This window comes from Peromyscus maniculatus, chromosome 1, assembly GCF_049852395.1.
Source record: "Peromyscus maniculatus bairdii isolate BWxNUB_F1_BW_parent chromosome 1, HU_Pman_BW_mat_3.1, whole genome shotgun sequence".
Lineage (NCBI taxonomy): Eukaryota > Metazoa > Chordata > Mammalia > Rodentia > Cricetidae > Peromyscus > Peromyscus maniculatus.
The window spans coordinates 191,451,055-191,517,245 of record NC_134852.1 but is presented as its reverse complement, the minus strand read 5'-3'; the positions used below and the strand labels follow the sequence as shown (position 1 = coordinate 191,517,245).

Here is a 66,191-nt window from a genome sequence, read left to right as displayed (position 1 = left end):
CAAAAGCCAAAAAGCAAAGTTAGTCCATTTAGACACTTCCCCAGAATTTGACTTTGATATGGATTAGGTCTTTGTTTTTATTTGGCAGGTGGTGTTGTCTATGTACTGAGTTTTATAGCCTGAATGGTGCTTCCATCATAAAGTCAGTTGTGCTAAGGTCTGAGGCCTGTTACAGTTAATGTTGGTCCCATCATATTTATTGTGTCTATTACCAGGCAAAATCATAAAGTGTCTGACCACAGACTGGTGATTGTTCTAACCCAGAGAACAAACTACTCTCTTTTTAAAAAGATATTTTAAATTTTCATACATAAATGGATGATACTCATACTCTTTTCCCATCTTCTCCTAGATCTGCTCTTTATTCCAAACTCTGTGTCCTCATCCATGTTGTTGGCATTTTTTAACCCATAGCTTCCCATTAGTGCTGTCTATCAAGATTTGAGTATGTGGCAATCAACTGTAGTGTGTCACACATATGAGGGGCCACACCTTAAATAAAACTATCCCTCTGCCAGAAGCTAGCAATTACTACCTTCTCAGCTAGGGGTGGGGCTTCATGTCCATTGCCCACCTCCAAGTTGAGATTTTGTCTGGCTTGAACTTGGTCAGGTCTTATGTATGTTATTACTACTGCTCTCAGTTCATGTGTCACTGCCTTATGGTTGTCAGGAAAACACTGTTTCATTGCAGTTGTCTACTACCCCTGACTCTTACAATATTTCTGCCCACGCTTGCCAATCGATATCTGAGCCTTGACAGGTATATGTGTGTGCGTGATATGGATGTCTCATTTAGGGATGAGCACCCCACAGTCACTAATTCTCTGTATTTTTACCAGTTATGGTTCTCTGTATGGACTGAAATCTATTGCAAAAAGAAGTTTCTGTGAATAGGGTTGAGAGATTCACTTAATTATGGTATAATGAGAATTTGTTAGGAATTGGCTTCATGCTATGTCCCATTAGCAGAGTAATAGTAATAGATTCTCCCAGAGGGCCTATGAACATGTCACAGGTTCTTGGCACTAACAGGTGTGCTGGGTAATGATTCCATCTTCTGAAGGGGGTCTTAAATCCAAACACAATATACATTCACATAACATTTGTGCCACTGTTTACCAGTAGACACATCTTGCCATTGAAGATACCTTAAAATTAATGAGCCTGAATGTAGCCATTATGAGACCATTAGTTCTGCTCCTTGTGAGCTGCCTATTTTTTCTCTATGGTCCTTAGTTGTTCTTTTGCAGAGATGCCAGCTTAAATTGTGCTGGAATCAAGAAAAATGGGCCTTGGTGTTTCGTGTTCCTAGACTTGTATGCATCCCAGTGGATGCCCACACACTCCAAAAGAGAATTTGACATTGCTGCTGCTGTTGTTGCTGTTATAGCAGTGGCTGCCACTGCTGCTGCTGTTTCTGGGATTACCATTTCATAACTGGTTACTACAGCTAACACAGTGGAGATCCTGGTAGCAAAAGTAGCTACCACAGTTAGTTAATCTTTCATTCTATTGGGCATAATAAATTTAATTCAACAGTTATATACATTTTAATTGGCTTTGAAAATTATAAATTTATAAACTCAAGTTCCATTTGCTTTTGGGATACCATCTTATAAGGACTCCAATTTGCAGTAAGGCTCATTAAGGAAGGGAATGGCTCAGTTGCCTTTAGTTTACTGGCTATGGGTGGGTTAGAACTTTTGTTGGTTTTTTCTGTGTTGAACACACAGATTGCAAGCCCAGCACCACTTTGAGATCTTTGGCAACAGTTAACTCTGCAGCTCACACACAATTGAGCCAGTATGATAATGAGTATTCAGAGACAGGTAATACTTGAGGGGGGGCACTCACCAACCTAAGACAGAGCACCTGTGTGGCCTGGAGAGGTGTCTCCATGATGGGTAAGGTGACCTGCTGACATCCCATGCAACCTAAGTCAGAAGCTCATTTTTTGGTAAAAGGGGGATCTGTAGGGTCCTGTTCCCCATTTTGGGTAACTGTTGCCTTTCTTGCTGACCTTGACCTTGATATCCTCCCTATGCATATTCCCTGCCAGGTTCCACCCTCCTGAATGCTTAAGGGAAGTTCATTGTCTGTGTATCCTGAATAATGGGCATTAACAACTTAGATGCAAGATTGTAAAACATTGGTAGGGAACTTCTGCTCTCCAGGGTTCTCCCATTGTGCTATAAGCCTGTATTTAAGACCTCCTCCCTCCTTCAATAAATGGCATTTGGCATTTGAAAAAAAAAAAAGAATAATGGGGCCGGGCGGTGGTGGCGCACGCCTTTAATCCCAGCACTCGGGAGGCAGAGCCAGGCGGATCTCTGTGAGTTCGAGGCCAGCCTGGGCTACCAAGTGAGCTCCAGGAAAGGCGCAAAGCTACACAGAGAAACCCTGTCTCGAAAAACCAAAAAAAAAAAAAAAAAAAAAAAAAAAAAAAAAAAAAAAAAAAAAAAAAAAAAAAAAAAAAAGAATAATGGGTTAACTTAAGTGTAAGAGCTAGTCAATAGTTAGCCTGAGCTAATGGCCACTTTTAATTAATATAAGCCTCTATGTTGTTTACTTGGGTCAAAGAAGCCACAGGGCCACGGGTGCCAGGCAGGACCAGGAAAACTTCAGCTACATCCTAGTATTGCCACCTTGCTCTCTCATCTCCAATAGTAACAATAATCTTTTATTCTTTTTCAGGTTCCTCTACCACTTTAAGTATCCTATTTCATGCTGAAATATACACCACCAACATTGTAATTACACAAACCAGCTTTAGTGGTGATGTAGAAACAGTTTATTGCGGAGGTCAGTCTTGTGGCTAATGTAAATGCAAGGTACCATTTGCTGTGAGATAATAGTATTAAATAAATAGAAGAAGAACGAATCAAAACCACAATGAGGTATATTAACTCTTCATAATACTGTTGCCTATTATAAACAGACAATGAAATTTTACTGTTCGTCAAGCCCAAAGTATCCCTAGGTGAAGGGTCCCCATACCCTGAGCGCCTGGCCCACCCTTCTGCAGTCTTCATATCTCCCAGTACTGACAGGAGATGAGTCCTCAGAACCACAGATGCTGGCCCACACTCCTGCTCTCCCCTAAGCTCATAGCACTGACAGGTAAAGGTTCCCCAAGATCAAACTCCAGGCCCACATTTGCATCCACCCAGCTAACACCAGGTGTACAAGTCTCAACACAAAAACAAAACCACACAAAAAATTTAAGTCAAGGTGTTGATCCAAAGGTTGTGAAATGCTGTCCTTTGGACATGACCTACAACCTATTTTCCAAGCAGCAGGTGAAGGACCTGGCTTACACAGCCAAATGTAAATTACCTCCTGTGTAGTATTCCTTATACTCTATCAGAAATCAGTTAGTTGCACCCAAAATAGTCACTTCATTATCATATCAATTGGTATAACATAGTAAATCAATTGATATGGTGGGGTGACAAATATGGGGTCCATAATTGAATATGATTGTTGATGACAGTTTTCCACCAAAAGCCTGTCTGGTACCTTCAAATAGTATAAAAACTGCCTAGAAAGGAGGAAACTTCCAGCTCACTTCCAATCAGATTTGTCCACATCATGTACCCAAAATGTGAGGTGCTTTCAGAAATAGGGTCTTACCATCTAGCACACAGCCAACACCAGTGGCAATAACCTTGTGTTTGGGGGATTTCATAGACTTCCTTAGTCAATCATTCTTGAGGAGGTAACATAAAGTAATGTATCTTTGACACTGGGAAATTATCTTACAGCCTTATATCTCCTAAGGGTTCTAATTCAACCCAGGTGGGATTTCTTCATGTAAACTCTACAACTGCTGTTTTTGCTGTTCTTCTAAATAATTTACAAATCTATAAGATATTCAAAGCTTATCACAATGTTAAAATTCCTTTAATGAATTTCTAAAGGCCCACTACTGTCTACTCTAAGAAAATACTAATTGGTCTTGATGAGCTAAGGGATAGGGTTCAAAGAAATATTAACAAAAACATAATGAAAATGTCCCATGATTTGTATCCATTTTTTAGTCAGAAAAGCAATGTTTGATACAGCAGCATCGATGAGGCCTTTTCCTTATTACCTTCTTCAGGATCTACAATATTTTCCCAAGATCCTTCTGGCTATTTCACAGAGCATAGATTCAGGGGCTTTTGACTTGGTGAACAGTCTTCACTACTTAGTTACAGGGGAGAAATGTATACTATATATTATAGGTTGATAACATCCCACACCTAGGTAGAGCTTAGTCTTTATATCTGGACTATTTTATCATGCTTGCCTTCCATGAATTGGTGGTAAGTCTTGAAAGGCTTCCAGAGACTCACTAATACGGCATTCAGCTTTCTGTCATTTATCCCCTTAGAAACACCAGCTCAACACATAGCATGATACCTTGCCTTCAAGAAACCCTAACATACCCTTTCTGACTGGTCTATTCTTCTCCCATTACCCTTTTTTTTTTTTTTTTTTTTTGCTTTTGCACTTTAGAAATGCAATTTATGTGCCAATTTTACCTATTCAGGTCTGTGAGAGCCTCTCCTACCACATAAAGATCTCATCTACTATGGACATAGCAAGCCACTAAAGCCATATACTAATCCAAAGGTTCTTATTTGGTGAAAAATCTTCCTTAATTCTCTTGTGAACATAATACTATCTGGCTTGGTAAACTGGGAACCAAACCATGGCTTTCCTATTCTCAAGTCTCCTGCAAAGCCTGTCTTTCCTTTATTGTCTGCTAGGAGTTTTATATCTGTTGCTATAATAAACACCATGACCATCACAACTTTGAGGAGGAAAGGGTTTATTTTAGCTTACACTTCCAGGTAGCAGTCCATACAAGTCATGGAGACAGGAATTGAAGCAGAGATCATGGAGGAATACTGCTTAGTAACTTCCTCACTGGTTCATACTTAGCTAGAAGTTTTATACAGCCCAGGTCCATCTGCCTAGAGATGGTGCAGGCTACAATGATCTGGTATCTCTGTGTCACTAAATAATCAAGACAGTTCCTCACAGGCATGACCACAAGCAAATTCACTGAGCTGAGGTTTCCTCTTTCCAAGTAACTCAAATTTATGTCATCTTGACAATGAAAAGTAACCAGTACACAAATACTCTCTTGTGGACTACTAACAGTTATAAATAAGTGTTACTAATGATTATTTTGACTCAGTCAATCAAGGACTGATTTTCTTCCTACTACCTCAGCTTATGCAGACTTTGTCTGAAGAAGAGGTAAATAGTTATATTCCTTGGTTTTTTCTACTTCCTTGGCACACAGACTGATCCTGTTCACTATCTCCATGTCACATAGTCTTGGGAGCTAGACTGTGACAGGTTATTTCATTTCTTTGAACATCTTTCCAAGTTCAAGAAGTTCATATGTATTTTCTAAACATCAGTTTCTGGTATTAGGCTGTTATTACATCCCCTATATGCTAAATCATAGATTTTCATTTCCCTTCATTAGAGATCATGCCTGAGGACTATATTCTATTGCATTTACACCATTTACTTCCTCTTTAACTCCTTTTTCTGCCCATATATTCCAAGCTTTGGGGGTCCTGGTATGGTTTCTTTGACAGAGGTGAAGTTTGTACACAATTTTCTTTAAATCCCACCAATGTAAGAGATAAAAAACGAACATACCTACCTCATTCTTCCATATTCAGCTTTTCCAGACAAGTTGGAGATTCACATAGTAGATAAGATCTGCATGTCTTTCCTTATCATAATCCTCCCTGATGCAGGCAAGTTCTTTCAGGAATGACAGCTCCTCAAGTGCATGATTTATAACCCACAACAAAAGCTTCATAACCAATAATACAACCTGCTTACAACCCAATGCTGTATGTACTAACTTCAAGAAATGTAATATTTTTCTCTTGTCAATCAGACTTTTTGAGGCATCTCTATATGTGCAAGGTATATCCTATATGTCATGCCATGCCACTGCATATAGAGAAGACATTTATACTGGAAGTCTCCCAAACGACACTACTCCTCTGGTTTGGATTGGTATCATGGCCATAATATACCACAGTGAATATGCAATCACTGTAAATGAATTTCTAAATGGTCTTATTAAATAAAAAAAACACACAGAGCCAAATATTGGGGTGAAAATCTCAGATCAGGGAAATCAGATTAAAGAAAGTCACCATCCAATTTTACATCACCAACTCTTCAGCCCCCAAATACAAGTTACTTCCTGTCTATCCATGCCTTTATTGCCTTGCAGTTCTGCCCTCTCATTGGCTCTCTTAGCCCAGCTACCTCACTTCCTCTTCCTACGCAGCACTGTCACTTTCTGTCTGTCTGTACAGACATCCAGGTCTCTATGGTTGGTACTGGGATTAAAGGCACGTGTCACCATGCTTGTCTCTGTTTCCTAGTGGGGCCTTGAACACACAGAGATCCTGCCTGCTAAGGGATTAAGGGTGTGTGCTGCCTGACATATTGTTTATTCAAAATGGCTGGCCTTTTCGCCCTGATCTCCAGGCAAGCTTTATTTATTAACATACAAATAAAATATCACCACATTTCCCCTTTGTTGTCTAAAACAAATTTAAAAAGTTATGACTAATATAAGAAAAACTATATACAATAAGTACAATAACTATATACAATATATACAAGCAATAAATATATCAACAATGTCTAGTCCATTTGCATTTGTCAAATTCAGAGAAAATATTCATTATCTATCCTATTTTGGTGAGTCTAAAATGTACCTGATTCACTTTCTTTTTTTTATTTATTTAAATATTATACTTTAATGTTTCATTTTTACCAGCTTCAGGTAATATCACTTGATTTCTTATGTTTTTCCTTTTATTTTATTTTACACTATCATTCAATTCTACATACCAGCCACGGATTCCCTTGTACTCCCCTCTCCTGCCCCCTCACCCTCCCCCCCAGTCCACACCCCATTCCTACCTCCTCCAGGGCAAAGCCTCCCCCAAGGACCTAGATCAACCCGGTAGACTCAGCCCAGGCAGGTCCAGTCCCCTCCTCCCAGACTGAGCCCAGAGTCCCTGTATAAGCCCCAGGTTTCAAACAGCTAACTCTTGCACTGAGGACAGGTCCTGGTCCTACTGCCTAGATGCCAAACAGATCAAGCCAATCAACTGTCTCACCTATTCAGAGGGCCTGATCCAGTTGGGGGCCCCTCAGCCTTTGGTTCATAGTTCATATGTTTCCATTCATTTGGCTATTTGTCCCTGTGCTTTATCAAACCTTGGTCTCAACAATTCTCGCTCATATAAACCCTCCTCTTTCTCACCAGTTAGACTCCTGGAGCTCCACCCAGGGCCTAGCCGTGGATCTCTGCATCCAGATCCCTCAGTCGTTGGATGGGGTTTCCGGCATGACTATTAGGGTGTTTGGCCATCCCATCACCAGAGTAGGTCAATCCAGGCTGTCTCTTGACCATTGCCAGCAGTCTTTTGTGGGGGTATCTTTGTGGATTTCTGTGGGCCTCTCTAGCACTTTGCTTCTTCTTATTCTCATGTGGTCTTCATTTACCATGGTCTCCTATTCCTTATTCTTGTAGAGCAAAGGATACAGTCAACAAGGCAAAACGACAGCCTACAGAATGGGAAAAGGTCTTCACCAACCCCACATCTGACAGAAGACTGATATCCAGAATATATAAGGAACTCAAGAAATTAGACATCAAAACGACCAACAGTCCAATTGAGAAATGGGCTATAGAACTAAACAAAGAATTCTCTACAGAGGAAACTCAAATGGCTGAAAGACATTTAAGGAATTGCTCAACATCCCTAATCATCAGGGAAATGCAAATCAAAACAACTCTCAGATACCACCTTATGCCTGTCAGAATGGCTAAGTTCAAAAACACTGAAGACATCTTATGCTGGAGAGGATGTGGAACTAGGGGAACTCTCCTCCACTGCTGTTGGGAATGCAAGCTTGTACAACCACTTTGGAAATCAATATGGTGCTTTCTTAGAAAATTGGGAATCAATCTCCCCGAAGATCCAGCTATACCACTCTTGGGCATATACCCAAGAAATGCTCAATCATACCACAAGAGCACTTGCTCCGCTATGTTTATATCAGCATTGTCTGATTCACTTTCTATCCTAACTTATATTACCAACAGAAAACTATCTTATGATGTCTTTCAAACTTACACACTTAACACCTCTTAGTGAGTTTCTTTTCTGAATTTCTTAACAAGGAAAACTGTAACTATAGCTAGCTAATCATCAGCTCCCTCAGAGACCTGAGAAGGAAATAATATTACCTAGTAAAACAGGAATTACAAACAAGTGTCTTCTAAAAAATGAGTTATGACAGAAATAGCCAGCTGCCCGGACAGTCACCTGAGGTTTCTCTTCACCTTGGGGCTTCATCTTCAGCCTACAGGCTTAGTGTATCTGGCAGACTCATTTGTGAAGTAGGATGTACACCAGGCCTAGAGCTTGACCTCACATTCAGTGTGAGTAGTTCATATACCAGATAAACTTGAATTCCACCAGTGTCATGTCATGATTCAGGATTTAAATTCTGGAAATCGCTGGTGTTTTTGGAATTCTTCTCGGCTTGTGGGTGGCTTCATCTCCTTTATTAAATGCCAGTCTACCATTGAGAGGTTAGACTCTGTCTGCCTAGTTACTCTTTCAATAATAACTGTTTCAGCCACTGTTCCATTGCACACCAGAAGCCGCCAGTACACTGCTGTTCATCTGCCTTTGAAGGAAGGGGCACTGTACCTTTTCTGGATTGCAAGCCCACTTCAGCAATGTTGCCATATTGTCCTGGCCTCAGAGGACACCTGTTTCCAAAGCTGCAACCACACATGTCTTGGCAAGGATTGGTAGTTCTTTGTTTTGTGTCCTGTTTGTCCATTTTGGATAGCATACTGTCAGCAGTTGATGTGAGGGCACTTTGTTGCCCAGGGGCTAAATTTGCCACAATGAAAGTAAAATCCATATGCATTTTCTTCAATGCCAAAATCTTCTCTGAAATAGATTGGTGCTGCAAGGAGCAGACATGTCTTGTGGTCTTAAAGAAAAGAAAATATCTATGTTATTAAAACATTTTAAATGCCATATTCTGTAGATCTCTGAAGGGTTTGAAAATAACCTACCTAAACTATATCTCTGCTTGACCTTGAAAACATACCTAATATGACTATAAGTTTGATTGTACTGTCTAACTACTAACTTTCATTTCTATGTATCCTAATAGTTGGTAATAATAACATTCAAGATTAGCAAATTGCATTACATTGTTAAATGAACTGTATAGGTACAATATCCTAGCAAGACTAGAAATATATATACAGCATTTTCTAACAATATCAATCTCAATATATATAATTTGTATCAATATTTAAGAATCCAATCCAATGTAAAGTGTTTAAAACTAGTAGTTGCCTTTTAAAAGTAGATTCAATAATCTACCTTAAATCTATATCATATCTATATCCTCTCCTTTTTCTTTTTAGAGTAGATTCAATAAACTACCCTTTATTCTATAATTTCTATATCTATTTTTTTCAAAGTAGATTCAATAATGTACCTCTTATATATGTCCTCTTTTTTTCTTTTCTTTTATTTTTTTCAAACAAGAACCTTAAATTTAATCTCCTTTGTTTAGCCTCTTTCCTGACTATTAACAATAACAACTTGTAACCAACCATCCTAAACAATGACAACTATCCCAAACCCAAAACCCATTGAAAGATAAAAACCACTCATACCACCTCTTGTGAATATGGGCATCCTGTTCTTGAAGTTACTTCCTACTGTTTTTGGGCAAAAGCATCTTTAGGGGAACCTGAAAAGAAAAATTTTGAGTTAATTTTCAAGTTCTGGAGTGGTAGCTGTATAATTTGTTGTCCACTCTCTGCATAATGTGAAAGTGCAGGGCTTATCTCAAGTCCTTGTTCAAGGAGTCTGTGAAGCTGGAACATTTCAGCTAAGCATCTTGAAATTGTTCTGGGCAGTTTGTAATCCAAAGCTGATCTTTTGGTGATGTTTGTCAGCTTAGTGGTATTATTATTGTCCATGTGGAATAGTCATTGTGGGTCCCCATCATCTTTCTGGAGACTTCGAATTCGCTGTTAGGCCTGGTCAGGATTCCCTGCAGAAAACTGATAGAGACTCCAACACAAAAACATATATAGGCAGTTAAATGAAGCCTTTTTTCTAGAATTTCTTAGTATTCTATATTACCATTAATATCATAGCAAAAGTTTAAAATATGTATACATTAATATGATAAATTTTATATAAAATTCATACCTCAAGAAGAGTTTAAAAATCAAAATAGAACTAAAGAATTGAGATTAGTGGCAATAGAATAATCCCTTAATTTTTTGGTTTTCATCTGGCCCATATCAGATGGCTCTTTCTTCCTACATGATACAGAGATTTTGCATTTTTCTTTTAACAACATGCTTGGGTTTAGAAGAGGAGAGAGCCATTCTCCAACTCCAAAGCCAGTTTTAATTTTTATTTGAACTGGGACTACAAAAAGAACATTTGTGTAAAGTGTTTGTAGAGAAGACCAGAAAAAAAACATTTAGGAAGACTTATGAAATTTTATATGTGGTATATCAATAGGCCAATTAACTCTTTTTCTTAGGACATTTTTTTCTAGATCATTTGTCCTTTTTCTTCAGGTGTCTCATTTGTCCAGTGTTCTTCAGATTCCTTGGCTTTCATTCTCTTGAAAGACAAAACAAAAACCTTTCCCAAGCCTAACTTTGGGGAGGTTCACTTTTGGCAAGTTATATCTGATTAAATGAGAAGCATTTGTTATTGGTATGAGTTAGTTTAAATTGGATAGTCATACTGGTTGATGAGCTATCACCTCTTCTAATTAAGATGTCTTGTTCAAATCAAACCTTTATCAGTTTTGATGGTATCCACAGCTTATCTTCTTCTGTAGAAACAAAAAAAAAAGTCATCCTCAGTGTAACACATATCCTTGTTTCCATTCTTAAGTCAGCACATCCTTAAAGTATATAAGCTGATTTAATTCTGTAGTGTTTTTTTTTATCCAATGTCTCTCCACAGTGGCTGTTCTGTTCTCATTAGCATTGAGAAAATTCAAAGTTAATAGGGTATTATGTAATCTATTTCTGGGGGTTTTGTTACCCTTTTCTGTTTATTTAGCATATCCTTTAGCGTTCTATTTGATCTTTCTATGACTGCTTGGCCCACATGACTGTTCACAATTACCTGTTTTTCCTATACCAAGCAACCCTGCACCCTCTTCTGGCCCCTGATGGTATTGCATGAATGTAGTGAGCACATGGACAAGCAGGCAAACACACATACACATAAATAAAATAAATAAGTTAAAATTTCATTCTCAAATGTTTAGTGTCTATTTACAGTGAAACAGTGAAAAGTGTTTCTTCTTGTTTTGTAATCATATAGTAACTTTATCACAAACATTTGAAAACCACTTTGCAGCTCTTAATAATTAACTTTTCCCAGAGCCTCCCCTCTATTCTCTCAAAATTCAGTTAACTATCCTTTTACTCCAAACTTCTATTAACATCATCTTTAAAAAATACTTTTTTATTTGTTGAAATGAGAATATAATTACAACACCCTCCCACACCCTTTCTGTTCCTCTGTAAACAATTCCATGTATGTCCATGCCAACACATTTGCTCTCTTTCAACTTTCAACTTTACATTTCACAGGAGAATAGATGTGAAACTTGTCTTTCTGTGCCTGGCTTCCTTCCTTCAGCATAACACTTTTCATTTCCACCCACAGCATGGGTGAGATTAAATTTGAATGACAGCACAGTTCTCTAACATATGGATGCACCATAGTTTTTCTATCAGTCATTAGTAGATTTACACTTAATCCCCTTGCATTCCTATTCTCTAGTGAAAAGTGTTACAATACACACAGGAGTGTAGAGTCTCTTCCATACACTGATTCTATTGTCTGTGGGTACATAACAGCATTAGAACTGCTGACAATATGGTAGTACTGGTTTTAATTTCTGAGGAATTTCTAGGCTGCTCTCCATTGTGACAGTGATAGTTAACATTACTGCAACAGTGTATGCTTATTCTCCATATCTCACCAGCACTTGTTCTCTGTCATCTTTTTCATAGTAGACAGCAGTACTGTGAAGAGGTGATATCTCCTGTGGTTCTGAATAACTTTTCCTGAAGACTTTCATCACCTAATATTTCAGAACTACGTGATGGATACTTTATGTCCAGATTTGCTGACAATCCTGTATTGAGTGCTTTAGCTATTCTACCAGGGGAATGATGACGCAAACACAGGTTTGTCCTAACCCATAAGCAGTGTGTGGTTCAGCATGAACTGGGAGAGTACATGCAGAGAGTGGTGTGTCTTCTTTTCTTCACCTTTTCTACAGCCACCAGTTTGTGGACAGGCTCTGTAGGATTCTGCCTGGCTCTTGTAAGAATAACCACAAAGGAATAACTGCCAGACATTCATAATACAGCCTGTTGCTACCTGCTATTTCTTTCTGTCTTTGGAGCCTGAATGGTGCAGGAAGTCCTATGGAGAGTCTGTTCTCCACCAACACACTGTTTCAGACATGTTGTAGTTTTGTAACCACACAAAAGCTATCAGTGATATAAGGTGTGTTTGTCCCATGGCTACAAAGGTTCCCACATGGCTCTATGGCAGTTCAAGAGGCTGCATCTGTAAGCTCTGCCCTAAGCACAAGGACATCATTCCCTGTCTGTTATATCTCATTGAATTGTGGCAAACGCAAAAACCAAGGGAAGATTCTCTGCTAGCTCCACCCAAGAGGTAGGGTCTTCCTCTATCTTCAGGTCACAGGGACTTGGGGAGGGTGGTGGTGACAGTTCATGACTGGTAGGTCAATGTTATTCCAGAAGGTAAATATGCAGACATGCAAAGGGTATGGGGCAATTGAGTGTTATCATGACTGGCTCAATACTGGTTTAGAGTCTAAGGCATTGACTTCACCTTCTAAATTATCCACTGCTTCTGACTAAATATGGGGAAGTAGATGTGATGGAGAGAAGCATTGATCCTTACATCTTGAATGTAACTTTTCTTTTTATTATACCTCAGTTGGACATTGTGGATTCTCACTTGGCTCCTTTAGTTCTTGAACTTGATCTCAGGATACCTAATCAAATAGTGTGTCTGTGGGAATATGACCACTGGAGAACCTCTTCTGTCACTCTTTGAAAAGTTGTCTGAATAAGACACAAGAACTACCAGCCATTGTAGCACAGATTCATAAAATGTTAAAAGTATTAATCACAAACACAAAACACATTAATTCAGAACATACCTCTGAAATATTTGATCAAGTCTTTGCATTCCTTCTACTCTTCTACATTCTTCTCATTTTTAAAATGTTGGATTCAAATTTCTCTATGGGTTAAAGCAAGGTAGATACTTATGATAGTGGTAATACAACTATTTTCTTTATTTTAGTCGTCAGAGCCCAGCATGCCACAAAGGTATCTCTCTAGAGGATTCTCCTCATGAATGCTACTTCCTTGAAGGTAGAGGTAATCATGAAGGCTGACTGATCAGAACTGACATACTCCCATCAAACCTGCCTTGCAAACCTCACAACCTTGCATCCCACTACACACTGTCATTTCAGGGTGGCAGGGAGGTTTGCTCTGGTTGGTTATGTAATATATGCCATTACCTATGTGACTGAGGGGAAGTGAGCAGGAGCCTTTGTGGTCAGACCCAAAACTCTTTGGTGACCTCAGCTCTTCTCAGAGTGTGGGGCCTCACCATAGGACGTCCGGTGGTAACAGATACCATATGAACTATGCAAGTGTGTTCCCCTCCCCACAATGCCGAGCACCTGCTAGCTCACCTGAAATTATCATGTGCAATGAAAATGTCTGTTTTTCTCTTCTTATTTTCTAATCCTGTTGTGCAACTGAAAAAAATCACTGTGATTTTTGTTTATCACTATTTATATCTCTACATTTGCCCTAGGGACAAAATGCTGCTGTCCAAGTGATAAAATAATAATATTGAGTCCAAGTTTGTTTTAAAAAAATGTATATTTTCAGAAAGAAAGAACTTCAGTGTTGTGAAGAGTCTAGAATGTTGCAAGTCTAAAATCAAATGACATAGGCCAACTCAGCTTCCTTTGTAGCCGTTTTTCCCAACTCTTTATATGGCCTTTCATCTTTGTGACAATTAGGTAATCATTTTGAACATATAAATAGATCTCTAGCTTCTACCAACTAAAATACTAAGAATGACAGAAAGAGTCTGAGGCCTGTACCTGAGATTTCTCCATATTTTATAATCACCTTACCTAATTCTTCCAAAGACAAATTTGACAAATGTATTCCATTATGGTTTTCTTTGAAATTGTTCCCATGTTGGAACAAGGTATTTGGGGAAACATCCAGTTTTCCAGCCATAGTCCCTCACATTTGGCTCCAGAATAATCTATTTCTTTTTATTCCTTTGAGTGAGAGCTATTTCTTAGACATAGAAGAGAGACTATTTCAGAAGAGAAATATGACTAGGAGTCAGAATGAGAAGGCACCACCATGGCAAAAAAAAAAGGGGATGTTTAATAATGTCACAGTCATAATATACTTAAATAAGAATGGCATTATGAGGGGTTGGCGATTTAGCTCAGTGGTAGAGCATTTGCCTAGCAAGCACAAGGCCCTGGGTTCGGTCCTCAGCTCTGAAAAAAAAAAGACAAAATAACAAAAATGACATTATGAAATACATTCAATCATGTAATGAATATGTACTAGTAATTTTTCATAGAAATATTAAATCTTTTTAATTATGTGATGTTGATGAAAGAAGAGACAAGCTAACAAACAAAATGTAATGAAGGGTCAGTAAAATGTTTTCCTAAGAGTCAATTCATCTTGATTGCGTTACAGTGATTAGTTATACTCCATTCATCACCAACAGCTCTTTTCTTAAAAAGCAAAGCAAAATGTAGACCTGTTGAGCACAGAGGCCCATCGTTCCTTAAGTTTTCTTTGATTCTCATATTCTATAAAAGGAAACGTTGGTGCAAAGCATCTTGCTGACTTATAAATGTGCCAGAACAGTATTACTCCAGGCATGAAAAGAAATCCACTGGGACTGTTTTATTCAAATCCATTCTTTGGGATTCTAGAGCAATAAGATTTTGGCAGCAAATTATTGCTTGTGTCATTGTAAATAATGAGGATAACCGTGATTTTAGGTTATCAAAGTTTATCTTCACTCCCCTTGTAGCTATTTTTGTATTCTTTGAGCCAGATTACAAAACTTGAACAAACTTTTCTGACTTCTACGTTAATACAATAATGATATAATTATTAACTAGATTCATGTTTACTGTGAATGTTAGTGATTATAATCAGTCAGTATAGTGCCATTGTGCACAGTGAAGAAATTGTGATGGATATAACTAAACTGAAAGCTTTTGTGAAAGGAGAGCTGTCAAATGCAAGAGGTGGGTTAAGTTAGAAATGACCTCTTCAGCTCAGGCATTTGAAAACTTGGTACCCACTTGGTTGTGCTGTTTGGTGATGTTTTGTTCATACCAATTATTGTTATTGTCTCTATTGACTATTGTGATTATCTAGGTTTACATCTGCACTGGTGAGACAGGGAGAATTCTAATACTCTTCTTTAAGAATGTATGGTGAAGCCAAGAAAGTAAATATGCCCATTACATAGTCACCTTGATTTCTAAATTCTTCCAGCTATGAGCAGTGAGACACTGACACTTCTTTCTGTCCCATTACTTTAAAAAATAAAAGGTCTTTCACAATTGAACTACACAACACAGGAAAAAAAAAACTTTCTTCAGCTAAAAGCTTAGCGTATATTTTCTGATCCCAAATGTGTGATAGTTTTTTTTTGTTATCTTAGTTTTATAAGTGGCCAAAGAGTAAAATAAGGAGCTGTAAGGCTTACACTGTTGAGGAAAATATGTTCAAATGTTTAATATAGCAAAGAAATATTTTAGATATGCATGACGATTGTGGTGCATAAATATATTTCTAGCCATTGGTACAATGTAGCAGAATTGTCATTTTGAGGTCAACCTAAGCTACATAGTAAAACTTTGTTAAAAAATATATTTTTAGAATATACAAACTATCCATAAGTCATAAATTCCCACCCAGTAACTGGTAACTAACCTGAGAATATAAAGGTTAAGGAGTTTTCTTCCATCTCAACATTAATCTATTGCTTCTCAAGAATAGTTGCACATTATAAATATGTTTGTTTATTTTTATTAACACTATTTGGACACCAATCAGTACTGTTAAACCAGAAATTCAAATGGGTACCCTGTAAAGAAGGACAAGAGTAAAGAAAATTTTATTTTTCTCTATAAAAAGCACAAAGTGTACTTGAGAAAGAGATTAAAGGTTATCTGATTGATCAGTCAATGGCGTTTCAGTGAGAAACATGTTTGATCCAGCAGGTAGTGTTATAAAAGCTCCATGCTGGCTGATCACAGCTATGTCGGCGAGAAGGGTGTCTATGGAGCCAGTCCTGGTCCTGGTGCTCAGTCTCTCCTGTCTGCTTCTCCTCTCACTCTGGAGACAGAGCTCTGGGAGAGGGAAGCTCCCTCCTGGCCCCACCCCTCTCCCAATTATTGGCAATTTCCTCCAGATATATGCAAAGAACATCAGCCAATCCTTGACCAATGTAAGTATTCTTTGTGCTCCTCTGATACCTTGATAAAGAAGAAAAATTGAAAGCTACTTTAAATGAAAATCTAGTAGAAGAGGAAATATTGATGTAAATAATCTTACAGTCAAAACTCTTGCAGTGTACTGTGCACCTCATGACTTCTGTAGGTCAGAGTAGAGTAGCCTCTGTTCAAACAGGGCATTTCTGCCAGATTGGGGGACTGGGACATGGTAGGTAGGATGGGAGGGGTGACTGAGGTAGGGTGAATAGGGCCTGAGAGAGAGGGCAGTCAGAAGGCAGGTAGGTGGCCTACATGGAGTTCTGGTGGCCAGCATCCTGCTGAATGCTTTGTTGTGAAAATTCTTTGTAATCTTTATATAACAACTACCTGAGTTCTGAGCCATTACAAGGTTTACTGTAGATGATCAAGAACTGATCATTACCATAATGTGATAAAAATGGGCTTCAGAACCATTTGAAGCTGAGTTGCCTGAATAAAAATATATTAAAATACCAAAAAACACTGATAATATCAGTGTGAATGAGGTTGACTCCATGAAGATTAAAGGGACTTTTTTGTTAGTATTTACATTTTTCTTTCCAATTTCCAGCTTTCAAAAGTCTATGGCCCTGTGTTCACCCTGTACTTGGGCAGGAAGCCCTCTGTTGTGTTGCATGGGTATGAAGCAGTGAAGGAAGCTCTGGTTGACCATGGGGAGGAGTTTGCTGGAAGAGGAAGCTTGCCAATGGATGAAAGAATTAATAAAGGCCTTGGTAAGTAAGTGTACATGTTCATGTGAGTGCTGCACAGTGTTTACAGTGGAAGTGAAGATAAAAGGAGGATTGGACTTCTTCCTTAGGTACACTGTGGACCTCTCTGTTATTTCCACCCATCAGATCTCTCATCTGTTCCTAGAATCTATTTCTAGTGTTTTACCATTTCTTTTAGGCATTATTTTTAGCAATGGAAGCAGATGGAAAGAGATAAGGTGCTTCTCACTCACGACTCTGCAGAATTTGGGCATGGGTAAAAGGACCATTGAGGACCGTGTTCAAGAGGAAGCACAGTGTCTTGTGGAGGAACTGAGCAAAACTAAGGGTAAGTGAAGATTTATATATTTACAACTTTATCTATGTATGTTTGTATGTCATGTTGAAAATATCCTATTGCAAATTTTTCTTTGTTTTTAAATCAGAAACAAAGAACATAGGTTTCATGTTAATTTTCTGCTGAGCTGCAAAACTATGGATTTCCATTATCACAAGTGTAATTTCTCTTTGTGGATCATTTCACTTCAGAATAAGTGTTATTGATAATGGTGACAGAGCCAGTTCAGGATATTTGTTTTCATTTTCTTGGATTACAGAGGTTTAAGGAAATTAACTGGGCAGTACATGGATTCTTCTAGGCCAATGTTTACAGTCTGGGGTAACAATGATGTGATTTATGGCTTTCATTTCTTAGCCAAGTGTAATAGAATATTCATTAATTATTGTGTCTGCAATAGCATGTTATCAAAAGTATACTGTTTTTTGTTTAAAATTTTTTACTCTATTGTGAATCTTATCCAATGTATTTTTATTGTGATCAGCCACCAACTCCTCTGAGATACACTTCCACTTTTCTCTACCCTACTTTTTGTTGTCCCTTTATTTAATATCCACCAAACCCGATTTGTGCTTGACATATGCGATTGTTTAAGAAAATATTTGTTAATACTTTCAGAACTTAGTAGTTGTTTAAAAATGTTTTCACTGAAATAGAATTACATAATTCCTCCTCTTTCTCCTTCTATCCCTTCCCTAATGCCCTCCCTTGTCCCTTCCCATGCCTTTTACACTCTCAAGTTGATAGTCTCTTTTCTTTATTATTGTATATATGTATATACATGCACACATACATGTAAAAACTCTTGAGTACTCTTTGTTGTTGGATATCAAGTATATGATTTCAGGGTTGACCACTCTGCACCTGGACAACCAATAAGAGAGCTTAAGCTTTGGAGAAGATAGTTACCCTTACCCCAGGAGTCATTAGTTGTGTGGAGTTCCCTGTCTAAGGGAAGGACTCTGAAAATTTTCCCTTTGCACATTAGCACATCTATTGATTTGGCCATTTTTCCAGTCCTGTTTTTGCAATCATTTCTAAGTGAGACTGTTTTATAGTAGACTTCTTGATATTCCGGTTCTTACAATCTTTCTGCCTCCTCTTCTGTGATGTTTCGTGAGTCATAGATGTAGGTGTTGTGATGTATTTGTATCTGTTGAGGCTGGGATCCCCACAATCTGTTGGTGTCTGAATTATATCCAACTGTGGCTCTAGGATGGACTCCATTTGCTGTAGAAAGAGATCTCTTTAGTAAGGGGTGGGAGCTACACTTACCTACCTATGCATATAAGGATATGACTTAGAATGTAGTAAAGAATTATGCTGGTCAACCAAATCCGGTAGTAGGTTCTTTTATAAGGCCCATCACTTCACTAGCCCGACAAAGCTGTCTCATTTTTTAATCATACTCAACCTCCCTCCTTCCCTTCTTCCTACATCTACTCACCTTTTTGTTCATGACCATTTCTTTTCTAATTTTTTCCACAAAGGCCAATTTGTGATGTTCAAATATTCTTGTATGTGTGACCTTCCACCAGAGTATCAGGGTGGATTTATCAGGGTCTGTACTCTTAGAGAAAATTGACCCTTCCTCTTCCAGAGGCTAACATTTGCCAGTAACATCTCCATTAGGGGTAGAACATCATGCCCAACTTCCATCTCCATGCCAGGATTTTTTTTCTGTCTTTGGCTTGCACAGGTCTTGTGCATACTGTCATATTTTCTGTGAGTTCATATGTGCATCTGCCCTGCTGTGCCCAGAAGACATCATTTCCTTGTAGTCATCACCACCTCTGGCTCTTATGCTCTTTCTCCCCCCTCTTCTTCAATGATCCTTGAGTCTTTCTAGGAAAGGGTGCAGTACATAATTAATATTTAAATATGAACACTTTGCAGTCTCTTATTCTTTGCACCTTCGCCCTTTGTAGCCTCGGTGTTCATCATCATCTACTGTAAACAGAAGCGTCTTGGATGGTGGTTGAGAAATATCTTGTATGTGTGGTTTTCTTTTTGTTTTACTTACTAGGGGCTACACTCTTAAAGAAAACTGACTCACATTCTCTCTAAGTATTGCCACTAGCAAGGTGCAAGGATGATACAGTGTACAAAAATCTATGAATGTAATCTGCTGTACAAACAAACTGAAAGAAAAAACACATGATCATCTCATTAGACCCTGAAAAGGTCTTTAACAAAATCCAACACCCTCTCATGGTAAAGGTCTTGGAGAGATCAGGGATATAAGGGATAAGACAAGGCTGCCCATGCTTTCCATATCTATTTGATATAAAACTTGAAGTTCTTATAATAAGATAACTCAAGGAGATCAAGGTGATACAAATTGGAAAGGAAGAAATCAAAGTATCGTTATTTGCAGATGATATCATAGTATACATAAGCAACTCCAAAAATTCTACCAGGGAACTCCTACAGTTGTTAAATCCCTTCAGCAAAGTGGCTGGATACATGATTAACTAAGAAATAATCAATAGCCCTCCTATATGCAAATGACAAATAGACTTAGGAAGATATCAGGAATATAGCACCCTTTGCAATAGCCTCAAATAATACAAAGTTTCTTGGGATAACTCTAACCATGCAAGCAAAAAAGATGTATGACAAATCTTCAAGTCTTTAAAGAAGGAAATTGAAAAAAAATATCAGAAGATGGAAAGATCGCTCATGTTCATGGATCAGTAGGATTAACATAGTAAAAAATGGCCATCCTAACAAAAGCAATCTACAGATTCAATGCAATCCATATCAAAATTCCATCCCAATTCTTTACAGTTTGAAAGAACAGTTCTCAACTTCATATGGGAAAACAAAAAACTCAGGATAGCTAAAACAATTCTATACAATAAAAGACAATCAAGAGGTATCACCATCCCTGATTTCAAGCTATACTACAAGCTGTAGTAGTAAAAAACACACAAAATCATCATGAAAATAGATAGGTCAATCAATGTGATTGAATTGAAGACACAGACAAATCCACGTATCTATAGATACCTGATTTCAAATAAAGAAGCCAGAAATATACAATGGAAAAAAGAAAACATCTTAAACAAATGGTGCTGGTCCATATGGATGTCTGCATGTGGAAGAATGCAAATAGATCCATACTACTCAGCAGTAAAAAACAATGACATCATGAAATTTGCAGGCTTTTGGATGGAACTAGAAAATATCATCCTGAGTGAGGTAACCCAGATTGAGAAGGACAAACATGGTATGTACTCATTCATAAGTGGATACTAGATGTGGAGCAAGGGATGACCAGGCTGCAGCCCACGGCTTTGGAGGGGCTAGCTAACAGGGAGGGACCCTGGGAAGGACACATGGATAGCCCAGTGAAGTAGAAGTGGATGGGATCTGCATGAGCAGGCTGGGAGTGAGGGGAGGTGGCGAAGGGCAAGGAATGGGGGGTGAGAACATAGGGAAATGGGAGGGTCAAGCTGGATCAGGGACAGAGTGGGAGAACAGGGAAGGAGATACCATGATAGATGAAGACATCATGGGAGTGGGAAGAGGCAGGGTGGGTGGCGGGGAAGCTCTCAAGAATCCACAGGGATGACCCCACATTGGACTGCTGGCAGTGATCGAGGGGGTGCCTGGACTGGTCTATGCTGGTGACCAGTCTAGTGAATACTCTAACTGTCATCATAGAGCCTTTATCCAGTGACTGATGGAGGCAGATGCAGGGATCCATGATCGGGCGCCAGAACTGAGACCCGGGAATCCAGTCAATGGGAGAGAAGAGGGATTTGATGGACTGGAAATGTCAAGATCATGATAGGAAGACATGCAGAGATGACTGACTGCACTGGTGAGACCCATGAACTGTGGACTAGTGGCTATGGAGCCCCCATGGGACTGAACTAGGCCCTCTGGATACGAGAACCAATTGTTTAGCTCGAACTGTTTGGAAGACACAAGGGCACACAAGGGCAGAAATGGGTAGGGAGATATCAAGTAAGGAAGGGGTGCTGATAGGTGGTTGCCACACAGAAAGCCAAGCTGGGTCTGAACAAGTTTTCAAGATTACATTCCTCAAAGTCCCTATGACCACAGCCCAACATACATACACAGACACAAAGGTGCATAGACATGTAGACTCACGGACATGTAGGCACATGGAAACTTACCATGGCTTTTAGCAATCTTATCAGCCACTGGAAAGTTTCCTCTTCCAGCAAACCCTTCCTCATGATCAATCAAGGTTTCTTTCACAACTTCATATCCATGCAACATCACAGCTTCCTGCCCAAATACAGAGTGACCACAGGACCACAGACTTTTGAAAATTGGAAAATAAGAAGAGTAATTAAAAGTGAAGCAAAAAGATGTCAGTGTTTGAGAGGTCATGCCTACCAAAAGACCAGGTAGGCTGCCCATGGACCTCCTCCACTCTTTCTGTTACTATAGACCCAATTTTCATGTTTTTCCCTAGTGCTGCAGCAGAACACCAGCTGAAGCTTCACCCACCCACCGTCCACACCTCCTGTGGATCCCACAGACCATCCCACCCTATCCTTCCCTCTCTGCCTTTTGGCTGTATCCCATACCCCAACTTAACCACAGACCACACCTGCCAGCAGACCAGGTGGGATGCCCATGGGCCTACCCCACTCTCACTATTACCCAGAACCAATACTCAGGGTCATGCCTAGAATTGCAACAGACCAACTCTTCTTGGCCTCCCCCTCCCCAGCCTCCAACACCATGCATAAAGTTCAGTGGATGTTGCTGTGTAACAAATTTTTTTCTTTGCTATATTTTAATAAGGATTTATCAGTTCATTCTCTTTTAAAAGCATAGCATAATTTATACAAGACAGAATGAATTATTTCTAATCCTTTATTCGATTGATTTATATTTTTGAATAAATGTTATTACATGATTCTACAAATTAATATTCAGTTTTTATTAATATATGCAACTAGGCTTCACTATTGGCTCCATCTTCATTTATTTATCTCATCTCCCTCTGTTTGTTGTAATACATTTGTTTGGGGTAATACATTTATGACAATAGTTGTCTTCTTTCACTCTCAAGTTTACAAACACTTGAAATACTTCTCACAATGAAACATGACCTTGTTTAAATGCCATCTTTCAAATTAAGTGAAATAAAAGGAAAAAAGCCAGATTTCTTCTCTGAGTCACACACACATGCCCAGTCTCATGTATACTCCTAGCCATTTACCCATACCCATGAACATTATACACTTCTTAAATAAACTCCTTCCTTCTTTGACATAATAAAATATGTATTGATAGAGCATCTCCATGAGAACTATAATGTTTAAAAGCACTTGACATCCAAACAACTAACACAATTTCTTATTGTCAATGTCTTACTATTTATCCAAAGTACTTTTGATTCAAGTTATTATTTTAGGGTCTATGGATTTGAGTTCTGTAAGTGCATTCTATATAAAGTGTAATAATTTGATTTTAGTAATTTGGTTACAGAGGTCTCCTCATAGAATACAGAAATGGTAAGATGTAAGGAATTTAGACGATGATGGACAACATGTTAGTTACTTCTCCTGTTGCTGTAATAAAATACCTGACAAAAGCCACTGAAGGAAAGAAGAGATTATCTGGGATTCTCATTTCTGGTTTTAATCTATCATGTTGGGATGTCACAGAAGGGGAGCCTGAGCCAGGGAAGTGTTCTGGTCACCCTGTCAGTTCAGTGAAAAGAGGAGGATAAGAATGCTCCTGCTTGCCCAGCTTCCTTCTATTTATGTGGTCTAGCAGCCAAGTCTAGGAAATGGTGCCTCCCTCAATTAAGACAGATCCTCTCATCTCCCTGACATGTTCATAAGCCACTATCCTTGGTGATGCTGTCAATCAATATTAATCATCACAGGCATTTACTTCCTTTTAAATTAGAAAATCAGAGGGTGTCTAGACATAGAAATGAGAATTAAAAATTTTATCTATTCCCTACATCTGTTTGCTTTCTTTTGGGAGCATATTTCAAACAAAGGTTCCCATCTTAGTTTTACCCCAAGAAATCCATTTTATTTTTTTTCTGGAGTTTATATATATATTACAATACTATCCAGTTCTACATAATAGCCACAGATTCCCTTGTTCTCTCCCTTCCTGCCCCCCTCCCCTTCCCCCCAGAGCACCCTCCATTCCCACCTCCTCCAGATCAAGGTCTCCCCCGAGGACTGGGATCGACCTGATAGACTCAGTCCAGGCAGGTCCAGTCCCCTCCTCCCAGATTGAGCCAAGCGTCCCTGCATAAGTCCCAGGTTTCAAACAGCTAACTCATGCAACGAGGCCAGGACCTGGTACCACTGCCTAGATGCCTCCCAAACAGATCAAGCCAATCGACTGTCTCACCTATTCAGAGGGCCTGATCCAGTTGGGGGTCCCTCAGCCTTTGGTTCATAGTTCATGTGTTTCCATTCATTTGGTTATTTGTCCCTGTGCTTTATCCAACCTTGGTTTCAACAATTCTCGCTCATATAAACCCTCCTCTTTTTCACCAGTTAGACTCCCAGCGCTCCACCCGGGGCCTAGCCATGGATGTCTGCATCCAGATTCCTCAGTCCTTGGATGGGGTTTCTGGCACAACTATTAGGGTGTTTGGCCATCCCATCACCAGAGTAGGTCAGTCCCGGCTGTCTCTCGGCCATTGCCAGCAGTCTTTTGTGGGGGTATCTTTGTGGATTTCTGTGGGCCTCTTTAGCTCTTTGTTTCTTCCTTTTCTCATGTGGTCTTCGTTTACCATGGTCTCCTATTCCTTGTTCTCCCTCTCTGTTCTTGATCCAGCTGGGATCTCCCGCTCTCTTTCCCTCGACCCTCACCCTTCATTGCTCCCACTCATGTCCAGGCTGTTCATGTAGATCTCAGCCATTTCTCCGTGTCTTTCTTGGGATCCTGTTTTCCAGGTAGCCTCACTGGTGATGTGAGTAGCAGTCCAGTCATCCTTGTTCCACATCTAGCATCCTCCTATGAGTGAGTACAAACCATATTTGTCTTTCTGAGTCTGGGTTACCTCACTCAGGATGATTTTTTCTAGATCCATCCATTTGCCTGCAAACCTCATGATGTCATTGTTTTTCTCTGCTGAGTAGTATTCCATTGTGTATATGTGGCACAATTTATTTATCCATTCTTCAGTTGAAGGGCATCTAGGTTGTTTCCAGGTTTTGGCTATTACAAACAATGCTGATATAAACATAGCTGAGCAAGTGCTCTTGTGGTATGATTGAGCATTTCTTGGGTATATGCTCAGGAGTGGTATAGCTGGATCAATGGGACCTCTTGAAACTGAGAAGCTTTTGTAGAGCAAAGGATACGGTCAACAAGGCAAAGCAACAGCCTACAGAATGGGAAAAGGTCTTCACCAACCCCACATCTGACAGAAGACTGATATCCAGAATATATAAGGAACTCAAGAAATTAGACATCAAAACGACCAACAGTCCAATTGAGAAATGGGTTTTAGAACTAAACAGAGAATTCTCAACAGAGGAAACTCAAAAGGCTGAAAGACATTTAAGGAGTTGCTTAACATCCCTAATCATCAGGGAAATGCAAATCAAAACAACTCTCAGATACCACCTTATGCCTGTCAGAATGGCTAAGATCAAAAACACTGAAGACACTTTATGCTGGAGAGGATGTGGAACTAGGGGAACTCTCCTCCACTGCTGGTGGGAATGCAAGCTTGTACAACCACTTTGGAAATCAATATGGTGCTTTCTTAGAAAATTGGGAATCAATCTCCCCCAAGAAATCCATTTTATAATTAATGTTTATTTATACGATTTTCACTTCACATAAATAGATGTGTTTCCTTTTCATTTTAGTTTTCTGAATGCATGAACTTAACATAATCTGTCTATTATACTCTACCGGCTAAAGACATGAGCCTTTCAACCCCTATATATAAATTCCTACATTCCTATCATTCTTTCCTTTTCCTCTTTTTTCGGGGGGAGATACTTTCCCTCTTCATTTTTATCTGTTCTTTGAGAAGTTTGTACAGTGTATTTTGATTATATTTACACCCTCACCTCTTCCCAGATCTACCTGCCTTCCATCCCCATGCATGTTTGTATCATATTGTTTAGAGGCTTCACAAACAGACGTGGATCTCCCCAGAATTCTTGAATTGCTGAAGATTTTAAAAGTCCAATTTTCCCCTCCCAAAACAACAGACCCCTGGGGTAACAGGCCAGTCAATAAAAATAGAAGATGAAAACTGAGTATACTCAATTTCATGATTTGGAAAAATGGCCAGATCACTGAAATCATATTAAACATAAAAATGATGCACAAATGTAATGCATATTGTTATGTCTACCAGGCTGTCTGTAAGTCTTGCTTAAATTGTCATAAGTTCTTTTACTTGTTAAGAGATACAGTGTTTTTATACACATATATTTCAGTGGCATTTTACAATTGTTCCCAACTCTCCAGGCTCACCCTGTGATCCCACCTTCATCCTGGGCTGTGCTCCATGCAATGTCATCTGCTCCATTGTTTTCCAGAATCGTTTTGATTATAAAGATCAGGATTTTCTTTCCTTCATAGTCATTTTAAATGAAAATGTAGAGATTCTGAGTTTCCCTTGGATGCAGGTGAGCTCAAGCTTCTTCTTAAAAAAAAAAAAAAAAAAAAAAAAAAAAAAAAAAAAAAAAAAAAAAAAAAACACTTAGAGATAAATGCTCCCTGAAATTCCAAAAATTCTTTAGAAAAATTTCTCTAAGCTAGAGGTACTGTGGAATAATGCTTTTGTACACTGGTTTAATAAATGCTGATTGGCCAGTAACCAGGCAGGAAGTATAGGCAGAACTATAGGCAGGATAAGCAGACAAGGAGAATTCTGGGAAGAGGAAGGCTGAGTCAGGAGACGCCAGCCTGCTGTCCAGGGAGCAGCATGTAAGGCACACAGATAAAGCTAAGGAAAACACGGTGACATATAGATTAACAGAAATGGGCTGAGTTTAAGTGTAAGGGCTAGTCAATAGTAAGCTGAGCAGTTTTAATTAATATACGCCTCTGTGTTTATTTGGGGGATGCAAGTGGGAGAGATTTGTCCTGACTGCTGGCAGGCTGGGACACAGAAAAACTTTCACTACATGGAGGTGCTCCTCAGCTCATCTCTGTTTCAAATCTATGCCTCCTTTAATGCTAGATAACACTAAATGCAGGGGCCTTTCTACCTCCTCCCTTTATGGCCACTGTGCTGACCATTATGTGGACTTGCATGTACTTGAGGACTCTATTTCTTTCTTACCTGCATTGTGCCTGAAAGATTGAAACTAGGACAAAATATTAAAAAATCTTTCTTATTAAGAACATACAGAAAAGGTATTGATTTTTATCTCTTCAAATTCATCCTAATAAAAACTTAAGTCATTGCCGGGCGTTGGTGGCACACGCCTTTAATCCCAGCACTCGGGAGGTGGAGGCAGGCAGATCTCTGTGAGTTCGAGGCCAACCTGGGCTACCAAGTGAGCTCCAGGAAAGGCGCAAAGCTACACAGAGAAACCCTGTCTCGAAAAACCAAAAAAAAAAAAAAAACTTAAGTCATTCATAAGATTGTTATGAATGTACCTGAATGAATTCAAGTTAATCATGTAGTGACCCTCCCACTAAGTTCTTTCATATAAAATAAATGGATCCAAGATTCAGAAAAAAATTTTTAAATGTCTTAATGATTTTGTGGGATCATCAAAGAAGTATATTTCATAAAAGGTATTCCCAAGTGCCATGTTCATGGTAACATTAACAAATGGAAAGAAGTCTTATCAATGTGGGATTCTCTCACTGTTTGAGCTTTTATTTCCCTTTTGAACATAATTTTTCTCATTCAGTTCCAAACCTGAAATAATTATTGGTGACACCCAGCTAAAGAGCCTTCCATCTCTTGCTCTTATTCAGGACATAACATGATGAAGAAACAAAGGCACCTTGGAACATTTTCTTAATCCATTTTTACCTGCCTTATGAACAGAGGACAGATCATCAGGGTGTGAGGGAACATACATGGAATCCCAGCATGTGGTAAACAGAAGCAGAAAGATGTAAAATTTAAGGTCATGTTCAGCTGCATAGAGTTTGAGTACAGCCTGGACACCATGAGACCATATCAAAAAAAAAAAAAAAAGGAAACTTTAAAAACTGACCAGAATTATAATGCTTTTATTTAAGACACACAAGGGCTAGGTGATGCTGAACTTCACCTCACATTATAATCATTTTTTTTCAGTTTTAGCTTTACAGTAATATATATTAATAATTTGGCATGAGATAAGAGTCAGCAATGCTAAAGACAATAAATCATTGCACAGCATAAGGAATTGCAGATGTGTTTGGGGGTGACCCTAGAAGTTAGCCAGAATGGAAGACAGGAATTCCCTGGATCTTGAGGAGATGAGTCAATGTGAGATGGGAGGCCAGGGAGACACGCCTGACAGAAGAGGTCAACTGTGTCCTGGAGGAGGGGCTTCAGGGGGACACACATTCAGACTGGAATGAAGCAGATCTGGAACTCTGGTGGCACAGACACAAGTCCATTGGCAACTGCAGTGGTATCAAGGTCTTTTGGGTCAACTGGAGACTTCAGATTAAAGTTCTGTAAAATGGTGGTCAGGAATAAAAATAGCTCCATTCGGGCCAGGCCCTCTCCTACACAAATTCGTTTTCCTGCAAATAAGAAAGAATATGTCTAAAGAATACATATCTATCAAGGAATTTCATACTCAGCTCCCCAGGAAGCAGTCAAAGAGATCCTGGATAGATTAATTACTTTCACTTAAAAAGGTGGGCTTCTGAGTTCTTATCTAAAACAAAGAATGGGCAGACTCTTACCCATTTGCACAACTGTTTGGAGAGACTTTCAAAGCTCCTGGCAACACGCCTCTTTGGTAGAACTACTTAGCTTTCTAAGTAGTTTTTCCTGTCTTTGTCCAAGTTGATCAATCTGATACTGTAGCCTAAATCAGCCTATTCTGGTTTAGAGAAAGGTAATCCGTCTCTTGTTCCAATCATTTAAGAACCCTTCAGGCTGACTTGGAAACCAACTCAGGTTCCCCATCCCATGCAGAGAGCTGGTTTCTTTGTGTATTCTGCTATATGGTGTATGTGGGTTTTCCCTTGCCATAAAATTTAGATGAATGTTGTCATTATGTCTTTTATGTCTTTTAATTCAAATGGGCAAAGACGTCAAATCCTTTCTTGTACCCTTAAATGATATCATAATTATTAGACAAATAATTGGAGAGATGGAGAAATTGACCATTGGGTGGATAAATGGAGAAAAAGTGGAGATATTTTCTCCATATTTAATATTAGCAAATATAACATTAAAATATTTAGGTAATAATTTCAAGATGGTGGAGCAGCAACATGAAACACTGTAAGTCTCATCCACAGGATGGAAACAAAGGAAGACATAAATAATTGCCAGTGGCCATGAGTGGCCTTGGTGGGCCTTGGGAAGTGATGGTGTGAAAAGGAAAGCTGAGTACTCCAGAAAATGTGGGAAATAAAGAAAATAGAAGCAGAGTACCTCTGTTCCCAGGACCAACACCTGAATAAGGAAGGGACTCTTCCCTCAAAGGGGATAAAGGTGAAAGAAAAAGAGACATAGCATTGTACTGAAGACGGCACCATACAGACAAAATAGCTTAAATAAACAGGTGGCTAGCAGTCTTAATGATCAGAAAACTTTATCAAAACCCTCATGTGTCTCATAGCAGACACTCTAGCCCATGGCTATCTTAACAGATAAGTCCTAATTATAGGAATTAAATTACTCTGGAAGTTAAGAAATCTGACGTCACCACAAGCAAAGTCCCCATGGATACCCCTCAACTGTGACTGGGTAGGCAGTGGCCACCTGAGACAGTTGCTTAAGGAGAGTCTTTCTTTGGCATAAACCTTGCTGTGGTTTGAATACAAATATAAAATATTCTTTAAAGAGTAATGTGTGGTGGTATTGTATTCCCCAAAATATTGTGCACCCTAATAAACTTATCTGGGGTCAGAGACAGAACAGCCACAATATTAAACATAGAAGTCAGGCAGTGGTAGCACACGCCTTTAATCCTAGCATTCCAGAGGCAGAAATCCATGTGTTCAAGGATACAGCCAGGCATGGTGACTCATCATGCCTTTAATCCCAGGGAGTGGTGGTAGAAAGCAGAAAAGTATATAAGGCGTGAGGACCAGAAGCTAGAAGCATTTGGACTGGTTAAGCATTTGGACTAGTTAAGCATTTGGCTGGGTAAGCTTTCAGGCTTCTAGCAGCACAGTTCAGCTGAGAGCCATTTGGATATGAGGACACAGAGGTTTCCAGTCTGAGGAAACAAGACCACCTGAGGAATTGGCCAGGTGAGGAAGCTGTGGCTTGTTCTGTCTCTCTGATCTTCCAGTGTTCACCCCAATAACTGGCCTCCAGGTTTGATTTTATTAATAAGAACTTTTTAAGATCATGCTACAATAATGGGTTTAAACATTTGGTCCCCAGTTGGTAATACTGTTCTACAACGCTGTGGACCCTTTAGGAAGTGAGGCCTCAATATAGGAGGTCAGTGACTAGAAGTAGTCCCTCAAGTTTTATAGTCTGCCCTGACTTCTCACCTGCTCTCTTCTTCCTGTTCCATCATGATGTGGGAGGTCCCAGCTGCACTCTCCAGCCTCAAGGAAGACACCTACCACCCTGCTTTCTCTACCCTAATACACCATATGCCTTCAAAATGTAACCCTTCAAGTTGGTCCTTGACAAATATATGGTTGTAAGAACAAAAAAATTGACTTGTACAGAAAATTGATATGGAGGAATAGGTCTGTTGTGGTGATTAACCTCAGCATGTGATTCTTAGGAATTGCCTTGTGGGAGGAACATGGAAGAGTTTGTAGCTATAGGCTAGTGAAGCTCTAATGTTCGCTAAGCAGAGTTCAATATGCCATTCTGCTGGAAATTTCGAGGACTCTGTGAGAAATGACCTCAAGGCCATTCATGTCACATTTAAGCAAAGCATCTGGTCATTCCCTGTACTCCAAAAGTGTGAGTGAGCTTGGGTTGTTTGTAATGAGCTAGTTTGTTTGGTGGAAGAAGCTTCAAGACAGGATAGCATTTAGGCTTCATCGTGGCTATTGATCACACTTCTTATCAGCAGACAAAAAAAGATACAGACAATGTCGTGGCTGTGGAAGAGATTAGTGGCATTAAAAAGTAACCTTATACTCTGCTCTGGAACAACTGAGAAGGTGGCCTGAGGGCAGCACCCAACCAATTTAGGGCTCTAATGCATAAAAATGCAAACTTATTTGAAAGGAGAAAATCTGAATGAGAATGCCAACACAAGAGTTGCCAGCTCCAGGTTCCCTCTCCACCATTGCTAGGAGTCTTGTGGGCTCCTGAAGACTTTTCCCTAGCACTAGGTTTCTCCCTAACCCCATACTGGCTTACTCTTACCCCTCCCCAAACTCAGCCATCTCCATCCCCTCTACTCCCTGCCCCTGCCCCAGTTTATCCAGGAGATCTTAACTCTTTCCCCTTCCTGGAGCAGTCCATGAATATCCCTCTTAGGGTCCTCCCCATTACCTAGCTTCTCTAGCGTTGTGGATTGTAGCCTGGTTATCCTTTACTTTGTGTCTAATATCCACTTATGAGTGAGTACATATAGTGACTTATGGAAGAAATGCAGAGTCCCACAGCCAAGCACTTGGCAGAGCTCCTAGAGTTCAGATGAAGAGAGGGAGGAGGGACTATAGGAACAAAAGAGGGTCAAGATCATGATGGAAAAAACCACAGAGACAGCTGACCTGAGCTAGTGGAAGCTCACAGACTCTGGATTTACAGCTGGGTAGACTGCATAAGACCAGACTAGGTCCTCTAAATGTGGGTGTCAGTTGTGTGACTTGATCTGTTTGGGGGGACCCTGGCAATGGGACCAGGACTTATCCCGGGTACATGAACTGGCTTTTTAGAGCCCATTCCCTATGGTGCGATGCCTTACTCAACCTTGATGCAGAGGGGAGGGGCTTACCCCTATGAGGAGTGAATGTGGGTGGGATGGGAGGAAGGGGAACAGTGGTTGATATGTAAAATGAATAAATAAATAAATACATACATACATACATAAAGTTGTCAGCTCTAAAACAATAGTCTAGAAAAATGTTTCTACGGGGTCCAAAGTCAGGAGTCACTGTATTCTTGATCCAAAGGGGCCTAGCAGAACAACCTGACATTATCACCTGTCTAGTACTAGTTTTGCAGACATTAATGATGCAAGAGAGTGGGTGTATCCATGGCTGGTGTTCATTGGAACCACGCTGTGTTGAACCAGCCCCACCCTTCACTGGCCCTGGAATGGCTGGTCCTGTCCCTTGCTGGTTATTGCAGCAGCGAGCTGGCCTTACTCCTCAGGTAAGAGCTCACACACACACACCACCAGGCACTCCAGGAAAGATGACCCCACCCCTCACCATAAGCATGTACCTCACCTAGGAAGCACACTAGAGCTGACCTGGTCAGGGACACAGGTGAGCCATCCCTGAGGGCATGAGAGCAGGAAAGCTGACCCCGCCCCTCACCTCATCTGCCATGTGGTAGCATGGGTGAGAGAAAGATATCCTCCCTCCTCTCCCATTACCACCCGCGGCAGGTGAGAAAGCTGGCCCCTGGAGTCACAAGAACAGGAAGGAGAGCTAGCCCTGATCCTCACCGGCTGCAGTGCACTAGAAAGCAGCTTCGGCTTCCTGTCTGGGCAGCACAGTAGATGCCAGGTCCTTGGAACATCTACCTAGGAAACTTCAAGCCAAGAGTTCAGTCAATGTGAAACCCATTAACTTGTATAAGTAATAATATTTATAAAAAGAAAATAGTGAATATTGGCTTCATTAAAAGCAGTGACTTAAGTATCTCCATCCCACACAAGAACTACCCTTTTATATTTCATGTTCCCATCCTTAGAACTAGAAACATCCACACTGCTCATCTTTCCTATTCCCAGTCTGAGTTTTACAAGCTTTTCTTACAGCCTTCAACCCCCAACTGTCAGCTCCAGTGATATCTAAGAACCATGAGTATTCAAAAATTTTATAATTTTATTGCCTAAATGCCTATACTACATTCAAGATGTAGCCAAACATAATTTTCTCTTTCTTATCTTCAACATAAATAAAATATCACCCTCAGCAAGAATTTCTGAAAAATGGTTTTCTGGTTTTGTTTTCCTCAAGTGTGTCAAAATATGCATTCTTAAAAAAAGTTTTGGTCTTTGTCATCACAGTGACTATAATAAGAGATAAAAAGCAGACATCCAAAGTCACAATATCAGCAAGAGAGGCTCCATGGCTGGAAACTTAGCACACATCAGGTATAGAAATCCAAGAGTTTGCTCTCTGGGTCATGACTTGGGAAGGGTGTTCTGTGAGCATCACAGTGCATCCTGCCATTCTAGAGTTATTTGGAAGATTTTCTGACACCCAGGATGAGAAGCCCCAGTGTTGTTATGCATTGCCTCCTTACAGTGCCTTGCCTGTTCCCCTTCTCTTGTTGCCTTTTCGGGCATCTCACATGTGTTCTCTGGGTTATCATCTTGCCTAGTCCATCTCATATTTTGCAGTGGAGTACAAGAAGCAAGAGATAAGCAAATTATTCCCTACAATTTTCACCTGCCTCCCTCTGGCAACTTGTGTTTCCCACCATCACAACCATTCCTTTGGGACTGTAATAAACTGTTTGCTCTTCTGTTACCCTTCCTGAGTGTGATGCTTTTATTCTGTACTTGGGGAGACTTGTATCTGCCTAAAGTTGTGAACTGAGAAGCACCACAGAGAAGACATTGAATCATGCCATAGAGTTAGCTACCTTCCTCAGAAAAGGGCAATCTATCTTACTGTCTAGAAGACTTCAACTGTAGCTTTGTGATCATGTAAACCATAATCTAACCACATTATGGGCTAGCTTTGCAAATTTGGAAAGGATGGGTCAACACTCTAAAGTCCTTCTAATGTGGCTTATCAGTCAGTCTGTTTTGTCTCAGAGAAAGTATATGGGCACTGGGAGTAGTGATCTGATCATGTCTAAAGAGTTAATCTACAGTCCCAAGAAAAAGCACAATGTAAGCCTCAAGGAATGCCTACAAGTTGCCTTGTTGTATTGAAAATAAATTTTGATTACCTGTTGAGAAAGGAATAGAGTAGACACTTTTCTTAAACTTGCCATTCTCATCCAGAAAGTGTCCAGGATCAAACCTCTTTGGGTTGGGAAATTCTTTGTCATCATGTAGCACAGATGTCAGTGATGTTATTACAGTAGTACCCTAGAAATAAGAGGCATAGACAAGTCAAGTTTCCTAAAAAGTTATGGAGGTAAAAGGAACAATAGGTATCACATAGTTTAATTTTTTGATCTAGAGATGAGGAAACCATTACCAAACAAGAGCTGAGGCATAGCCAGAAAGATGGTGTAACAATCAGGGTAGATAAATAGCTGGAGTCCAGTGGCAGTGATCTGCATTCAGTGCCTCTAACAGCAACTGAGGTACTAAGAAATGGAATATTTGGTGCCAACACTTCTGAGTCTGTTTTCACTATCAACAAGCTTAATTTAACACTAGTGTCTATCACACCCAGTGCTCTTGTTCACCACTGCTGGTATTGCAACATTCACATTGCATACTCATGTGGAAGTTTGCTTTTATACAGAAAACATCACAGGAATGTTTCATATACATGTCTGATATTGTTAAAAAAATCTTCTGGAATAATAGGACCCAAAAGTAATAAAAACATTATTCAGTGCTTTCACTAACAAGTTTGGCTTGATTAAAAAAATATGGGAATTTTATTACATTTAGAACAACATGAAAAATAAAAGGATGATGACACAGAAATAGAATCATTTTGTGAGTCGGGACAGGACCATCAATTCAGGCAAGTATAAAAATTGAAACTGATAGCACCATTGATAGGGAATAACCAGTCACTTTCTGATTGAAGACACAACTTCATTTACCTTTCTTAGGATACTCAATAAGTTGTTCTGATTTAGCCACTTTGGTTTTTGTATTTTGATATGACAAATGTGCCCATTGTGAGCCTGTTGAATAGATCAATAATATGTCTGTGGAAATGAGTGCAGTTAATTGCCTACTAGAATAATTTTAAAAATTGACAAGGCAGGGGCTGCAGAGATGGCTCAGCAGTTAAGAGCACTGACTACTCTCCCAGAGGACCCCGGTTAAATTCCCAGAACCCACATGGCAGCTCACAACTGTCTGTAACTCCAGCTCCAGGGGATCCAACACCCCCACACAGGCATACATACAGGCAAACCACCAATGCACATAAAATAAAAATAAATAAATTATTTTTTTAATTGACAAGGCAGGTCACATATAATAAATGACTGACAACCTAACCTCTTCTTTCCTTCATTCTGTTGTTTTGTTTTTAAAAGAAAGAAAGCATGAATTTGGGTTGGTAGGAAGGGAATCTGGAAAGAGTTGGGGAACAGAACAGAATAAGATAAAAATGTACTCTATGAATAAATAAAATAATTTTAAAAAATAAAGAATTTCTAAAAGTTGTCCTCTGACTACCACAGATGGCATGTACACACATACACACACACACACACACACACACACACACACATACACACACACACAAATGCATACATAAATTAATAAATGTGATTTTATAAAAATTCTTGTGGTATTTAAATATAGGTTGTATATTGTACAATATCATTTTATCGATGAGAACTGAGTATGAATGATATTAGTACTATGTACTAAAATAAAAGTTGTTACTGAAACATAAATACTGAAATATCAAGCTATAGATATATACATGTATCCATACATAGTTATAGAGGTGATAGAATATACTAGAGATGATAAAATTTACATATTAATTTATTTACATTTTAATTTAAAATACAAAAGAGAAAATTCTCATATATTTATTATACAACACATCTATAATTTTTATTTTATATTAAGTCACTTCAATGTTTTAGTGAACTAATGTAATTAAATTTTTTTCAGTGGAAAAGAAGTCATTTTCTCAAAATACCTGTTTCAAATAATATGAGGTTATTTCAAGATAATGAAAAAATATCAAGCTTGATCAATTCTCTGTACTAATTAACTTAATAATAGCTACTGAGCTATACTTAAAGCTAAAATAAGAATGTATCTAGAAGATGATGAGGAAAAATCATTAAGACCTGGTACTGACAAATATTTTTTCGGATAGGATACAAATGTACAGATCTACCTTAAGTAATTATAGAATATTCTGTTAGACGGTCATTCTAAGCATAGACAAATATTCCTTGTGCAAATTCAGTCTTTCACCTCCTTTGACTAGCTCAAGATCTGAGGATGTTTAATCAAAAAGAAATTTTGAAAACCATTTTTCATATGTCAAAAGCTATAGAGTTTAAATCTCAGTTTCCATTGCCAGTAGTCACAGCCATTATAGACAGAGTTCACACACTGTCAGCAATTGCTTTCCTATTTCAGTAGCAAACTGTAGATACACAACATAATCCCTGTGGCTGAGAAATTCTGAAATATGGCGTTAAAGTCAATATTTCTCTAATCATCTCTTAGTTTTCTCCCCTGAAATCAGTGACTCTAGTCTATAGAAGAATATGTCATTTACCTTATTTGAACATAGTAGAATTACCCACAAAATGTTTCTCATGTCTCTACTAGTCTTATGCCTGAAGAACATAAACAGATCATTCACAGGGACTCTGACTTTTCTGGACTCAAGGCCACAACACAGGATGATGAGCTACCAATGGCTTTCAGTTTGGAAGATGGCTACACTTTCCCCTATCAGATTCCAAAAGCTGGTGTTATCAGTCAGAGATGTTGGAAATCCCATTGTTTCCTCAATCTGCTTTCTATTGACTCACAATGGAGAAAAATTACTTTCCTTAATATTACTCTCAGTTTCAAATCTCAAGAAAAAGATATTTACTGCTGTTTATGCCTTTTGGTGAAAGGAGAGCTGATTGAAGCCCTAACCTTCATGTCAGATCTCTCACCCCCAGAGCAAGTCCATCACTTATTGCCAAACTCATTAAATGCTTATTCTTCCTGGGATAGCATTAGTAATTGCAGCCTTACCAACTTTAGTACTCAGTTTCTGATGGGATAGCATTAGTAATTGCAGCCTTACAAACTTTAGTACTCGGTTCTGATAACAATATAATTTTGTTTTATTGCATTATTAACATGAAATGTCCTGACTTCACATGGAAAGAGGAGCTTATCTGGTGATTTAAATGTACATATATAATCATAGACCATGTGTTAGAAAATATTGTTAGGATATAAAGACTAGGATTTGCATGAAAAATATAGCTCATAACTTTACAACCAGAATGCCTAGATAAATGCAGAAAGTATATTAGCAAGCTTTATAAATCTGTAGATTCAATTATTCTTGATATTTGGGGGACAAAAGAACATCAGGTCAGTTAATGCCTAGAGTTAACCACCGCTTCTAGTCATATCAATTCTGAGTCATTGACAAAAGTGTTACTTAATTCTGACTTCCTAGTGGAAAAGGAACTCTTTCTGGATGGGGATAATCATCCTCTGAAATGTTGCATTTTCAAACAGAACATTTGGTATTTTACTAAGTGTTGCTCAGAACTGCAAGGATATGACTAAGTGATCACAAGAGGAGTGAGGGAAGGCGATATAAGCAGATGTTTTTCAGGGAATAGTTTATACAGCTTCCTGTAAAAAACATCATACTCATATTTAAAAATACTAAAAAAAAATTGATGAATAAGAACAATGCAACAAAGTCTTTAAGTGGTAGAAAGAAGAGCCATGAATAGCATACAGCAGAAAAAATCCAACTGTGTGCATAGAAGTAAAATATGGACATTTGTGAGCAAAGTGCCTCCAATAAGTACAGGTCACACATGGATAAAGTAAATGAATTTGATAAAATTCTGGAAATGTTCACACAAAAATAGTCCTTTAGATATTACAGAACAGAGAAAATTTTCTTATTTGATAATCCACTAAAATTTATGTAAAGCATCATTCTCAGAAATAGGATAGTAAGTTTCAATACCTCTCTACAGAGTAGAAATGAAAAACGTATGTCTACCACCAACTGCGTCGAACTCTCTCCTGGAAATTCTAGTCATTACAATGTTGTTATTAGAAATTAGAAGCATAAGAATTAGGGAATATAAAATATGAAATGTTAATACGTTAATCCAGATGGCAGTAAAAAGCATCTCAAACTTGCAAAAGAACCTCAAGATAAAGTTATTGGCAGAGTAGTCACCTTCTCAAGGTTACTAGAAATAAGGTCATCACAATGATAAAAATCAAGTGTATGTTCAGGAATATTTAGGAGCCACTGCACTGAAAACAAAACATAATTAAGAATATAAAATAAGCCGGGTGGTGGTGGTGCATGCCTTTAATCCCAACACTCAGGAAGTAGAGGCAGGTAGATCTCTGTGAGTTTGAGGCCAGCCTGGTCTACAGAACAAGATCCAGGATAGGCACCAAAACTACACAGAGAAACCCTGTCTTGAAAAAACAAAATACATATATAAAGCTAAAGTATAATGGGAATCTAAACATTTGAATTGAAAGAGTTAATGGGGCAATGTGCATATACAATACACAGTACATTTCTTATTACCCTGATTAAAAAGTACTAAGATTGGCAAGCTGGTCTTCTCTGAATATTCTTTTTAAAATCTAAGCAGCTAAGGGTGGCTAGGAACTATCTTTAAAGGAGAGCAAATTTGAAAGACATATAGAGACATGTTCTAAAGATTTTTAGACTCTTAATAAAAACAGCACAACATCCAGCTGCCAGATGTGAGGTGTTTACCTCTCTTTGATCTTACGTGGGAAGCAAATTAGAATCAATCACACTGTGAATCAAGATCATGATTAAGGTATGCTAGAAGAAGGTATGTAGCATTAATGTATGTAGAAGAAGGAAGCTTACCTTGGGAATGAGATAGTTTCTGAATTTAATATCACAGGTCACTGCACGGGACAGACTGGTGGGAAGGAGGTCAATGTACCTCTGAATCTCATGCAACACAGCATCAGTGTAGGGCATGTGACTTCTGTCCTGCATGCAGGGGCTTCTGTGTCTACCAATCACATGGTCAATCTCTTCCCGGACTTTGGCTAGTTCAACAGAGTGAGAAATGACAGAATAAGAAAGAAATGGCATATTGATCACAACTCAGGCTAATGGAGCACGATGAAGGTACTCAGCAGCATTACGAATGCATAATACGTGCTAAGGAAATGACAGTTACTATGATATAATATACTATATGCAATATATAATGTATCATAATACGAGTCTCTCCTACATACTGTGTGTCACAGTACAGTAGCCCTTACCTATAAAGCAGTATAACTGAAACCAATATCAATTACTAATTTCAAGCAACAAAGAGAACAACAGTAAGTCATGAAAAACAGCTCTTACAAAAGAAAACTATTGCTGGGCGGTGGTGGCACACGCCTTTAATCCCAGCACTTGGGAGGCAGAGGCAGGCAGATCTCTGTGAGTTGGAGGCCAGCCTGGTCTCCAAAGTGAGTTCCAGGAAAGGCACAAAGCTACACAGAGAAACCCTGTCTTGAAAAACAAAAAAAAAAAAGAAAAGAAAAAGAAAACTATTGACAAAATGTTACATTTATACCAAAATAATATAATATATTTTGAATTAAATTATAGTATGTAGCTGTAGAGATGGTTCAGCGGTTAAGAGCACTGGCTGCTCTTCCAGAGAACCTGGGTTCAATTCCCAACACCTACATGGCAGCTCACAACTGTCTGTAATTCTGGTTCCAGGGGATCAGACACCCTCACACAGACATACATGCAGAAAATACCAATGCACATAAAATAAATAAATAAATTAAAACGAGTTATAGTGGTACTGTGTATATATAATTTTCAAGAGTATTTATCACCCTCCTATTTCACAAATATGGCCACACTAAACATAAAAGCAATTTCTTCTGAAATGCAGATCCACATTTCTTTGTAATGATTCTTTTTCTTTCTTATGTATTGTTAGAGAAATTAAATTATTTCTTGACATGTGGAGATAAGGGTTTATAGGTTTCAAGATTTATTATACATAAGCAAATGTTGACAAACACATATACACACATTTCCTCTTTGTCCAATTCTAACACAGCAGCTTTGGTGGTATCATTATCCATTGCTTACATCTTTGTAATTACACAAAAATTGTACCTTAGTAAGATAACTATGACAACAGGTATTATCTTGGCTTTAATCCTGCTTCTCTTCATCAGTTCACATCTTCATTTAGATTTAGATTTATTTTTAAATGCTCAGGTAGACATTTCAAAGCCATACCAATAAATGTCCATTTATGGAGAAGTCTCAGGCTACAAAGCACATAACCTCTCTTTGGTTCCTGGTTCCCCCCTCAAACTGGCATCATCCACCTGGTTCATTCTGAATTGAATGTTTTCTGGGTGCCTAGCAGCCTACCTGACACTTCCTCCTCCTCTGTGATTTCTCTGGTTTCCTGCAGCCTATGACGTATTCTTAATTGGTTGTAGTCATTTGAGTGGAACACATTTCCCAATCTTTTGAGGGACAAGAAAAATAGTAAACTTTCTGGAGAGCATGGAAGGCTGGGAACACCTGTCTTTTATGAGTAGACAGAATAGCATCATCTCTTCAGAATTCTGGTACAGTCTGAGTACTAAATCATTATATAACACTGATTCATCTCTCTAAAAGTTTCCATGATTTTCTCCTCAGCCTTGGTAAACAGAAATTGCAAGACCGAATTTCTTAGGTCAATTATTTAATTTTTCATTAATAACAGACACTTGGCAAGAATGTTCTATGAAGATGATGATGTATAGATAGAGGTGTGTGTAGTCTATAGTTGTCTGCTCTATGAAGAATATATATGGTGGTTGAAGGAGAAAGATGAGTCAAATTTTAAGAAGAGAAATTTGTCAATTTAATTTTTTAATATTGATTTTCTATTTTCAAGGAAGTATATGTGTATATCTTGTGGGAAATTTGCACATGAGAGTAGGAGCCCAGGGAAGCTGGATGTGGATATTTGATTGACTGTAGCTGAGTCAATCAAATAGTTACAGATGGTTGTGAGCTGAGCAACATGGGTACTGGGAACCAAACTCCAGTGTCCTCTGGAAAAGCAGTACACCTTCTTAACAACTGAACCACCTTTCTTCTGGCATTCCTTTTCATCTCACACCTTGTGCTGACATAATAGCCTCCCATAAAGCCCACCACACTCTGGAACAGCACTCTCCTGATTACACCACTGCCATACTGCCTTCACTTTAGAAGGCACCACCCTCTCTGTGGCTTGAGACAGCCCACTTCACAGATTACAGCTAGTGGCACAAAAGGTTAAAAGCAGAGGCTTCTCTGAGACAAACAAGATTTCTTTCTGAAACTGACTAGCCTCCCACCTGTGTCCTTACCTGTGACTTCTGGGTACTTGAGCAGGAGCAGCAGAGAGTACCTCAGTGTTGTGCTTGTTGTCTCTGTCCCAGCAGCAAACAGGTCAGATGCGGTGACTGCCAAGTTTTCATAAGTAAACTCGGCCTTTGGGTTGTGTTTTTCCTGGAAATAGTTTGACTGTGTTTTCTAACAAGTTGTTTGCCAACATACTTATTACAGTGAAAAAATAACTTACAAGTACAAATTTAACCTGACAGACCCTGGAGAGTGCAGCAGGAGAAGAAACTGACCTGTGCTTGAAAGACACACAACACAGACTACCAACTCATTTGCATATCCTACACCCAGTTTCTTTCCTGGAAAAAAATCTCCTTTCATGAGACTGTTTAGTCAGATGAACCATGCAATGTACCATGTTCTCAAAGACACGTAAACAAAAGAATAGCAACTCCATTTCTTATATTCTCTTCTTTACTCAAAACACACAGAAGAAAGAAGAGACAAAGCAGATACCATGTGATATGAAGGCCAGCCATGAAGATAAAGGCCTCAACTGTAAATACGGTGAAGAAAAATGGAAGGTCCCTGACTCTCCTGGGGTAGGTATACTGCTTGAATAAGGATAAGAAGTCCAGTTTACAGCTAGCATAGGTTACAGTTCAGTGCAGCAGAATTGAGAGATCACAAAAAGAGTCTTACATTTTTGGTTTTAGGAAGTTCAAGAGAAGTATATGGCCTTTCAACAAATGGTTCAGTGATAAAACAGTTTATTCCTATAAGTCTGATAGACACCAGCTTCAGATTCACTTGAAGTTACATTCAGTTAAGGTGCTTCCTATTTTTGCTGCTAGCCATTCCCACCCACACACCATATCATACATCGTATGGTTTATTTGAAATGTGTTTACCTGTCCACTACTGCAAATATGCTACAAGGTCTCCCAATGCAGTCCCAGCTACCTTAGAGCTCACTCTGTAGACCAGGCTGGACTTTAAATCACCGAAATTTGCCTGCCTCTGCCTCCTCAGTGCTAGGATGAAAGGCATGTGCCACCATGCCCAAAAACTGAAAATATTTTTTAAGAGTCATTCAATCTGAGCAACATGTAGGAAATCTGGCTAGCTTAAGCTACTTTGCCATGTTTCATAAACTGTCTGCAAAGATGACATCATCTTCAAATTATGGTGGATACTTTGTGTTTCTGATTATTTTAGGAATGTTTCCACTTCACCTGCCTTGTGAATTCTGCTTCTCTTCAGCTAGATTATTTCTGTCTAAAAAATAGAGTCAAGGGCTGGAGATATGCCTCAGAGGTTAAGAGCACTTGTACTTATGGAGGACTAGGGTTCAGTTCCCAGTACCCACATGGTGGCTAAGAACCAGCTTTAACTCCACTTCCAGGGGATCAGATACCTTTTCTAACCCCTGCAGGCACTGAACATGCATGGTAAACAGACACACATATACATGAAAATAAAACATACACACAGTCAATATATTCCAATTATTTAACACTTTAAATTTATATTAACTGGGACACTAAGTGTAAATTCATGCACAAAGTTAGGCACTGGAAGTCCTTGTCAAACATTGTAGGTCTGATCATGTAAACAGCTCTATAATAACAGAGACAAGGGCTAAAGAAATGGCTACTCAATTAAGAGCAGTGACCACGCTTCCAGAAGCAGTAGGTTTGATTTCCAGAACTTACATGGAGGCTCACAATGATCTGTAGCTCCAGTTGCAGGGGATCCAATGTTCTCTTCTAGCCTCTGTGGGTACTAGTCACACACGTGGTACACAGATACACATGTAGGCAAAATACTAATACATATAAAATCATAATAATAAATTACCTTTAAAACAAAGACAATTCATGGGATTCAAAACAATCAAAGTTAGATTAATATTTTACCTGCTCCATTTTGATCAGGAAACAATCAATAAAGTCCCGCGGATTATTAACATCCAGTGATTCTTGGTGTTCTTTTACTTTTTCCAAACAATAACGTTTAAAGGAAATGATATTTTTAAGTAATTTAGTATGGCTCCCTGGTAGACGATCAATGATAACAGGAAAATTATTGCAAACCTACAAACAATGATAAATTATTTTTAAAACATGCAATGTAGGCATGTGTACTATGCAGTGGGATTTGGGAGAAAGCACAAATACAGAAACTAAAACACATGCTACTCATTTTGATGGGTGATTTTTATCATTGGTATATAACAATTCTCTTTACTTGTAGAAATATCTATGGGAGTCTTTCATGAAGATAGGGTCAAACATAATAATTCACCACTGAAGCTCTTATGTGATCTTTGCTACATATGTGTGTTTTGTATAAATTCATTCATCTTCTACATTACCAGTTCACTTTAACCTTGGACTGAAGGATAACATAAATTAACATGATTACATTTGATAGACTGCAGCAGACATTGAGGGACATGGGGTATCCTGATTAAAGCACAGTCCCGACTACTTACTTTCTACAAACACCCTCAGACACAGAATAAGAAATTTAAAAGTGAGAGTCTGAAGGAAAGTCTGCACCACACTATTTGGGGGATTTCTCACATAAATAACACTCAGGCATATTTTAAGGCATGCCAAATTGACCCAGAGGAAATTTGATGAGATCCAGATACCACCTAGCCAATTATTTTGTCATTCCTATCCCAGCTATTTTGCCAGTTAGGAATGTCAACTCTTTATCAAATACTACTACCATATTTCATGATGCCTGGTGTTGTGTAGTATTATTTTAACTAGGTAAAGATGTCCTACATTTGTTTATGTTGTGGGATATTACTTTAACTATGTAAAGGAGTGTTGCATTTGTTTCACTTTGCCTGCCTAAGGCACCTGATTGATCTAATAAAAAGCTGAATGGTCAATAGTTAGGCAGTAAAGGAGTAGGCAGGACTGGTGGGTAAAGAGAATAAGTAGGAGGAGGAATCTAGACTCAAGAAAATGAGAGAAAAGAGAACAAGGGAGAAGAGAGGGAAACACCTGGGGCCAGCCAGCCAGGCACCTTCCAGACAGACAGACACAGAGGGAGTAGAAAAGTAGGAATACAGAAGGAAAGAAAGGTTAAAAAAAAAAGTCCATGGTAAAACATAGATGTCGAGAAGCAAGTTACATTAAGTTATAAGAGTTAGTTATAAGAAATAAGCCTAAGATAAGGCCAAGCATTCACAACTAATATTAAGTGTCCATGTCATGATTGGGGGGCTGGCAGTCCAAGAAGCCTGCTACAGCCTGGTAGTTTCAGTGATCCCAAACATTCTCCCTCTTTGAAGAAAATACTCTCTTAGTGAATTGTAATGTTCTTGTTAAGTTTTTTGATAAGAGTATTGCTAAAGAAGCCTGTGGCTAACAAGGTTAAACAGTGGAATAGATGTCCAGAGTTATGTGGGCATCTTCTGAGTATTTGATCACAACGATCTATAGAGAGGGTGATTTGGGATGTAATAGAAAAACTAGTGAAAAGAGATCATGCAGGACTAAAAGAATGAGTCCCATTTCTTAGCCTTCATTTTTCTGGATGTAAAATTAAGGGTTCAGGCATCTTTCTTAAATGTTCACCAGCAACTCTCAGTGTCACTGTGGTGTGTGGTCATTAGAGAATTATGGAAATTTCAGGAAACAAATATCTCTAAGTGGTTTGGGCTTCCTGTTGTTCTTGTTGGTGTTTTGCTTTGTTTTGTTTTCTGGCAGAAAGGAACACAGACTCACCTGCATCCAAGGGGAACTCATAATCTTGACATTTTCATTTAAATTGTTCATTAAGTTAAGAAAATCCTGATCCTTATAATCAAAACGATTCTGGAAAACAATGGAGCAGATGACATTGCAGGGAGCACAGCCCAGGATGAAGGTGGGATCACAGGGTGAGCCTGCAGAGTTGGGAACAATTGTAAAATTGCATTGAAGTATAAATGCATATGTACATGTATGTCTATATGTATGTATAAAACAATTTATCTGATGATAGGTAAAGGAACCTAAAACATTTTAATCACACCTACACATTGCCTAGTAGTCATTATTCCATGGGCACTAGTTGAGTTCATCATCTAGTTAACTAGCTAAATAATGGATTCGAGCACACTCAATTTTCATCCAGTGCCTTTTTGATTGGCTTTTCATTCAGTTGACTGTTGTTTTGGAATTGGGGAGGGAGACTTCTTAAAACTTCAATAATTCAAGTCTTCAGAAGAGAATCACCAGTTTCTCGATAAAACAGTACTAAGAACAAAGGGAAAGAATGGTGGGGACCCAAAAATCTTTTATACATAACAAATAGTTGAATGGAACACAGTTATAAAGACAGAGATCATGATAACTTCATGTACTAGAAAAGCTGATGTGAAAAGGAAGATCTGCTGGTGCTATCTGAGATGAGAAATTATCTGAATGAACATTAAACAGGATAGATTTCTGCAGGTAAAATTAAGATAAGAACTTTTAGCTCAAACAAACAACCTGCAGGGATGCCCAATCCTTTTAACCACAACACCATTCCGGGTGATCTGGAAACATTGTATCATATGAAAGAAGTCAGAGACCGATTTAGGATACACGAATACGTACATGATTGTGAGATGTGAGTGTGGGCATGTGGGCAATTCAGAAGAGAGACCTGATTGTTTTTATTTTATTTTTATTTAATTTAAAAGACAGTAGTTCAAAATGTAGTCACATGGAAGATAAGCTGATAATCAAATATACTGTGACAAGTACTTTAAAGGTTTGCATACTTGGTAGTATGGACAGAAAATTACTGCCATAAATTTCATCCCTAAGTAGAATAAACAGGAGGATATAAAAAACAAAGATGACACAGTGGAAAAAAACTAGTTACATACATCATTTAGAAATGTTTATTTGCAGAACCATGTAATTACATATATTTATTCAAAAGTATAAATCAATGGAGTGTTAGATGACAAGAAATTTTTGTTTGTTTGTTTGTTTGTTTCAAGACAGGGTTTCTCAGTGTATCATTGGCTGTCCTAGTGCTGGCTTGGTAGACTAGGCTGGCCTTGAACTCACAGAGATCTGCCTCTGCCTCCCAAGTGCTGGGATTAAAGGTATGTAACACCACACCCAGCCACAAGAAATATTTTTGTCAAAAAATAATGATAACCTTAATAGGAAGGTCAAGAAAAGAGTTGGGAAGTCTCTGGGTCCTCTGTCCTGTCTATGGTTTCTCTATCTTGTGTCTGAATTGTAGTTTCTATTGCTGTGAAAATATACCATGACTAAAGCAATTTGGGACACAGAGAATTAATTTCAGCTTACAACTCTCTGGTCATATCTATCACTGAGGGAAGTCAAGGAATGAACTCAAAGTAGAAACCTGGAGACAGATGGCTTATTTCCATGGCTTGCTCAGCCTGCTTACTTAGACATCCCTGGACCACCTGCCCAAGCATGGTACCATGCATAATGAGGCATCATCCCACACCAATCATTCATCAATAAAATGCCCCCACAGGCTTGCCCACAGACCAGTCTACTGTGGGCATTGTTTCAGTTGAAGTTCTTTTTTCTCAAATGACTCCAGCCTGTGTCAAGTGAGCCAAAAACTACCTACATCAGTTTACGCCTTGTCAACTTGACATTCAAATATATGACTCTTAACCCATAGCCTTTCTTTCTTTATTGCCAAGATCTCATTCAACTCTGAGCTTTCCAGCTTTTCCAGCCCAAAGTTCCAAAATCCTTCCACAATTGTCTTCAAAACCTGGTCAGGTTTGTCACAGCAATTTGCAGTCATGAACCTGGTACCAATTTCTGTCTTAGTTGAGTTGAAAAAGTCAGAATAAGTCCTGAGCCAAAGGCTGATTCAGTTCAATGTATTGCACTAATTATTAATGCTATCCTTTCTTTGTTTACATTTAGGTGTTTGATTTGATGTGCACTGCATTATAGGGTTGGCATATTGGGGAGAGGGGTGTCAAACCATTTTATATAGAAACTTTGGGATACGGAGAGCCAAAGAGTTTATATTCAATCTGATGTCTTCCATAGACAGCTCCCTGGTTTCCCTGTTGCTAAACAGTTGTTTACACATTTTTGTCTTATAAGAATTGTGTTCTTTTACTGGACAAAATTAATATTTGTTAAGCTATACCCAAGTAATTACTAACATTGAATAGCAACATATCTGCAAAAACTATTCTCCAAGATAGTCCAGTTAAAGGAAAGACACAGTCCCAGCTCTATAAGAGTGTGGTGTGATCATGATCATTGCCCCATGTTATATACTGAGAGCTCTCTAGTGAAATTAACTGGAAGGGATGACACACAATTATGCAAAAGGTAAACACTCCTCAGTTTATCAGGAAGTGAACTGAAAACCTATATTAAATAAGAACTATATTTATATATTCCTATTCTTACTTGAAAACTAAAGAAAAAGTTAGTTTCCAAGTAAACTTGTGGCTTGGAATCTGCAGAAGAGGTACAATCATACCTATTTATAAAAGTCATGGATATATAAACTCTATTCTTTGCAACAAACAACCTGTCCTTGTGGAATCCCAGAGAGCGCTAAGAAAGCAAGCTTGGATCACACCTGGAATGCTTCCAAGAGCCTCCTTATAGAAGACAGGCGTCTGTTAAGATTGGAGATGCAAAGTGACACCCACCATTGGTTTTCCTCAGTTCCTCCACAAGACAGCGAGCTTCCTCTTGAACACGGTCCTCAATGCTTCTTTTCCCCATCCCAAAGTTCCTCAGAGTCATGAGTGAGAAGCGCCGTGTCTCTTTCCAGTTCCTTCCATTGCTAAAAGCAATTCCTAAAAAATGAGAGAGCAGAAATTAATTGGGAGATCCCAGACAAGGAGAAGGGAGTGGCTGATGAGTGGCTGCCACACACAAGGCCCAGCTGGGTCTGAGTAAGACTGCTTTCCATCCTCATAGTCCTATGACCATAGCTCAACATATATACATGGACACATAGGCATATATATACATAAGAACATGGACATAGGCACATGGACACTTACCAAGGCCTTTCTTGAATCTTTCAAACACTGGGAAGCTTCCTCTTCCAGCAAACTCCTCCCCATGATCAATCAGAGCTTCCTTCACTGCTTCATACCCATGCAACACCACAGAGGGCTTCCTGCCCAAGTACAACGTGAACACAGGGCCATAGACTTTTGAAAGCTGGAAAATGAAAAGGTGATTTTTTTTTATTGACTCAAGAACGCAGTTTATTGATGCACACTCCAGGCTGGGGAGGGCTCAGGGGTATACAAGAGATCCAGATTCAGTCCATGCCCAAAGGTCAGCCTGGGGAGTGTGAGCAGGACACACACAGACACACACACACAGATCTGGTAGCGGGGTGCACAGTCTCACATAGGGGCACTCTGGGTACAGGAAGTCATGACAGGCTTCCTGAAGGAATTGGGGAAAGCAGGGGGCAAGGCAGCCATCAGAATCTTTGCCTTGTGTACATTTCTAGGCAGTTAACTTTTGAGCTAGTGGAGCCAGGTGAATACTTGAAGCTGACAAGTAAAGGGGGTTTGGCTCTCATCTCACCACATGCTAGTGAGTGAGTGAGTCTCCCCAACCATTTTTGGCCTAGTCGTTGCCTTCTGCCACATGGGCCTTTTCCTGGGCTCCACCTATGTGGTTTTCAAGGCTTCCCTGAGACAATCCATATGGACCAGGTGCTCTACCCTGTGCCTGGCACCTCCTCAGCTTCTAGTCAACGCACATTATTGTCTTAAGTGCTATCTACAGACTAGCTATATCTTAGTTCCAGCTTCTAGTAGTTCCAGTGGTATCACATGCCAAGGCAGGGTGTCCAGCACATCTAGAACTCTTTACTCCTGATGGTCTTAACCATCCCATGGAGCTTTCCAAAAGGTATCCTGGTGGCACTTGGGCAACTACTTTTCAGACTTGCAACTCCGAGAGCCTGTGGGTCTTAAGGTCAATACTACCCAGCATCAAAAGCACAATGGGCAGAACCAGAATTATCCACTAGCCCTGGAGACCTCCTTTCTTTCATGAGTACAAAGGCTCTGTGATTGCTGATCCAGCTTGAAGTCACGCTGGTATCTCTGAGCTCTGATATCTGTCTGCCTGGGGGTTGCTTCCTCATACTGTTAGAGTAGTCAAGAGGCCTGCAACAGGTCACATAGGCTCCAAGCAGAAGCAGATGCAATTTAAAAAAATCTTAGCTGGGTATACACCTATACACTCAGCACGAGGAAAGCTGAGACAGGAGGATTAAGAGTCCAGCACCAGCCTGAACTACATAGAGTTGCAGAGATGCTGTCCAGAAAACAAGTCTTTCTATTCTGGGGTTGAGTTGCTCACCCTTTGGACCTCCATGACAAACATGAATATCCCAACTCCAGGGAATCCTGATGTGAAAAATATACTTTTGAAATGTGGCTGGGAGTTGTAAGTGCAATGCCTGATGGGCCTGGGACAGGGGAAAGGAAGAGAGAAGGGGTACCCAGAGTCAGTCCTCACCACAGCCCTGACCCTGGAGCAGGGAGGGAACAGGTTGGGGCAGATGAGGACAAGTGGAGGCAGACAAGGCTCTGATGGTCATTCTTGACAAGAGGGCAGCAGTGGAGAAGGAGGAAGGTGGCTTCAGGACCCTTCAGTGCCTGTGGCCTCAAACTTCTCAGGGCTAGAAGAGGTATTTTCGGCAAGCTGTTGTCCCACATTTGCATTCAATACGGACCCGTTTCTTGGGGGAGCCAGGGAGCCCGGCCAGGCCAAAGTTGGAGTCCATTCTGGTACTTTCCATGTCCACGGGGTCCACTTGCATGTTGTAATCAAAGGTGAGCTCCTCGCCCACCCAGATGGTTCTTGTGGCAAAGAATGCGATGCGGGGTAGTCGCTCATCAAGGTTGTCTATGAATACGTTGTACACCTGCAGGTTGGGGTCACAACTATGGTTGACAAAATGAGAGAGGTTGCCATAATAGGCGGCATCCACGGTATATACGTCTTCCACGTAGTCCAGGTCAAAGAGGTAGGTGGCGCCCTGGCGGTCGTAGATCTGGCCCCGCCGCTCTGCCTCCTCTGAGGTAATAATCTCTCCCACATACTCCATAACAAAGCTATTTTTGCGGATCTTTTCCAGCGTGCGGACACCCCAGCCTCGGCCATCATCGGTGCGGAAGATGCAGAGGTCGTAGCGGATGCCTTTCTGGACTACACGGTTAGGGCAGTCATAGCCACAGCAACATCGGGAGTTACACTCGTAGATGGGCTGACCGGCTTTCAGGCGCACCTGGCCTTGGTCATTGTAGGCAAACTTGTGCAGGGATGCTCCGGGGCAGCAGCCTCCAGTGGGTGCCGACAGACAGTCCTGGCACTCACAGCCAACAGCCACCTGGTTGAGGGTGATGCCCTCCCCAACACGATACTCATTGATATAGACAAAGGACCTCGGAGGGCCATCCAGGTCTACCTCATTCTCCACAGTGATGCGGCCCAGGTGGCTGCGCTTGGCATTGAGCTCTTGCTCCCAGCGCAGCAGTGCCCGCCTCTGCTTGGCCTTCTGCACCAGGTAGTTGGCTAGGTTTGGGTCCAGATGCCTGGGGGGCTTGGAGCGGCGGTGCCGCCGGACAAGCTCTCTTTCTAAGTCCTTGTGGAACTGCTTGAGAATGCGCACACATTTGAGGTTCTGGCGTGGCTCCCAGGTGTTCTCGGACTCAGGATATCCACGCCACTTAACCAGGTAGTACTCCTGTTCGCGGATCTTCTTATAATCACATAGGTACTCGACTTCAAAGTCATAAAGATTCTTCTTAGAAATGCCAAGGGCAGGACAAGAAAGCTTGGCCAGTCGGCACAGATCCTGAAGCTGATTCCAGGATGATTTGCAACATACACTGCAGCCTAGAGTCGCCGGCTCCCCCATTTTGAGAAGGGGGTCCGTTCCCCTTCTTCCTTCCCTTCCGGCGTCTCCCGTGGAAACCGAAAGGGTAATGGTCACCGGGAGCTGCTTTTCCCACGTGTGGTCGCAACCTTCTCCTCCGAACTCTAGCGCGCACGTGGGCGCGCCGGCCGGCAGCGCGTGCCCGAGAACCCCCCTGATTTTTTTAATGTAGCAAAGGGGGTCAGTAATTTTTCCTATACAGCATTCTCAAATATAATGATTGTTATCATTATAAATATATTTTTTCTCATCACAAAATGCTTCAAGGTTTTTTAATTTTACACAGAAATATGAAAATAATGGCTAGAGATGTCAGTTTGACTACAATGACCAAGTAGTTGGTAAACAGTTACAGTTAATCATCAAATCAACATATTTAGCATGTGCATTTATTCTGGTTCACAAAAGAAACAAATCAGACAGAAAATTCCATATTATTTTCTATTGCCCCAAAGTTCACATAACAGAAAAACCAAAATTTGAACATCTATCCATTCAGTGTTTGATTCTTGAGCAATTTATCATCTGCCTGTGCTCAGCTTGAAACTAATAACCAGGTGATTGTATCAGCATCATCTACAAAGGGTCTTGTTGCCACAGAAAAGTGGGATCCCCTCTCAGAGTTCTTAGTTTTGTTAATAAACGAATTTAAGAACAGACTCAGAAGAAAACTGAGAACATTTTTACTACCATTTAAAAGAAAAGCCGCAGGGCTGGAAAGCAGGAAGATCCCAGGAGCTGCAGAAGACAGAGAAGACATAGAAAGCCAAGCTTTTGAGTTAGGCACAAAATCAGCAAGCAACCACATGGCAAACAAGGAACCACATGGCAAGGTGGGGAGAGGGAGCTTTAGAGGAAGAATGAGGACGTTAGAGTATCGAGGAAAATATGCTCAGGTTTTGACTTTTTAGGATCAGAAAGAAAAAGAAGGAAAACGGAACTTACGCTTTCCTGAAGGGGACAGACTTAAAGACAGTGTGGCTGCCACTCCATAAGCAATGGCACCAAGGGTGGACTTTCTTTCTTTTTTTTTTTCAATAATACAAAAGAATTTATTTTTAAGAAATGACATTTAAACAATTCTGATATTTTTCCAAAGCAAATTTTTAATATGTATGCATTATATATAGCATGTAGATTTCTTGTCCATTCATTAAGAATGCATGTTAATGAAGCAATTTACAACTTTATTTTAGTATATATCTTTTTCCTCTTATAGAGGCTTTGAAGTCAGATGGATAAATAAAATTCAGATTTCACTCCTAACCTGTAAAGTAAGGGCTATTGTAAAGACTTATACAAGACTACTGTGACATGTGAACATTTATATGTACACATATATTCATGTATGTAGATATGTATGGAACCCTGTGTTATATTAGATTACAGAATAAATAAGCAACTACTGAATTGTATTTTTATTTATTGATTTATATTTTAAAATATTGTTTATAATAAAATTTACATCTATTCATTTGTACCAGCCAAATAAAAGGGTGAGCTTTCTGGAAAGAAGTATATTGTTTAAATAAACAGATAATCATTACCCCCACACCTTTATATTTTTAGGTGAATTGGTCTTCTGTTGTGGTCTATTAACCAGGTAATTAACAAGCCTAAATGGATTAGTTCATGATTTGAGATGCTTGGAATGTTAAGTATCCACCTAGACTAGAGAAATAATTTTCCTTTACTGAGCATCTAATGCTATTTTAACTTTTTTTTCCCACAGAGATCCTGATTTAGAAGATCTATGATAAGCACAAGTGATATTCAAATGACTTCAAGATTATCCTATTGCCCAGCCCAGTTTGCAGGGTGCAACCATTACAAACAAGCTCTACATAGGATGCCAGGGCACCAGCAATTCCTAGAAAAATAAGTTCTTCAAACAGCATTTTTGTCCCCAGAATGGGGATGTGTTCAAAATTCTGCAACTAAAAATTGGACCCTGACCAACTTTGTGTTCCTGTCATGTCTTCTGTTGTTCACTCATAACTATTTCCTGGACATCAATAGAGGTTGATTCTTCACAGAAGTTCTATTTGTTCAGCCAATGTAAATAAAGTGCATGGCTAAGGTATGTGAAGGAAATTTCCATGATAATCACTTTTCTTGTTTATCTTCAGCCTAAAATCACAGCAAACAACAATTAATAACAACAACTGTGCCAGGTGGTGGTGGCACTCACCTTTAATCCCAGCACTCAGGAGGCAGAAGCAGGCGAATCTCTGAGTTTGAGCCAGACTGTTCTACAGAGCAAGTTCCAGGACAGCCAGGGCTATACAGAGAAACCCTGTCTTAGAAATAAGAAAGAAAGAAAAAGTTGTGCAAAGAACAACAAAAATTTACAACTGTGCCACCTACTGAACAGAACACCTACTAACGTTTCCCTACCCACATCACACTACTTCAGTCTATGATTTCTGATGATGACATGATACAAAATGCATCTGGAACCATCAAAGTTCAGGAGACAGACTTGCAATCATGTACTGTACAGGGCATGCCCAGGCATGCCTCCCTTAAAATGTAGTTCATTTACTTCCCTTTGAATGCTACTCAGAAAACCAAACATATACTTACATCCCTCAGTGACTTGCTGATGTTCTTAAGATCTACCTGAAGAATATTTCCAATAACTGGGAGAGGGGTGGGTCCAGGAGGAAGCTTTCTTCTCTGAGAGCTCTGCCTCCACAGTGAAAGGAGAAGCAGACATGAGAGAACAAGCCCCAGAAACACACCTAGAGCCATCGCTGCCTTCTCTTCTTACTGGCATGACTGTGTGCTTACAACACAAAGCTTATATAATGAAGTTTGCTAATCCACCTGGGAGTCTCTGTACAGAACAGACCAACCAGGGACAAAATTCTCCTCCCAGTGAACTTTGTTCCCACATTGAGATCACAACAAAAAGTCCCTTGCCTTTGTTTTCTTTTATTCCAGGTCTGCCTGTGCATGAAAAATAATCAGTCAGCTGTACTTTAAATCTTCAGGGTGCATACCCATTTATCAATAGTTTTTTATATCAGAAGACTGAGGGCAAAAATGGGTACATGGAATTAATCATCATCTTTGTTCACCAACCAACCCTAGTGAGGAAAGTAGGTCAGCTGGTAATAATTGGGCTGCTTTGTATTTTTGACCCTCACCAAATGAATCTTTAACTCAGCTATGTGTCCTTGTGAACTTTAGATTGTTTTCTAGAGTTTTTTTTATCTTAAAACTATTATCAAAAGGAAAGTTCATAGCATTAAGCACTTCTATAAAAAAGACTGGAGTGGTCTCATACCAGCAACAAAAAAGCATACCTGAAAGCTCTAGAAAAAAAAGAAGTAAATATACCCAAGAGAAGTAGAAAATAGGGAATAATCAAGCTGAAGGTTGAAGTCAATAAAAGAGAAACAAAGAGATCAATACAAAAAGCAATAAATCAAAGAGTTGGTCTGTAGCAGGAATATTAGAGAATCTTATTAATAAAATCAAACCCAGGGCCAGTTATTGGGGTGAAATGCTGGATGGTCAGAGAGACAGAACAAGCCACAGCTAACCTCACCTGGCCAACTTCTCAGCTGGTCTTGTTTCCTCAGACTGGAAGCCTCTGTGTCCTCATATCTGAATGGCTCTCAGCTGAACTGCTGCTAGAAGCCTGAAAGCTTAACCAGCCAAATGCTTCTAGTTTCTGGTCTTCACACCTTATATACCTTTCTACTTTCTACCACCACTTCCAGGGATTAAAGGCTCGCTTTCTGGGATTAAAGGCATGAGTCACCATGCTTGGCTGTATCCTTGAACAGATGGATTTCTGCCTCTGGAATGCTAGAATTAAAGGCATGTGCTACCACTGCCTAACCTTTACATTTAATATTGTGGCTCTTCTGTCTTTGACCCCAGATAAATTTATTAGGGTGCACAATATTTCGGGGAACATAATACCACCACATTGGTCCTTTGAGAATATCAACAAGATAGACCAACTTTTTTTTAAGTAAATTTATTTTACAACATCATTTAGTTCAACATAATAGCCACAGATTCCCCTGTTCTCCCACTCTCGTCCCCCTCCCCCTCCCAAGATAGACCAACTTTTATACAAACTAACTAAAAAACAAAGAGAGAATTCCAAATTAACAAAATCAGAAACAAAAAGGGGGACATAACTGCTGTGAGATGTCTTTCTGTATGCTGTGAATATGTGTTGCTCTAATTGGTTAATAAATAAAGCTGCATTGTCCTATGGTAGGGCAGATGGAACCAGGTGGGAAAATCCAAGAGAGACAGTGGGAGGAGAAAGGAGAAGAAAGAGACGTTGCCACTGCCAGGAGAAGCAAGATGTAAAAGTACCGGTAAGCCACAATCCATGTAGCAAAGTATAGTATATAGAAATGGGTTAATTTAAGATATAAGAGCAAGAAGCTTGAGCCACAGGCCATGGCCATATAGTCTGAAAATAATATAAGCCTCTGTGTGTTTATTTGGGACCAAGCAGCTGTGGGATGTGCGTGGGAAAGATTTGTCCCAACCGCAGGACCTGGGCAGGACCAGAGAAACCTTCTGGCTACACATAACAGCAGACATGGAGGAAATCCAGAGAATCATAAGGACATAGTCATAAAATCTGTACTCCACCAAATTAGAAAATCTAAAAGAAATGGATAATTTTCTCAATAGATACCACTCACCAAAGTTAAATCAATATGAGATAAACAATTTAAATGAACTTTATAATCCCCAGTGAAATGGAAGTAATCATTAAGTCTCCCAACCAAAAAAAGCCCAGACAAAGCCAGATGGTTTTAGCACAGAATTTTACCAGACTTTCAAAAAAGAGCTAATGCCGATACTCCTCCAGTTATTCCGCAAAATAGAAATAGAAAGAACATTGCAAAATTCATTTTATGAGGTCACAGTCACCCTGATACCCAAACCACAAAAAGAATCAATGAAGAAAGAGACCAATTTCCCTTATGAATATAGATGCAAAAACACTCAATGAAATACTTGCAAAACAAATACAAAAACATATCAAAAAAATCATCTACCATGAGCAACTAGGCTTCATCTCAGAGATGTAGGGATGGTACAACATATAAAAATTAATCAATGTAAATAATCCAACATATTAACAGACTGAAAGAAAAAAATATGATCATCTCATTAGATGCCAAAAGGCCTTTGACAAAATTCAACAAAATTTCATGATAAAAGTTTTGGAGACCCTTCAGCTTTTGGTTCATAGTTCATGTGTTTCCATTCGTTTGGTTATTTGTCCCTGTGCTTTATCCAACCTTGGTTTCAACAATTCTCGCTCATATAAACCCTCCTCTTTCTTGCTAATTAGACTCCCGGCGCTCCACCCAGGGCCTAGCCGTGGATGTCTGCATCCAGATTCCTCAGTCCTTGGATGGGGTTTCTGGCACAACTATTAGGGTGTTTGGCCATCCCATCACCAGAGTAGGTCAGTCCCGGCTGTCTCTCGGCCATTGTTAGCAGTCTTTTGTGGAGTTATCTTTGTGGATTTCTGTGGGCCTCTTTAGCACTTTGTTTCTTCCTTTTCTCATGTGGTCTTCATTTACCATAGTCTCCTATTCCTTGTTCTCCCTCTCTGTTCTTGATCCAGCTGGGATCTCCCGCTCTCTTTCCCTCGACCCTTGCCCTTCATTGCTCCCACTCATGTCCAGGTTGTTCATGTAGATCTCAGCCATTTCTCCATCATTGGGTGATCCTCGTGTCTTTCTTGGGGTCCTGTTTTCCAGGTAGCCTCACTGGTGATGTGAGTAGCAGTCCAGTCATCCTTGTTCCACATCTAGTATCCCCCTATGAGTGAGTACATACCATATTTGTCTTTCTGGGTCTGGGTTACCTCACTCAGGATGAATTTTTCTAGATCCATCCATTTGCCTGCAAACCTCATGATGTCATTGTTTTTCTCTGCTGAGTAGTATTCCATTGTGTATATGTGGCACAATTTATTTATCCATTCTTCCGTTGAAGGGCATCTAGGTTGTTTCCAGGCTTTGGCTATTACAAACAATGCTGATATAAACATAGCTGAGCAAGTGCTCTTGTGGTATGTGCTGTGGGATGGTCTGTGGTGGTATTGTGTTCCCCAAAATATTGTGTGCTCTAATAAATTTATCTGGGGTCAGAGAACAGACAGCCACTAGATACAAAGGCTAGAAAATGGTGGCACTCACACCTTTAATCCTAGCATTCCAGAGATAGAAACCCCTCTGGATCTCTGTGAGTTCAAGGCCACATTGGAAATAGCCAAGCATGGTGACACATACCTTTAATCCCAGAAAGCCAGCCTTTAATCCCAGGGAGTGGTGGTAGAAAGCAGAAAGATATATAAGGCATGAGGACCAGAAACTAGAAGCATTTGGCTGGTTAAGCATTTGGCCTGGTTAAGCTTCAGGCTTTTGAGTTGTAGTTCAGCTGAGAGCCATTGGGATGAGGACTCAGAGGCCTCCAGTCTGAGGAGACAAGACCAGCTGAGGATCCGGCAAGGTGAGATAGCTGTGGCTTGTTCTGTCTCTCTGATCTACCAGCATGGACCCCAATAACTCGCCTCAGGTTTGATTTTATTAATAAGAACTTTGAAGATTCCTGCTACATCTGGCGCCCAACGTTCGTGTTACGAATTCATGAAAAAGCTGTTTGCCTGTGGCCTTGTGAGCCCCAGCTCAGGCCCAAGCTACACTCAGGCGGTTGTGGTGGCGCACACCGGTAGGATTTGCTGAAGAAGACAGAGGCAGTAGGATCCCGAGTTTGACGCCAGCCTAGGAGACTTGGGAGAAGCTTTGGCCCAGACTGAGCCACAAACAGTGATGGGACCATGGAAGCAGTGGCTACTGCTCCACGTTGCCAGCTCCTTCTCATCATGTTGGTGACTGCGGTGATGCTGCTTCCTGGAATGAAAGGTTTACTGCTGCTGGTTCAGAGAATTGCCAGGACCATCGTGTTACAAGAAAGCATTGGCAAAGGTCAGTTTGGAAAAGTTTGGCAAGACAAATGATGGGGAGAAATTGTTGTGAAGATTTTCTGTTCTAGGAAAGAATGTTCATGGTTCCGAGAGACAGACATTTATCAGACTATGATTGCTCCAAACCACAGAGCAGGCAAAAAAAAAAGTCTGCAGGAAACCATGACCATGCCTAACAGTGACTTTGAAATCTTCAAAAAGATGACAGGATCCTACAATGATGATTCCACATGGACTTAAAGCCATTAAGCCGATTAACACCATGGAAAAATCGACTTTGGACTACAAACTGGTCAGGACAATTTCGAGAGGACTAGCTGAGATGATCCAGCCTGACAGAGTACTCGAACAAGGACTTGAAACAAGCCCTGAACTTTCCTATTATGCAGAGACTGGACAAACGATACAGGACTTGATGATTAACCCCAAAATTTTCTTTTCAAGATTCACTAAAGATATCTTCACCCCTAGAAAGCAAAAAGAAAAAGAGAATATAGATATGAGATAGATCATCGAATCTACTCTGAGAAAAAAGAAAAAGAAATAATAGGATAAATAGGTAGATCACTGAATCTACACTGAAGAAAAAGGGGAAAATATAAAAATGACAAAAGGTAGACTAATGAATCTATTATGAAAAGAAAAAAGAGAATATGGATATAATAAGATAAAAAGGGAGATTATGGAATCTACTTTTAAAAAGGAACTACTTGTTTTAAATAAGATAAGTAATGAAAATTTTTTGGTCTGAGTTTATCAGATGTTACTGGACTGGACATTGTTAATATATATAATGGAGTTTTTGTCTGGATCTGTCAAATGTTAATGGACTAGACATTGTTAATGTAATCTTGACTGTATATTGCATATACTTATTGAAGATAGTTTTTCTTGTATTAGTTATAAGCTTTCTTTAATTTTAGACAAAAAGAGAGGAGAGGAGACTCTTAATCTCAGGGTCGTGGGTTCATGCCCCACGTTGGGCGCCAGATGTAGCAGGAATCTTAAAAGTTCTTATTAATAAAATCAAACCCGAGGCCGGTTATTGGGGTGAATACTGGAAGGTCAGAGAGACAGAACAAGCCATAGCTATCTCACCTTGCCAATTCCTCAGCTGGTCCTGTTTCCTCAGACTGGAAGCTTCTGTGTCCTCATCCAGAATGAATCTCAGCTGAACTGTGCTGCTCGAAAGCCTGAAGCTTAACCAGCCACATGCTTAACCAGCCAAATGCTTAACCAGCCAAATGCTTCTAGTTTCTGGTCCTCACGCCTTATATATCTTTCTGCTTTCTACCACCACTCCCTGGGATTAAAGGCTGGCTTTCTGGGATTAAAGGTATGTGTCACCATGCTTGGATATTTCCAATGTGGCCTTGAACTCACAGAGATCCAGAGGGATTTCTATCTCTGGAATGCTAGGATTAAAGGTGTGAGTGCCACCATTTTCTAGCCTTTGTATCTAGTGGCTGTCTGTTCTCTGACCCCAGATAAATTTATTAGAGCACACAATATTTTGGGGAACACAATACCACCACAATGGTCTGTATGTCAAATTGCTCTGATTGGTCAATAAATAAAACACTGATTGGCCAGTGGCCAGACAGAAAGTAGGTGGGACAAGGAGAGAGAAGAATTCTGGGAAGCAGAAGGCTGAGGCAGAGAGACACTGCCAGCCGCTGCCATGACAAGCAGCATGTGAAGACTCCAGTAAGCCACAAGCCACGTGGCAAGGTATAGATTTATAGAAATGGATTAATTTAAAATATAAAAACAGTTAACAAGAAGCCTGCCACGGCCATACAGTTTATAAGCAATATAAGTCTCTGTGTTTACTTGGTTGGGTCTGAGTGGCTGTGGGACTGGCGGGTGACAAAGATTTGTCCTGACTGTGGACAAGGCAGGAAAACTCTAGCTACAGGTATGACTGAGCATTTCTGAATAGGTGAGATAGTTGATTAGCTTGATCTGTTTGGGAGGCATCTAGGCAGTGGTACCAGGTCCTGGGCTCATTGCATGAGTTAGCTGTTTGAAACCTGGAGCTTATGCAGGGACGCTTGGCTCAATCTGGGAGGAGGGGACTGGACCTGCCTGGACTGAGTCTATCAGGTCAATCTCAATCCTTGGGGGAGGCCTTGCTCTGGAGGAGATGGGAATGGGGGGTGCACTGGGGGGAAGGGGAGGGAGACAGGAAGGGGGAGAACAAGGGAATCTGTGGCTGTTATGTAGAACTGAATAGTATTGTAAAATAAAATAAAATAATAAAAAAAAAGAAATAACAAAAAAAGTTTTGGAGAGAGTAGGGATACAAGGAACATATCTCAACATAATAAAATCAATTTGTAGAAAGCCTATAGCCAACACCAAATTAAATCAAGTGAAACTCAAAGCAATTCCACTAAAATCAGGGACAAGACAAAGCTGTCTACTTTTGCCATATCTATTTGCCATATCTATTCTATTACTATTACTATTACTATTACTATTACTATTACTATTACTATTACTATTACTATTACTATTATCTATTCTATTCTATTACTGCTACAGCAATAAGAGAATTGAAGATTAACAGAATTCAAATTTGAAAAGATACAGTCAAAGTATCATTATTTGCAGATGATATGATAATATGCATGAGACCCCAAAAATTCTACCACAGAACTCTACAGCTCATAAATACCTTCAACAAAATAGCAAGACACAAGATTAACTCAAAAAACTCAGTAGCCCTCCTACATACAAATGACAAATGGGCTGTGAAAGAAATCAGGAAAGCAACACCCTTCACAATAGCCATAGATAATATAAAATATTTTGGGGTAACTCTAACCAAGCAAGTGAAAGACTTGTATGACAAAAACTTCAAGTCTTTGAAGAAAGAAATTAAAGAAGATATCAGAAGATGGAAAGATTCCCCATGCTCAGTAGGATCAATATAATAAAACTGGCCATCCTACCAAAAGCAATCTACAGGTTCATTGAAATCCCCATCAAAATCCCAACACAGCCAGGCAGTGGTAGCACACGCCTTTAATTCCAGCACTCAGGAGGCAGAGGAAGGTGAATCTCTGTGAGTTCGAGGCCAGTCTGGTCTACAAAGCAAGTTCCAGGACAAGCTCCAAAGCTACAAGAGAAACCCTGTCTCAAAGAAAAAAAAATGCAACACAATTCTTTATAGACCTTGAAAGGCCAATCCTCAACTTCACATGGAAAAAAAACTGGAGATAGCTAAAACAAGCCTATGCAATAAGAGAACTTTTGGAAATTATCACTACCCCTAAATTCAAGCTATACTACAGAGCTAATAGTAATAAAAACAGCGTGGTATTAGGGGAAAAAATAGACACTGAGAGAGCAATACAAACTCCATTTTAAAGAAAACTTCAATTCTAGCAATACTGAGATAAAAGCTGAAACATAAACACCCAGCTAAGACTTCGTTCAAGGTGGCCCACTCCCCAGAGTGGGTAGGCTGCTGGCCAAGAAATAGTTATGAAGCTAAAACAAAGGCTTAACCCATCAAAGTCTCCAATAGCACTGGGAGAATCTCCAAATGTATTTTGTCTTCTGTAATTCTTCTCTTGGCTAAATGTTCCTATTAACTGAAGTATGACCCTGAAATGCAAAGGTTTGTACCACCTAGCTTGTGGTTTTTCCCTTTAAAAGCCCTTCACTCTGAGAGCTCAGGGCCATCCTGCATAGGCAGAGTGTTGGACATGGACCAAGCCCGGGCTTGCTTGTTATTAATAAACCCCTTTGTACTTGCATCAGAAACTGGCTCTGTGGTGGTCTTGTTTGGGGGTCTCACAACACAGGCACAATAACACATTGTGGTGATATTTGTAATCAAAGAAATAAAGCTTGCCTGGAGATCAGAGGACAGAGCCAGCCACTGAGATAGCCACAGAGGTCAAGCAGTGGTGGCACATAGCTTTAACCCTAGCACTTGGGAGGCAAAGGCAGAGATCCCTTTGGACTTCTGTAAGTTCAAGGCCACACTGGGCTACATGAGATTAATCCAGTCTAAAAAAGAAACAGAGCCAGGCCGTGGTGGCACACACCTTTAATTCCAGAACTTGGCATCACACATCTTTAATCCCAGCACTAGGAAGGTTGAAACAAGAAGTGAGGTGGCTGAACAGAGAAAAGAATATAAGGCAGAAGGAGACAGGAACTCACTCTCTTGCAGACATTCTCTTAGGCTGATGAGTTGGTGAGGTAGGCAGTGGAGGCTGTGGCTTGCTCTGCTTCTCTGATCTTTCAGCTTTCACCCTGATATCTGGCTCCGGGTTCATGCAACAATACATTATCAATGGAATCTAATCAAAGACCTAGACATAAATCCACACAACTCAGGACACCTAATTTTTTTTATAAAGAAGCCAGAAAGACACAATTGCAAAGAAAAAAAAAAGCACTTTAACAAATGGTACTGGTCTAACTGGATATCAGCAAGTAGAAGAATGCAAATAGATTCATATCTATCACCCTGAAGCAAACTCAAGTCCAAGTAGATCAAAGACCTCATTATAAAACAAAATATACTGAACCTGATAGAAGAGAAAGTGGGGAACAGCCTTGAACACATTGAAACAGGAGACAACTTTCTGAACACAATGCCTATAGTACAGGCACTAAGTTCAACAGTTGATAAATGGAACCTCATGAAACAGAAAAGCTTCTGTAAGGCAAAGGATACCATCAATAGGACAAAATGACAGCCTACAGAATGGAAAGAGATTTTCACCAACTCCACATCCAATAGGGGAATAGTATCCAAAATATATAAAGAGCACAAGAAACTAGACATCAAAAAAAAAACAAATAATCCAAAAATAGAGTACAGATCTAAACAGAAGATTCTCAACAGAGGACTCTCAAATGTCTGAGAAACACATGAAGAAATGATCAACAGCCATCAGGGAAATGCAATCAAAACTACTTTGAAATACCATCTTACACATGTCAGAAGGCCAGGATCAATAACACAACTGACAGCTCATGCTGATGAGGATGTGGAGCAAGGGGAACACTCCTCCATTACTGGGGGGAGTGCAAAGTTGTATAACCACTATGGAAATCAATATGTTGGTTCCTCATAAAACTGGAAGTCTTAAGACCCAGCTATACCACTCTTGGACATATATCCAAAGGACTCTACATCCTACCACAAGGACACTTGCTTAACTATATTTATAATGGCTTTATTAATAATAGCCAAAAACTGGAAACAACCTAGATGTCCCTCAACCAAAAAAATGGATAAATAAAATGTGGTACATATACACAATATAGTACTACTCAGCTGTTTTTTTTAAATGACATCATGAAATTTTCAGGCAAATGGATAGAACTAGAAAAAAACATCCTGAATGAGATAACTCAGACCCAGAAAGACAAGCATGGTATGTACTCACTTATAAGTGTATATGAGCTGCTAAGTAAATGATAATCATGTAACAATCCACAGACTTAGAAAGGCTAGGTAACAAGGAGGACTCTAAGGGAGATGCATGGATCTCCCTGGAAAGAGGAAATAGTAGAATAGATTTTGCAGGTTGACTAGGGGTGAGTAGGAATGGGAACAAGAGGGATCAGGTGGTAGAGGGATCTAGGTAGAAAGTATGGTGAGAGATGACTGGAATTGGAGTGGTTGATGTGGAAACCCAGTGTGTTGTAGAATATTAGTTGAAGATGTCTTACATTTGTTTATGCTGTGGAATATTTGTTTAATGATGCAAAGATGTATTGCATTCTTTTATGTTGCATTTGTTTAACTCTATGAAGTTGTGTTACTTTGCCTGTCTAACACACCTAATTGGTCTAATAAATAGCTAAACTACCAATAGCAAGGCAGGAGAAAGGATAGACAGGGCTCCATGCAGAGAGAATAAATAGAGGGAGAAAAAAGGGAAGGAGAAGTAAAGGAGGAGAGAAGATGCCAGGGGCCAGCCACTCAGCCACAGCCAGACATAAAATAAGGAAAGAAAATATATACAGAAATAGAGAAAGGTAAAATCTCAGAGGCAAAAAGTAGATGGGATAATTTAAGTTAAGAAAAGCTGACTAAAAATAAGTCAAGCTATGGCCAGGCATTCATAAAAAAAGAATAAGTCTCCATGTATTTATTTGAGAGCTGGGTGGCAGACCCCCAAAAAGCAAAGAGTAAAGAAAAAACTAACAACACCAGTATACTATAAACTCCCAGGATTCTGCAAGGGTAGCCCTAGCAAGGACTCCTAGTAATATAAGATATGGATCCTGAACTCACCATCTTGTGTAACCAGGCAACTTCCAGTGGTGGGACTGGGACATCAACCCAGCCACAAAATCTTCAACCTACAATCTATCCTGCCTGCAAGAAGTGTTGGGGCAATGGAGGTGCAGAACTTGTAGGAGTGGCCATCCAATGACTAGTCTAATTTGAGGCCCACGCCATGAGAGGGAGCCCATGCCCAACACTGCCTGGATGACCAGGAACCAGAGGCTAGATAGCCCAGAGACCTAGGATAGAAAAAAATCAATAAAATGGTTTCTAATGATGTTCTGCTATACTCATATCCTAGCCCATCATCTGGGTTCCTCTGGCAGCTAATGGGAGCAAATGCAGAGACCTACAAGCAAACATTAGGTGGAAAGAGAGCCCAAATTAGAGATCTCCATTGGATCCCTCCTCTTGGAGCTTGGGGAACCCTGTGGAACATGGGGGGGGGGTTGTAGGATATAGAGGGATCAGGACACCAGTTGATCATGGCCCACAGAATCAACTAAGCAGGGCTCATAGGGGTTCACAGAAACTGAAGCACCAATCACAGAGCCTGCATGGGTCTGTGCTAGGTCCTCTGTATATGTGTTAAGGTGTATATGCCCCACACCTTAGTTCACTTTCTGAACTAAGTCTAGAAACAATTCAAAGCAAATTATGGTCAGTTTTGTCAGTTTGGAAAAAATGGGTCAATGTCCTAATCCCACTAAAGTGACTTGCCAATAGGATGTCTTACGGGTGCGTGAGAAAGTGCATGGGCCTTCCTCAGGAATCCACAAGGATGACCCCACCTTGGACTGCTGGCAGTGGTCCAGAGGGTGCCTGGACTGGTCTACTCCGGTGACTGATCTAGCAAATACCCTAGCTGTCATCATAGAGCCTTTGTCCAGTGACTGATGGAGGCAGATGCAGAGATCCACCACCAGACACCAGGCTGAGTTCCAGGAATTCAATTGATGAGAGAGAGGAGGGATTCTGCAGGTGGGGGACATTGAGATCATGATGGGAAGATGTGCAGAGATCCATGAACTGTAGACTAGTGGCTGTCGAGCCCCCGTGGGACCAGACTAGGCCCTCTGGATACAGAAGACAGTTGTTTGGCTTGAACTGTTTGGGGGGGGGGCACCCAGACAGGGGATTGGGATCTGTCCCTGGTGCATGGGCAGGCTTTTTGGAATCCAGTGCCTGTGGTGTAATGCCTTGCGCAGCCTTGGTGCAGTGGGAAGGGATTGGACCTGCCTAGGCTCAATGTGCCAGGCTCTGCTGACTCCCCATGGGAGACCTTGATTTGAGGGATGTGGGGATGTGGGGTGGCTTGGGAAAGAGGCCTGGGGGTGCGAAGAGGGAGGAGGTGAGATATGTGGGTGGTATGTAGAGTGAGTAGAAAATTTCTTAATAAAGAAAAATGAAAAAAATAAAATTTAAAAAAAAAAAAAGAAAGGGCATGGGCCTTTGGAGTGATGTGCTTGATCATATACAAAAGCGAATCTATTAGCCCAAGAGGAGATACCATTTAAGTTTCAACTAACCCCCAAAATTACCATGTTGCCATGGTAATAAACTTCAATTGCATGATGAAAAAAGCATGAAGTACTCACTTTTCTTAAAGTTGTCATTCTCATCCAGAAAATGCTCAGGGTCGAACTTCTCTGGACTAGAGAATTCTTTGTTGTCAAATGGGACTTGTGTCAGCATAATTTAGTTAATAATTTAA

At 39.8% G+C, this 66,191-nt stretch overlaps 2 protein-coding genes and 1 pseudogene across 3 annotated transcripts; 1 reads left to right on the top strand and 2 right to left on the bottom strand.

Moving 5' to 3' along the window:
* The first annotated feature begins 16,506 nt into the window (after positions 1-16,506).
* Positions 16,507-26,497, top strand: LOC143271136 (cytochrome P450 2C26-like). The gene is made up of 4 exons (XM_076563022.1): positions 16,507-16,696; positions 17,293-17,455; positions 17,631-17,780; positions 26,244-26,497. The coding sequence occupies exons 1-4, from the start codon at positions 16,508-16,510 to the stop codon at positions 26,480-26,482; spliced, it is 741 nt and encodes a 246-aa protein (XP_076419137.1). The 5' UTR covers position 16,507; the 3' UTR covers positions 26,483-26,497.
* A 1,458-nt stretch (positions 26,498-27,955) lies between these two features.
* LOC102914942 (cytochrome P450 2C19) lies at positions 27,956-54,025 on the bottom strand. 2 transcript variants are annotated; one of them, XM_006997669.4, is made up of 9 exons: positions 53,814-54,020; positions 48,319-48,481; positions 47,959-48,108; positions 45,038-45,198; positions 43,208-43,384; positions 41,312-41,453; positions 38,796-38,983; positions 33,964-34,105; positions 27,956-28,475 (listed from the first exon to the last, which is right to left on the bottom strand). In XM_006997669.4, the coding sequence occupies exons 1-9, from the start codon at positions 53,979-53,981 to the stop codon at positions 28,294-28,296; spliced, it is 1,473 nt and encodes a 490-aa protein (XP_006997731.3). In that variant the 5' UTR covers positions 53,982-54,020; the 3' UTR covers positions 27,956-28,293. The 2 variants fall into 2 exon arrangements, 1 of the variants encoding a protein (XP_006997731.3); XR_013048351.1 differs by lacking the exons at positions 27,956-28,475; positions 33,964-34,105; positions 38,796-38,983 and adding an exon at positions 43,004-43,116 and having other exon boundaries at positions 41,314-41,453; positions 53,814-54,025.
* On the bottom strand, positions 48,501-52,770 carry LOC143266761 (histone-lysine N-methyltransferase SUV39H1 pseudogene; annotated as a pseudogene).
* Positions 54,026-66,191: the final 12,166 nt, after the last annotated feature.

Coding starts and splice junctions, on each gene's coding strand:
- LOC143271136 (XM_076563022.1), top strand. CDS start 16,508: ATGTCGGCGAGAAGGGTGTCTATGGAGCCAGTCCTGGTCCTGGTGCTC. Junction 17,456..17,630: donor AAGAATTAATAAAGGCCTTG/GTAAGTAAGTGT, acceptor CATTTCTTTTAG/GCATTATTTTTAGCAATGGA. Junction 17,781..26,243: donor GGAACTGAGCAAAACTAAGG/GTAAGTGAAGAT, acceptor CCAACTCTCCAG/GCTCACCCTGTGATCCCACC.
- LOC102914942 (XM_006997669.4), bottom strand. CDS start 53,981: ATGGCTCTAGGTGTGTTTCTGGGGCTTGTTCTCTCATGTCTGCTTCTC. Junction 34,106..38,795: donor GAAACTATCTCATTCCCAAG/GTAAGCTTCCTT, acceptor TCTTATTTCTAG/GGTACTACTGTAATAACATC. Junction 28,476..33,963: donor CTCTATTCCTTTCTCAACAG/GTAATCAAAATT, acceptor TCTTATTTGCAG/GAAAACGAATTTGTGTAGGA.